The sequence below is a fragment of the Puccinia triticina genome, chromosome 3A (assembly GCF_026914185.1).
Source record: "Puccinia triticina chromosome 3A, complete sequence".
Lineage (NCBI taxonomy): Eukaryota > Fungi > Basidiomycota > Pucciniomycetes > Pucciniales > Pucciniaceae > Puccinia > Puccinia triticina.
In genome coordinates, this window is record NC_070560.1 from 6,251,580 (window position 1) to 6,313,334 (window position 61,755).

The 61,755-nt window shown below is 45.9% G+C and overlaps 5 protein-coding genes across 5 annotated transcripts; 3 read left to right on the forward strand and 2 right to left on the reverse strand.

Annotated features, from left to right (window-relative positions):
- Positions 1–5,118: 5,118 nt before the first annotated feature.
- On the forward strand, positions 5,119–9,325 carry PtA15_3A664 (uncharacterized protein; the record flags this gene model as incomplete). The annotated part of the gene is made up of 5 exons (XM_053167654.1): positions 5,119–5,675; positions 5,763–6,129; positions 6,241–7,148; positions 7,256–7,741; positions 7,810–9,325. 5 exons carry the CDS (start codon positions 5,119–5,121, stop codon positions 9,323–9,325), a joined length of 3,834 nt encoding a protein of 1,277 aa, XP_053018850.1.
- A 5,175-nt stretch (positions 9,326–14,500) lies between these two features.
- Positions 14,501–21,781, reverse strand: PtA15_3A665 (uncharacterized protein; the record flags this gene model as incomplete). Its single annotated transcript, XM_053167655.1, has 21 exons — positions 14,501–14,539; positions 14,763–15,013; positions 15,115–15,434; positions 15,560–15,730; positions 15,790–15,921; positions 16,014–16,171; positions 16,244–16,423; positions 16,507–16,659; positions 16,719–16,846; positions 16,971–17,083; positions 17,144–17,274; positions 17,373–17,505; positions 17,629–17,775; positions 17,861–18,068; positions 18,139–18,489; positions 18,558–18,666; positions 18,741–18,778; positions 18,978–19,915; positions 20,006–20,915; positions 20,989–21,405; positions 21,511–21,781. The coding sequence occupies 21 exons, from the start codon at positions 21,779–21,781 to the stop codon at positions 14,501–14,503; spliced, it is 5,298 nt and encodes a 1,765-aa protein (XP_053018851.1).
- A 654-nt stretch (positions 21,782–22,435) lies between these two features.
- PtA15_3A666 (uncharacterized protein) lies at positions 22,436–23,664 on the forward strand (the record flags this gene model as incomplete). Its single annotated transcript, XM_053167656.1, has 5 exons — positions 22,436–22,590; positions 22,669–22,843; positions 23,027–23,324; positions 23,409–23,504; positions 23,567–23,664. The coding sequence occupies 5 exons, from the start codon at positions 22,436–22,438 to the stop codon at positions 23,662–23,664; spliced, it is 822 nt and encodes a 273-aa protein (XP_053018852.1).
- Positions 23,665–36,923: 13,259 nt separating this feature from the next.
- PtA15_3A667 (uncharacterized protein) lies at positions 36,924–38,682 on the reverse strand (the record flags this gene model as incomplete). The annotated part of the gene is made up of 2 exons (XM_053167657.1): positions 36,924–38,506; positions 38,574–38,682. 2 exons carry the CDS (start codon positions 38,680–38,682, stop codon positions 36,924–36,926), a joined length of 1,692 nt encoding a protein of 563 aa, XP_053018853.1.
- A 17,273-nt stretch (positions 38,683–55,955) lies between these two features.
- PtA15_3A668 (uncharacterized protein) lies at positions 55,956–56,453 on the forward strand (the record flags this gene model as incomplete). Its single annotated transcript, XM_053167658.1, has 1 exon — positions 55,956–56,453. One exon carries the CDS (start codon positions 55,956–55,958, stop codon positions 56,451–56,453), a length of 498 nt encoding a protein of 165 aa, XP_053018854.1.
- Between the last annotated feature and the right edge of the window lie 5,302 nt (positions 56,454–61,755).

Sequence of the window (61,755 nt, forward strand, 5' to 3'; positions counted from 1 at the left end):
CAGTCTGTACTGGCCATTGAGAGTGTCGAGTCCCCTCAATGACCGGCACAGACCAGTCATTGAGAGGTTGTACATATCCCTTCAATGACCGGTCTGTACCGGGCATCTGTACTGGTCATCCAGGGTGTTGCATATATCCCTCTCAATGACCAGTCTTTACCGGTCATCCAGAGGGCTATGCGATCTCGATGGCGGGTCTGTGCCAGCGATTGAGGGCTCAGAGGCTTGACTGTAAGTCAAAAAAAATGTATGTACAGCTATGTTTGTAAAGGTTGCGGTTCCCCCCGTTTTTTTTTTTTTTTTTTCCACTTTCCCCCCTCCCCGAATTTTTTTTTCACCCACCGATGATCAGCGGGGAGCAGTCGGTCCCCCGCCAGTTGTTTGTACGATCGGCCGGCCAGGATATCCATTGCATATCAACCCTCTCCGGTCGCAACCCGCTCGTCGAACCGCTCGATCCATCGATTTTCTACCACGAAATCTTGGACAAAGCATGGCAGAAGGTTGGTCATGAACTCCCCTTTGTTGGGGCTGAATACTATTTTTTTTTTTCGGCTTTTTTGGCTAGACTACTTCCGCCAACATGATCGAGACTGTCACTGGATCAATAGTGCATTTGACGAAGACCGCGGCTTCCAAAATCCAAAGGAATCTGGCGAAAACTATTTTCGACACCAGTCCGAATTTGTAGAAGACCACCCAGTTCACCAGCGCTCGTTTTCCTCATCGACCGGTTCTATCGCTCCTTTTGCAACCCCAGCTGCATCTCGAAAAGATGTTCTGCCTTCTTATCCTGGCAGCCCCTCCGACATTGATTCATCCGAAAGCTCTATTCGTGATCTCACCCCTGCTCCGAAGCGTGGCCAGACGAAACAACCTAAGAATAACAGGCAGGAACCCACCAAGCCTAAAAAAAAATCAAAGAAATCCGAAAAGCGAGTGGTAAACGATGAAGGCGAATCAAAAATATCGTTGGAATACGCCTTGTACATAGCTACCGATGAAGAGATAACCACGACCCGGGGCTCGCACAAACGAAAGCCGCCGCCCAATGCTCGGAAGCTCAAGTACGACCATATCGTTTCCACTCCCGGCAAGATCTTCCTCTTCTGGAATCTCAGCGACGACAACCTAACTGCTTTCAAACAAGCAGCCTTTGGCGCAATTCGTGAGCTCAATTCTGATGTGTTTGCCGAACGTGCAGAAGAGCAAGATGCGGCGAAACTAGTCACTTGGTATGCAAGTATCCCTCACGGGTCTGCTTTTAAGGCCGGCAACCGGGCAACCATAGATACGGATGATCAATTCACCGAGTTTCTTGAGGAAGCTGCAGAGCCCGATGGGTACAAATTTATTGTATCGATCAACGAGGTCAACCCAAAAACCGTTGCTCAGGTTAGTTATTACCTCTTCATGATATTGAAGATATTCATCATTGACAGATTTTTTGCGTTTCATGACCAGCGGGAGGCTGCTATAGAGAAATTGGAGGTTTCTAAGGGAAAGAAAAAGAAGTCTGCGGTAGATGTCGACGAATGGCAACCCTTGGCCGGAGCAACCCATTCGGCAAACGTCATCGATCTTATTGCCCTGATCAAGTCCAAACACCCTCCGAATTCAAAACTCACTGGTTTCCATGAGTTGCCTGTGTATATCAACCCGAAAAACCCGCTGCAATACATGAGTCTGGATCCGAATCGACTGGCCAACTGGGCCAAAGCAATTGTATGTTTTTTCCGCTCGTTTTTCTCTTCCCTCTCAAAAGGAGAGGCACTGATACTGATCATGCAAAAACAGATGAAGCCTGGTCCAGTCAATGAGTACCATCCACCCAAGGATCCCAGCTTTGACTGGGATCCGCCTCGATCAACCGCGGTGGCTGTTCCAACCAGTGTTATCCAACAATCTCCTCTGGTTCCAACTGGCCCGCCAACGACTCCTCAAGTTCAATTTCTCTATGCTTGGGACCCATTGACATCCCAGATGAAGCCTTACATGGCAGGTCACGGACCGGCTCCAATGTCTCAAGCACCCCCGTTGTCCTACCAGTCTCCATCTAACCCTTGGCCCACTCAGTCCACCTCTCACGTCGCTCAACCTGTTTCGTTGCCAGCTCCTTCGGATGAGCCCGATGGTCTCGAGGATTACCTCCTATTCACTCACATGGATCCGCACTGTCCAAAGCTCCAGGAAGGACTTGACAAGCTCGGGATCAATCACTATAGCAAGTTGTACAACATGCAATCCGAGGAACTCGAAGAGGCAGGTTTGAAAAAAGCTGATGCCCGAGCTCTCATCTCCAATCTTAAGAAGTATGAACATCACCGTAAAAAAATCGTGCTCGTCGTGCTGTATGAATCTTCCACCTCTGTCTGATTGATCTGATTTCCCTTGAGCACATGTGACCATAGCAAATGCCATCTCTTTCTGTATCTCACTTCCTGTAGTGTTTTCTTTTAAATTTCAAAATTAAAAGCAATAAAAAATCTAGTTTCAATCTTTATTATGGATTGGATCAAACAGTTTAGATTTGGTTGAGAAAACAGGATAGATGATCAAGACAAGAATACAGCAAGGTTGAGAAAAAACAGCAAGGCTGAGAACAGAGGAACGATATCATTATTGTGTATTGTAAGGATTGCAGACGTTATTTTGTATTGTAAGGATTGCAGAAAAAAACAAACAACAAGCCTTGATTGATCAGTTTTGAATAGCGTAGCCAGATGCACGGAAGAGCTTTTGGGTCAGATCCGAAGTGAAAACCAGTGGAATAAAGCCATCAATAACCTCAAAGTCCTCCTCACCGCCGGTAAGTAAATCCTTGTGTCGCTTCAAAGTTGACTTGTAGACACTGAAGGCCTTCTCAATGGGGTTCAAGTCGGGTGAATACGCTGGTAAGTAAAGTAAAAGGCATCCGGCAGACTCGACAATATCGGCCACATCTCCATTATGATGGATTTGTGCATTGTCCATGACCAGGACACTGTTCGCCTGCGGAAAGGGATTCATGGAAGGAATCTGGCCGATGAAAGGAAAAATTCTTATCAGAATGTGAAGCTCTCACTGAAACTGAAACAAGAAAGAAGCTGACGAGGACATTTTCCAGGAAAAACTGGAAAGATTGTCGGTCCATGGATTCCTCCTGCACCATGTGAGCGACCAATCCGGAAGTCGAAATTGCAGGGACTATGTTGAATTGATGGGTGCTTCGCTCGCGTGGAACTCTTGGGGTTCGCTCACCAACCACAGCCCATCCTCGAGTCCTTTGGACGACCTCCAGGCACACTCCTGACTCGTCTGAGGAGGATGATAATCAAATCAGATTGTTGTTGCATCTGAAGGATAGTGAGATGGAACGGAAGCTCACCTGTAAATACAAGACAGTTCGTTGGCACTGCTCCAACCTGATAGATATAATGGGCCCGCTCCCATTCGTCTTGTTTTGGATGGACTGTGCGCATCGTCTTTTTCGACATGTTCAAGCGGGCATGGAGCGTCGTCAAGATTGTTGTAACGGACACCGTGACGCCATGATTTTTGGCCAAGCTGCTCTGGATCTCGTCCGCGTAGATTGATGGCTTGTCAGCAACTAATCCTTTGATGAACTCTAAGTGGTCGGCATCTAATTCGAATGGACGTCCTCTTTGCAGATAAGTTGCAGGGTCACACACAACAGCTCGGGTTCTCTCATACAAACTCTTCCATCGGTAAAGTGAATCCGGGCTGATTGTAGTCCCCAACGAGTCGTTGATATCGGCTAGACTCTTCCCTTTGATGGCTTGGCTGACCACATCGTATTTGACTTCTGGCGAATATTTCCGGTAACCCATTTTCTATCCTCACCAAATTGTCATGTCAGTGAGATTTCAACCCGGGAAGAATCAAGACAAAGAAAAACTTACACCCAATGACCAAAGGAACGAACGATTGAGCTATGGCGGTGAGGTGTATCGGCCGGCCGATCGTACAAACAACTGGCGGGGGACCAACTGCTCCCCGCTGATCATCGGTGGGTGAAAAAAAAATTTGGGGAGGGGGGAAAGTGGAAAAAAAACAAAAAAACGGGGGGAACCGCAACCCTTACGAACATAGCTGTATATCCGTGTGAGCACGGATCTTCTCTGTTACTCGACTTCAGTAAACTCCAAGGTTTGCTTGACTTTGATAATTTTTTTAACCTTGAAGAAGGGGTGTAACTTAGCTTAGATTGTGTGGGATGATGCGCAAGATGCAAGGCTTTGTGCCGAGCCAATTTTCAAGGTTTAATGTTGTGAGTGCAAGAAACTGTGTTGGTTTGAAGAAACCACCCAGCCAAACTCAGATTCTAGGCTCTGCAAAAGGGGGTGATATGTAGCGCGCAAGTCCCTCCTGCCGAGGGCTATCGGAGGCTTGCTTTGCAAGACCATATGCCCGCAGCAGCGAGGGACTTGGGTTAAGTTTGATCTTGGGCACATTATCCACTTGGTGGTTGTGTGTATTTTAAATATTTACATGTTTTTTACAAACAAAAATTAGGACCTCAGAAGCCCAACCATGGCACGCGAGCATGCGCGTTTTAGACACAAGCCTCTCCCGCACTTCGTGCGGTCGACGGAGAGGCTGTACACGCTCGACGAAGTGCGACCTCCCGTCGAGACAGAGACCCTGCGGGGCTCTCACAGTGAGGCTTTGTTAAGCTCGGAATTAGCTCAGTTAGACCTTGACGGTGTATTTGTCGGTTGACCTGAGGTCTGTTTTTTGGCCGTCAATGCTCGCAGAGCGAGGTCCTTCCAATTAACCACCGAACTTGCGGCACTCTTGACGGCGGACTGCAACTAAGAAGCAAAAGTTGCCAGGACCGGTCACACGGGGCCTGCCGGCCATCTGGTCAGATCTAGCTGTCCTTGAAATTTGTGGACGTGTTAGGGTGTTCAGCAGGATAACTGGGTGACCATGTGATGGGACGAACCGGCAGATGTGCAGTGAGATGCAGTGCCAGTTCTTCTTTCGCCCTCTCACACCTGATACGCGTCCCAGGTGAGAAAAACCCCATCTCTCATGACATTGAAATCTTCACTCAAGTCAGTTGTTGCATGTGCCCTCACAGTCACTGCCCTCCCTCAAAGGCTCTCAGTTGCCATGATGCACTCGCCTCAGCTCAACTCTTCGCGATTCATTTTTTGTGTCCTGTTGGCTTTTGTCTATCCAAAGTACGTGATTCCCGGGTTTCAAGAGGCAATTACGACTGACCTCAAAGCCCTTGGGCAAGTCACGGCCATCCCGGGAACTCCCTCATCCACCAGCGAACTAAGAAATGTGGCTCACCCAACCTACGTTCCCCACTTCAATGATCATCGAGCTTACCTACTACAGCCTTCTTTGTGGCTGACGACTGGCTACTACGGGTACATATATCCGGGAGATTCATCAAATCATCACTCGGCCAAAACTTCATCCCTCCCATCTAACCCCATGATGCCGGTTCCACCCAGGATCTCTGATGGAAGTCGCGGCAATAGCAGGAGGATTCTAACAAATGGAAAGTTTTTCGACACCCGCAGTGGCCCGTCGAAAGATTCTTCAAGTATGACAAGCGTTGGATCTCAAATGATCATTGGACACCAGGCATCAACGCAGAAATCGTTTGATCCTGAGCTGACACAAAGAATGCTTAACTGTGAGCCGTTTACACCAGGGTGAGCAGATTCAACGCTTATATACATTTTGCGAGAAGTTCCGGTAGCTCTCTGTTCTGAAGTGACATCAGCGTATCTTTGAAAAAGACCAAGGCAAATAAAGTCTCAAAAAGAGGGAAAGGACTTTCAAGTCCGCACTCGTATTCAGAACCAAGCCGATATCGAAACAAATCCCAATGGCATCGATCTGCATCTTCATCCGGTTAGAACATCGGGAAACCCTTTAGGATATCAAGCTGATCAATCCAGGGACCCAGTGGATGAGCTCGCAAAGCACAGCGCCTCGAAAGTCCCTTGTAGAACAAAGGAAAGCACCGGGATCCTATCATCATCAAATGATTACCTCGAGACGAATCCTGACGACTTGATGAACGTTAAGAATTTCATCAAAACATTTGGTTGTGTTATCCCCTCTGCAGTGGTTGACGACAAGCGGCCTGGATCCAATGGGCCCGTATGTTGTATTTCTCGTTTATCTTGCCTAATCATATGAATCCGCTCTGCTTTGCGCGGCAAACCTCGAGTTGACATCTTCTTGCTGATCAACTGTTAAAATCTCTCAAAGCATGGCTCCGATGAATTTCTCCAGGAAAATTCCAAGGTCGGCAAGTTCAACGACAACGCAGAGCTAGATGAAGCTCCTACCTCAAGTCACACGGACCCATTAAGTTCACCGGTATCCAATGTTATTTCAAAGCAAAGCCCTCGTGTCGAACCTCCGGATGATCCAAATTGGATAGTAAAAAACCCAGAACAGGCTCAGCCGCCAGAAAAACCTGAAAGTCTTCCCTCGCGCGGGCATGAGATTGAATATCCGAGACTGACATCCACGTCTGAAGAAAGTAATGCAGCTCAACGGGGGAAATCTAGTCATCTAAGCCAAGAAGGAAGCAATACTGAGGGAGCAGCTCCAGACTACAAAACAAAGAAAAAGCAAGAAAATCCACATGAAAAATCTGCTCAAACTTTTCCGCTTGCAAAGTCTCATGGTTCAAGTGAAAAAATCAATTCACCCCGAAGCTCTCAGTTTACAGTATCTTTTACGTCGAAACAGAAAGGAGATAAAGCAAAGGGATCACCAAGCCCGAGTCAAAGGCCGTCTCAATTTCCGGGCCAAACAAAAGTAAAAGGGACAGATTATTTGCAACCCTCTCAGAATATCTTGGACCAAAAGGACCCCCAAGTTAAAGCAAAAACACTAAGTCTCCTAGGAATAGAACAACCAAAAAATACAGATCCAGCTCCTCAATCGACAATCCAGTCAGGGACACCCCGCAACAACAAAAAATTACACGCTTCTACTGATCAGCTTTCTCAACAAGCCAAAACAGAGTTCTTCACGAAAACAAATGACGGGCATAAACGACACAAGATAGAAGCGGACGCTAAGGCGTCAAGTATTAGATTGACAAAACCTATTCTAAAGACAGGACGTTTCTCAGTTAGAAAGTCTCTTGAAAACTTAGAAAAGATGTAAGCATCATATCAATCGTTTGGCTTCTAGTACCTTCCTTTTTCCAAGCAAGGTGACAAAACATCTGATATCTGCACTGTTTGTTTTTCCTTGAATACATCTCAAGCCAAATTAAAGGTAAACTGAACATAGGTGACGTTGGGACAGAAGCAAGCACCACAGCTACTAAAAAATCATTACTGCCCCAAGACTATGCCCAAGAGTTCAAACATCACTCAAAAGCTTCTACAGATACTGATACGATTTTGGCCACAAATAATGAACATCTTTCTAATTTATTTGAATCCCCATTATCAACATTTGCCCAACCCACAAATTCAAACCCAAAAATTGGAATCTTACCCTCACAAGAAAACCAAGTTCATCATTCCCCAACTAACTCACAGGAATCTTTGCAATTGAAAATTTCAACTCTGAAAGAGTGTGTTCAAGATCCCATCAAAGATCCTGGATCAATTGAAATTTTGACCAGCCAGGCTATCAAAACAATTCAAAAACAGCTTGACCAGCCAACATCAGGGAGAAAAGAGGAAACACACCCCACCATCAAAGAAACTGTGAAAGGTTCATCAAAATCTGGAGACAACTCTCAGTGAGTTTGTTGATCTCTTCTGATAATATTCAATAATTTGATGGCCAATTTTTCCTTGAAAAAAACAGACACCCTGGTCGATTGGAATGTTACCATATCTCAATACCAAATCCCATTCCCACACAATCCAACCCTTCATCTAATACAAAATTCAAGTCTGTTCCAATATCTCAACATTCAAATGGATTTGATGACCAAAGCCCTACCCAAATATCTAGACAGATTCTCAGTCTCACCCCCAAAAATATCAAACCACTGAATAAGATCACTCCACAAATTGAGACACTCAAAGATACAGGTTTGGAAGCATCAAGCTGGTCAATGGCCTCAGGAAATCACAAGGCACATGCAAGTAGCAAGCTCTTGCAATCACCCCCAAGCTTCATGACTGATGATCAAAATCGGAAAATAAATTACAAAGCCATCATTTCACTTGAGGCCGCTTTTGGAGAAAGTATTCAATCAAAGAATCCAGAGACTTGCCAGACCACTACAAAGAGGAAAAGTGGGGTTCATTTGGTTCCAATGCTACCTCTGAGAGGATACTTGCATGTGGAGAATTGTTCAAATCATGTGCCGGTGGGCTTCATTACAAATGATGAGTACCAGAATCTTCTTTCACTCTGGAGAAAGGACAGCAATGCATACCAAAAAGTTGAAAGTGGTATTAGTAATGAACTAGGAGCCTTTGAAGCTGCCCGGAGGATAAATGCCCTTCGACGTCAGATTGTTAGTCATAGGATCTCCCGCAAATGGTCTCGGGTCCGTGGCGCATGGTTTGGCTACAACATCAATAATCCAACTGCTGCCATTGGGACGGAAAACTTGCTTGGTTTGTCTATTGAACCCAAGGATTTCCGAGATATTCCGATATCTAGTACATTGGCAAGATCAAGGAAACAGATGTGGGGGTCCAAACCGGAGCTTGGGATGCTCTGGGGCCAAGCCGAAATGGAACGACAATTTGAAATGCGATCATATCTTGCGCAAAGAACCAATCCATTCTTCTGGTGGGAAGATTATGATCTAAACATGGAAAGCAAATTGTTTGGTTTAGACATTACGACGATTCTCAAAGTAGGCGACTCATTACAATTCGGGACCAAGTTCTTGGTTAGTCGAGGCTATGGAAGGCTTTCGATTGACTCGGCATATGCTCTTTTACTCGATGTGATGACAGACACTAAACGGCCACTGCCATGGATTGAGTCTTCAGAGAGGGCATGGTTTTATCGGCTATCTGACGGATTATACGAGCGACGACTTCGCCGGCTGAGTCAACTCATTTCCAATCGGAACCCCCAAAAAAACCCTTTTTCTGCAGAAATACTGGCCCAGAAGATGGATGGAAATTACTTGAGCAGTGCTCGCGGATACCGAATGGGCGAAGAGTTGCTTTGGGTTGATCAAGGACGCCCGTTGGATGAATTGTTGGAAAACATGAAAAACAGAAACCCGGCGGTCTCTGATCCAATGCTGGATCTTCCTGAACCAGAGCAGTATCCAACATGGGAGGAATTCAAAGATATACTAGCTACAAGTGCTCATTATTTCTGGTTGTCGTTTAAGAACATCTTTGGATGAAAATTGTTTACGCAAATTACAGCAGCTGCAAGTAATAATATCCTGGTCCGAGTCGCGCTCTCTCCGAGCCCTTCATGGCCCCTTCGGGCCCCCCTCGGAGGCCGAAGATAAGTTCGATCCTGGTCACTTTTTTCAAAACCTTCCATAATTAGGATGTGAGATCCTTAAAATTCTTGAATTCCTATCGCAATCATTCAACTATATGCAGTGACCCATGATATCAGGTATGTATAGTTGGAAACTTACAGCCCAAAACGGTGGATGAGCTACGCTGATACTGACATCGTGGCTTTCCGCCCATGCCATAGAATTGGGCAGCGCAGCAAGGGTCACTGCACTGCGCTAACCGCTTTCTAGCGGGGTTTTCCGCCAAAAGCAACGTAACGCAGCGTAGTGTTAGCGTGGTCGCGCTGACAGTATGCTAACACCAGAATAGTGTTCCCATCTTGAGACGCTACGTCAAAGTTAATGGCAAAATAGTGTAACTTACACGGCAGTTGCACGCATTTAGGTTTCGGCCGTCAAAACTGCCGTCAGAGCCAAGTGAGCAGTCAGAATCAGTTATGGTTGTCGGCGCCACTCTTGAAAAAGTGCGCGCCAGACGGCGCCTCAAACATACCAGCAGCTGGCGCCTTTGGCTGGGGGCGCCGAGGGGCGCCGGGGCGCCAAGCAATTTTTTTGTAAAATCATAAAATTGATAAAATTTTGAAGTATATACATAAGCAAAGGAAACACATCTTCAAGTAGATCAGCCCATGAGGTCTTCGGGGTTCCAGTTTGAATCCTCGTCGGGGTTGGTATTATTCGCATCAACATCAATGACCTCGATATCCTTGTTTAGCGGAGGAAAGTGTTCCAACAAATCGAAGTCGAACAGTGTATCCATGAAGGCGTCTTCCCGTGAGAGGAGCACCTCATTCCGAGCTTGTTCTTCGTCAAAAACGCCTTCTTCAAATGCTTCCAGCTCGGCTGGAGTAAGAAATGAGTCGTATAGGTTCATGTTTTCATACTCGGAGTTTTCTTTTCCAGTTTTTTCACTTTCTTTTCTCTTTTTTCAATGAGCAAGTAACGGATCTCCTTGAAGAAGATGCAGTTTTATCTGAGACATCATCTTCAACGTGTTTGGGGACATTCGATTTCGAGTTTTAGTCTTCATTGCGGCCATCATCGAGAACAGTCTCTCAACTCCAGCAGCATGAGGAACAATCTGAAGAAGACCAATAGCGAGTTTCTTCAGCGATTCGGAATCTAGCGAGTGAGGTACCATGAGCCAGTACTGTAGCGGGTTATTAACAGTCTTTGAGTTGAAAGGATAAACCAAATTGTAGTAGCAATTAATAGCATCTTTCAGAAGAGAGGCTTCACCTTTTGTCAGCTTCCAAGCTTTCGCAATACAAAGGAGCATTTGAGTGATTTCCAATAAAGAGTGCTTCTTTGAAACTGCTACACGGCGATAAGCAGGGTGAAGAAAGAAGGAAACAATATAGATGTCTTCATGGAAGACTTTCGATTGCGAGTGAAGAACATCGATACAGTGTTCTTTAAACGGCTCAAACCTGGAGTAAATGTCTGTATCACGCATGTTCTTGAACACATCCAGCAGTTCTTTCCATATATCAGCAAGTGTTGTGTCCGCACGTTCTAGATGGCCGATCGCATCAACCACTGGTTGTAGAAGTTTAACCAATGTTTGATTTGCGGTAAAGTGATCTCAATCATCGACGGCTTTGATAACCGCATCTGACATAGATGGAGTGTCGACGTTTGGGTCGCGAAATAATTCGAGGCACTTTTGAAAACCAACCTTGTGTGTCTGAACTCCTAAGCAGACCTTCGCCATGGAGTACCATCATGTCTCACAGAGAGTCTGAGACTGGAGACCATGTTTAACGTTGTTGTTCTTTTGCCATGTAGTTAAGTGTTCACGCCAGAATCCACAAGTTGTGAAGTAGTTAACGAGCGTCTTGTTTGTCTTGATAACATTTGCCATACTGGGAAGATTAACCACTTGCTTGGCAATCAGATTGAAAACGTGCAACACACAATGGACTTTGAGGATGTGTGGATGTTCCGCATTCACAAGCCGCTAAGATAGCACATAATGCACATTTGTCAGCGCAAAAGTCAAAATCAAACATTAAGCAGAATTATTCAGTGACTCACGCGAAGCTTAGTCATGACTGATGGTGAATCTGTCGTGATCGCGCATATTTGATCCATTTCGACTTGCTTTGACTTGAGAGACTTCTTGGGAGCTAAGAAGATGTTGTCTGCCGTGTGCCGCTTTTGGTGAAGATCAAGGATATCAAGAAAGTACTTTCTCTTGGCGCCTTTCAGGGCCATCAAAGAATATATGCTGTTGCCGGAATTGTCCGTCCAGCCGTCCAACGACAAGGTCATCTGCGTCTGTTTCTTGATTTTATTGAGCAGTAGTACTTTGTGTCTAGCGTGTACTATGGGTAATACATTTTCAACAGTTTGGACTCAACAAGGTAGTTTATAAAGGCTTCGGGCTAGTTCAGACTGATATTCTTGAAAGTAAGGATTCTCTAAAATTGTAAATGATACATTAGAGCTAATAAGAGCTTTGACAATCAACTCGTGAAGGATCTGAGTCTTATCATTTGATAATGGACGAAAGTAAGATTCTACTGATTGGCTGGCCTTGCTACTTGAGGGGATGGAAACAGATATCTTTCGGCTATCATTGTCATTGGAGGATTCAACCGCAACACCTTTAATTTTCAACTCGTTATCTTCAACCTTGAAAACGTTTTTTAAATAGGCAGATTTCTTTTCGGCAGGAATAGTTGTACAATTATCCTTGATGTGCGAGAATAGAAGGTGTGGTTTTGCTTGGCTGAAGACTTTGTTGCAATATGTGCACTTAGCTTGTCGTCTTCTTGAGTGGTCTTTTCGGAGATTGGACATCAGGAAGCCAGCCCATTTTGGCCCATGGGAAGCAGACGGCTTGGACCAATTGGGTGCAGCAGGCAAGGTTCTTGTTGGCGGCATGTTAAAGCAAATTTGGTGTGTTGAAAGAATGAACAAGCACAAGGTTGAAGACCACCTACACAGAGACAGGTAAGAATGACGGCCTCCTCAAGCCTCAGTGAGTCTTGTTAGCCCTCACTCTTTACTTTCCACTTGAGTTCAACACTCTGAACTTCGATTCCCAAGGCCATCAGGGATTCAAATTCCATGATTGATGGTCCTGGGACTTGATTTACACTCTTTCCCAGCTCCTGACAAAATTAGTCTCTCGGGGTGCGCGCCGACCCTCATTTACAGAAAAAGGGCGCGCCTGGGTGCGCGGGTGCGGGGCGGGCGCACCTAGGCGCGCCATGAGGGGTGGCGCCGACAACCAGAAGTCAGATTGACCGCTCACCTAACAGCCTCCCGTCAGCCGTCAATCTGCCAGCCAAATTAACAGCCAAACCGCCGGCACTTGACTCCAGGCAACTTTAACATAACTGGAACACAAGATGCTGTCAGAACAGCCCTAACCCAAAAGGGGCCCAAGACAACTCCGCTCATCGGAGATACATCACCCTTGGCCCTCAGGCTCACCCATCTGCACTCCTCTTTTTTTCCAAGTCCCCTCATCGGAGGACACTTCACCCTCCATCTCCCCCACCCTCACCAAGCCACAACCTCAGCCAGACCTTCAACTTTATCCTCTCATTTTGTACCTCACAAGCAATGTGCTCCGATTGGGGCGCCCAAAGGTAGCGAAGGTAGAAAGGCCTCCGAAGCCCACAAACTTGGCAGAACTGGTAAGCTCTGAGAAAAACTCTTGTCTGACTATTCATTCAATCTGCAGAGCTCATACATACTCCCCGTAGCGCCTCTTCGCTGACGCTCAGCCTGACCACGCCACAGCAGTCCAAACCTGTTCCGAGGTCCAGCCAATCGATCCGAGAGAAGCGGAGGATCTTTGAGCAGCCTGTCAACCCGTCGACCGATGATCTTCCTTATTTTTATCGTTTGACTAACTCCTCATTGGCCGTCTCCATTGCCTTGCCCAGCCACTCTGCATCCGGAGGCGCCTTGTCAACAAGCTTGGGCGTCGACCGACGTCATTCCAGTGTAGCAAGTGAAAGGCAACAGTCCAAACGTAAGCCAACACCTGCCGAGATCAAGTTGCAAGACGAGACCCGGAGTGTCAAAGCTCTGGTAGATAGATTCCCTCTCTTCCTCTCTCCCCTCTTCTCTTCTCTAGCCAGCCATAAAAGCAGACCAAACAAACAAAAAAACAGATGAAAAACAAAACCAAAAAACATTGTAGCATGCAATAAAATTAAAAAAAAAAGTGCCCAGGTGGCTGTAAAATCTAATTGAGTGTGTCTTGTGAGTTGGCCCGAGAGGTGTGCCAAAAGCTATTGGAGAACAAGGGCTTTTGGTGGTCAAACAGTGGGCAAACGGCCCTGACTGATTTTGTATGGGGGCTCGGGTTCGACGGCAAATTGCCGCTGGGGTTGAGCCACCCTTACTTTTGCCAGCCGCTTGTCCAGTTGCGCATTGGCGGGGGTGCCGCCAAGTTCGGCGGTCCGCTTGACGGTTGACGGGAGGCCGGCATGCAAACGGTCAACACTGGCTGGGGGGGAACCGTCAAATTGACGGCCGAACTTTGGCCGGATTGGCGGCGATGTGGAACCGCTGTGTAGCCTAGCAACCCAGTTTTGCCACATGTATTTACAAGACTTGCAACATTACTTTCACCCCACTGTGAGACATTTTCAACAAACAAAATCTGCAATAACTCATCTTTTTTTGGATGTGTTGTGTTGCGGGATTCAAAGTTGGCCATGCATGACTTGCAATACATGTACATACTTTAGCAAGTTTTTGTTCAAGGCTTTTCTTGACAACCAACATTCAAAAAAACATTTGAGGAGGTTTGGTGTTGTAGTGCAAAAGTGCATGCAAGTTGCATCTGGCCAATGTAAAAAACCCACCCTTTTAAATTTTTGTGGTTGCAAAATTCTTATGCGCGGATTATTCAAGGTACACCTTCAATGTGAAAACACAATCTTTTGTACATACAGCAAAAATTATGGGAAATTTGACAACAATGGGGACAAGAAACCTATGTGGATAGCTTCTCCGCAACTTTTCACTCGGTGATATTCCCTCTAGCCACCCAGCCAAAAATTGTACAAATAATCCATCAAACTACCACTCCAGCGATGTCATTTGACTCAAGTTTTTTCCCTGTTTTTTTGGGGGGAGGAGGGGAAAGAAACGCATATGAGAGAATCCAAGTTTGGTAAGCGATCGGATTAACAGTCAGGAGATTCATGTTTGAAGACCACCGAAACAGCATCCCAGGTAGTGGTTTTTTGGAAGCGTGTTGGGAATTTTCGTGATGAAATAGATTGAGCGAAGAAACACGAACGGCTGACGAGCTGATGGGAGGAAAGAAGAACCAAATTACCTTTTCGATTTGATCGACGGCGCTGATCAACTTGACACTGTCTTCAATCATCCAATTGGTTTTGACACGCTCATATAGAATCGAACAATCCAATGAATCGCAGTCAATTTTGGCTTCCATTGTCGAAATAGACGAGCACCTCCTACAAATCACTTCGACCTGCGCTCTCTTTTTTTCGATAGATCTTGCTTTGGTCAAAAGTGAGCATGCCACTCCGGTTGGATTACTAGAGCAACTTTCACACAGAATCCCTATATTCACCGATTATAATTTTCAATGAAGCAAGCCGATCAGCATCCTGATAATTTTGCTCAATTGTTTTGGGAGCCATTTAATTTTTTGAAGTACATACCCTTCTGCCCCTCCTTCTCACAGTTCAAGCACCTGTCACTATGGAAATGCTCATCGACCAAAAGTTTGTTTGCTTTGGTTAATTGTTGTGCCAAATCTGCATGCTGTATATTGACAGGCTCCGCTGATGGCTTATCTGAAATCTTGGCAGTGACGTTCACTCTATCAGGTTCGAATAATCCACTCGATTTTGTTACGCGGATCATTCTGGGCATCGATTGATACCATGCCGCTACATCCACTCCGATGAGATTAAATATGCGAGAAAGAGATGGAATGAAGACTCGGTTGATGTAATACTCCGCATCAAGCGCTAAAAGACTGCGATTTCCCAAGGGGTTTGGTAGCGCACGAATATCAGCAAACCGGCCTTCAAACTCTTTGACGGAATTGAGGTCAAGCCATCCAACAAAATCTTTACGCAAGCAATTTTAAAAAAGACCGACCGGTTCTGTAAAAGTAATTCCGGCGAAACAGCTCGATCTCTTAGCCTAGATTGGGGTGCCCCTTTGACAATAACATAGGGTACACGCTCCGCATAGGCGGGTTCACTTCGCGGGTCTATCGCCATCTTCCGGGCTGCAATCAAAGCACCTGGTGGTGGTGGACCTTTCTCGCTGATGGATAGAAAAGTAAGTTTGCTTTATCTTGTCCAAACCACCGTCTGATGACACACCTGTAACTTCCTAGTTTGACCTCCTTGGCAAAGGTGAAATCTTGAATGGATACTTTGCCAAGTAACAGTCTTTGCCATTGACGGTAAAGGTACGCCTTGATATCGGAGAGATCCTGAGTTGCGAATAGCTTTCTTTTGAAGTTTAATCATGATTCTATAAGCTTCTGAACCGTTTCATCATCAAGTCCCAAAAGGGAATGTCAAAAACAGAACAGGCAACCGACTTGAGACAGGTCTCCTGGATTTTTTGCAGCGCTGGAATCCCATCGCGCCTGACTATTTCGATGCCTTTGGCATCAAACACCGGCTCGGTATCGCTCAAATTCTCGTACTTCGCCCCGACATAGCGTTTTTTTGCCATCAAGACACATGGCAAGTAAACCTGAGCGAGTTAAATTATAGAGTGCAAGTTTAGCTCCATCAGAATTCAAGGCAAAAAGTAATAATCACTGACTTTCTCAAATTTTAGTTTAACTGGTGCGGGATTTCTCTTGGTGACAGCGTCTGCCATCTCATTTCCGATCCTAAACGCCTCTTCCTTGGTTTTCCCTGGTAGGTACACAAACAAACTGTCCGTATCGCCGTATACTACTTTCGCCCCCCATTCCTCGACGCTGTGGATGAATTCCATCGACTGATATTTAGTCAGACCAGTTTGTGGTCACAAGGTAACTTTAGTCTATTCGGTTTTGTGCAAGGATTGAATCATTCGCGAACCTTTTCTAACGTTTCCCTTCCAGTCTGAACGATAGCATCTGCAATCTCAACACAGGGCATTCTGCCAGAGAAAGAAGCGCTGGTATAACCATATGTCACGTTTGCGATGAATTTGAGACCCAGTTGCCTCGCGTTAAGCATTTTTGACAGTGCCTGTAAGTATTGAACTCATCAGTAAGTGGCGGTTTATGGAATTAATATCGCATTCCAACCTTGTCATCTTTGGTGAATTTCATACTTTGCTTGATCATAACCCTCGTGTCTAGGAATTCGCTCAACATCTTGCTCAATAAGCTCTTGCGGACATGATGTTTTACAAACATGAGTCCGTTGGGAGAAACTGGAGTATGTGAAATAAAATGATTGCAACGGTGGTTAGTACTACGTTACGCTGTCCATGCTGGATTTGAAACCTGCGATGGGCAGATGGCGAACGGCAGAATATGAGAGCCTTTCAAACTCGCCAATAATATCGTCTTTCAGCAATCTGAGCAGACCATCAGGCAAGTCTAGGGTCGAAGTTCCCAGCTTATTAACGCCTTTGAAAGGGCTCACTCGGCCAAGGCAAGTTGAGTAGCTTGAGAGGGGTCATCAGCTAGAAAGTCAATATATACACGATCAACTTTGATGCACACACCAGTAATTGTAAGCAATCATGATCGAGGGGTAGAGAGACTGAAAGTCCAAAACCAAAAGGGGACTTTTGTAAAAAGCCGATTGTGGCTCCATAACAAGAGGGATACATTCGGCAGCATTCTGCTTTCCAACCTGGGAGAAATCATTATTCAATGAGTTAGAAGAAGCCAATTAACAGATTGAAGGGGATAAGCCAATTGAAATTCGAGGGAATTCATGGCCACACTCACTTCGTCTCGACTAGGTGAAGGCAACAAATAGTTTTCCGGCTTGGAAATCCGAAACAAGACAGATTCAACTTTGAATTGTGATCCTCGAGAGATGGCGGAGAAAAAATCGACACCCAACGTTCGAGAAATTTCCCTAAAGTTGTCAGTTGATTGTTCATTGATTTAGGAGAGTGATCAAGTTTGGTGAATTTGCGATGGAAGAGTAGAATCGATGGGTAGCCCAATCAACACCTTTTAAGCAAACGAAAACACTAACGCATTGCGCGAAATGATCTCGGTTTCTTCAACCAAAGTTATGTCGAGCTCTACCCGGGCAATGTAGTACATTAAGACCCTTCTTCGTTGCTCTACAGTTCCCTCCTTCCACCACTTGGCTAGAGTGGAAAATGAATAATGCGGAATTCTTGGAGAAGTAATAAACCGGAATGGAAAAGGCAATGAGCAAATATCGACATCTTCCTTTATTTTCTGCTTGGTCAATTGCTTACCGAGTGCGTAAAACATGATAAACTACATTCTCGAATGTATATTGGGTTAAAGCTAGTTCACTTCGAATAATACGCCATATTGAAAGGACATGGCGACCAGTTATCTTAATCGACGAGCCATGGGTATATCCCCATTTATCGTCTTTGCCAGCAAATCGGCCGTGAGATTCGGATCGGACTCGACCAAACTCATAAACCAAGTCAAAGTCTGGAAATTTACCCACCCAAAATCAGTTTGGGACCGGATGCAAGAACAGCCATCAACCGGAAAACCTTACCTAGCTCGCAACCCCGTCTCATCACATAGCCCCATGACCAACTTTCCAATTCATATCCAGTTAAGACTTCTGGATCCCAGTTCCTGACTTTATCTATGAGTGAATTCAGTAAGTCAACTTCAGTGTGGACTACCTCAACACAACATTGATCTAAAGCGTATTTGGGTAATCTAAGTTGTGGCAAAGATTCCTGGGCATTTTCTTGATGCTCATCCACCATGATGATACCGACGCGAGAAATAGAATCGGGTCGATTGAGTTCGATATCGGCTCGTTCCGTTTTCAAACAATAGAATAATACCCTAATCTGGTCTGTAGCTGGATCAGGCCGTCTTTCGTTCTTACTGTCGGCTGGGAAAGCAAGCCAATCACAGGATCAGTGATGTTCAGGAGATAGAAGCTTTTCTTCCCACTCTTACCATATACTTCAATTGCAAGAACGTCCATGTGTTGTGATTCGTGCGCTGTTGATTTCGATTTGACTTGAGTGAACTTGAAGCCGCCGTTATGCTGAGTTGGACCTTCGATCTAAGTAAGCAAATATTTCCAACGTATGAGCTTTTCAACGCGTCAAACATAGTTGAGATCTTGATCGAAATAACCTGGGAAACGAGCAGGAAATCTTTTGGACATTTGAGAGCTTTTTTTACAAGAGGTCAGAGTGGCAATGCCAAAGAAAAAAGGGGATAACGGGGAGTAGTAGAGTCGAATGATTGGAAAGTAAAGGGAGAAATGAGGACGATAAATTTTAAACAAACACAAAATTGTAGAAGAAGAAAGGAAAGGAGGATGTCAATACAAATTTAAATGTGGTCTGATAGGTAAGTCTTTCGACATACTTTTACTTATCGGTGCCATTTTCAAAGCAGATAGTTTTGGCGGAGGGGTAGCGAATTCCCATCTGGGGATATGAGGGATTGACTTTTGCGAGAGGAGTCCGGGCGCCCCAAAGCTTTTGATCGCGTGCTCGAATTCCTTGATGAATCTCAATGAGCTACCCAAGATGGTATACTGTCTCCCAGCATATTCTCTTTTCCGAGTGGGCACATCATTAGGATCTGAATAAAATGGATCTTTGTATATTTTCATCGGTAAGTCAAAGTCACTCAGTGAGTTTACAAGCTCAACTGTTGACGGGGGAGACGCATGGTATCGATACCATTGAGTTTCGGTACAGCTCTTTTTGGGATGCTGGGTTTGAGTTAGTATAGCCATGTCGAGTCTCATCTTTGCTCTTTCATTCGTAATGGTTGATTGGCTCGCGAAAAGGGAATCCAAGTCGGGGGCCAAGTCGCCTTCTGCTGGCTGATCTGCTTCAAATTTCGGTGTGTTTGACCGATTGAGGGACAGCTCGTGCGATTCTCGTGATGAGCTTGATCCGACTTGCTGATGGCCATTGTTGCTCACATCTCGTGAGTTAGGAATTGGTACAGAGGGAGCAACCGAATCCGTGCGCTCGACCTGCAGACTTGTACTGGCGATTGGGCGGGACGGTGGGCCTGAGTGGTGCTCATTCGAGATGCTCATTTTCGGTATACTATCGTCTTGCTGAAGACGCTCAACAAAACGCATCATTTTACCGGCTTTAGGCTGAAAAAAGCCGTCGTCCTGCTCCTGTCGTTCCCGCTTCATAGAATTATCTGCGTCTAGCTCGTAAGAATCCGCTGGTATTCTGCCCGGTTGAAGGAGCCGCTTATCGAGATTGAGTTTTCTCGGAGATTGGAGGCCCTTCGCAGGACTTTGCAACCTTTTGGACGGAGAAACTGCGGGAGAACGGCTGCTAATGGATTAATATATCAGAAATCATAGGAATGAAGAAGAAGAGTTACACTGTTGAATGCCTAACTCTCAAATCGATCACACTTACGAATTTTTTGATTTCGTAGGAGTTGCGCGCTTTGATCCGCCAGCGTTGGGTTCAGCCTGGCCCAATACATCGGGGTTATCGATTTCGTCCCAATTCAATTCATCAAAGTCTTCCTCTTCGATTGGATCAAGTGCCGGATTATGAACAAGATCGTTTTCGTCGTCCGGGCCTTCGTCCTTGTAGCTTTCCATTTGTGACTGGATAGCTGCGACATCGATCCCAAGATGCAGCTGTGCTTCTTCGTTGAAAAGCCCATCGGCCGAATCTTTCGATTTTTGCTTATTGTCAGGTTTGGTAGCCGAACCAGTTCCAATTCCATGGATGGCCCAGATACCATATGGATTCTCCTCTTGCTCGTCCTTGATCCACTTGCTGATATGAATAGCATCGACGGCTTGGAACGTGGTGGGTATCAACTGCGAAAGTTTTGACTCGGGCTTGACAAACTGTTTGAAAGCCGTCTCGAGGTCCAGTGTATCTTGCTCGGCTGGATTCTGATGCTTGTTGCGAATCAATTCTTCGATCTGTGACCGAAAACTGGGTTCCATAAACCATTGAGGCTGTTCACCTCTCGGATAGTCGCGTTGGGTAGCGGGACCTGTTTCGCGCACTTCCTCTGGCCCTGTCTGACCGCGTTTTTGGCGTCGTTTGCGCTCGTCTTCCCACAATTCTTTGACACTTTGAACCAACTTTTCATCGTCTGGAATGGGGTGTTTCAAAAACTCTACAAAGTCTTGATGCAACTGGCGTTCCTTGACCCAGTGGCGGTTCATGATGTCAGCTACTGTGCAGTCCAATTCGATGGGACAGTAGGAAGACTTTATCAAATCCATGGGCGCCATCTGAGATGCTGGCACGTTACTCGCCAAATAAATTGGTCCGTTAGATGTTTCGCCAGTGTTATACGTATCTATAGTTCACAACAAAAGTTCACTGGACTCGATTAGGGAGTTGAAATAGCCAAGTTGATATTGGAGACGCACCAGGCAATGGTCTTCGGAAAACACAATTGGATAGTTCTACCCAGCCACATCCGTATAGGTTGTGGTCAAGCATGAACTGTAAGTGAAATGGGATATGTTCCTCGAAAACTTTGAATCCCCCAGGTCGACTAGAAGCTTGAGCTCCAGCGCCTTGGGAATAAGCAAAGGGATTCATGACCTTGCCTGTTCGGAGTAATTCGGCCATCCGCTTCTTGAACTTGGGCTGCAAGCAATATATTTTTAAAAAATAACGATAGCCCACATGGAATCCATAGAATGGGATGCCCTTGCACAGAGCAATAAAAGCTACGTATTGGTGTTTTCCTCGATCGGCTGGATTACTCATTTTAATTTTTCCCAGTGAAGCAGCAGTTGCGTAATTGAGGGCAGCGCCCAATCTGCGAATGTAGCTATGCACTAGAATGAAGATATGCCAACGGTTTGAATAAATGTGCAGCATTCATCAAATGCGCGTCAGCCCAATGATTCTAGGTCTTGAGGAATGGATAAGTCGATCCTGACCGGTATCCGGGTTAATCCCAGCCTCAAATTGCACGTAGAAGTAGGGCATAGCCCCGTGGACGTGGGCTACGACGCGTTGGCCGGCCTGAGTCGCGCCGAACAATCTGACAACTGGAACTTTGTAAAACTGTTGGTCGCGAGGAAGGAAGGGCGACGTTTTCAAGCAAAGGGAAGAATCCGAAGGAGAAATACTGAGAGTGTCCAGTTGAATGAGACGGAATCGGATTGACGGGCTTTCGTCGGGGATATGATCCCTCAATGGCTCGGTCATACTGGATAGCGCGTGTGGAAGGGCTTGGATGACGGAACCGGCAAGCAATCACAGTTTTGAGCAGGAGCCATCAGTTGGGACGCGGACGATGGGGGTTATGATTATTATGGCATGGATCACTACCTGATATTGGCCGCTCTGGCATTGCGGAGCCTGTTTAGCATAGTCGTTATTGCGCGGCACTTGTACTGCCCGGTGGTCATGCCGAGGTCGCTGGTTCAAATCCGGCAATGGGCTCACTCTTTTTTGTGCCTGTTATTACACATGAAATTGTCCTTCTTTTTGCTGAACTGTGTCGTTGTCGTGATAGGCAGAACCAGCGCTGGTACGGGCGCACTTGCCGTTGGATCTGCGGCCCCTCTTCAGTTACGCAAACTTACGCATAAAACATGACCTACAGTGCTCACTGAAATTGATTGGTTTTGTGTGCGTTGGGTGTGTTTGAGGCGTGGCATGTAGTTCGAGGGTTTGGAGCTACATGGGACATCGGCCTGTAAAACAGGAATATGGCAACTGTTTACAAACAAAATGACAAGATGGATGGCCCATTTTTCGAGAAAACACACAGCCGCTTCTCCTGGGATGACATTGTGAAACTCAACTTGATCCAAGAATTGATGGAAGGGAAGTTGAGTTCTGTCTGGTTGGGAGTGTATGAAGTCGCGAGTCCCTCTGACCCCGGGCCCAGCCATCTTCCGTTTTCCAACCGCAACCACTCGACTTCCTCCAGGATCCCCCTCCAAGCTGTCTCCCTCAAGCCCAGCCTACTCTGCCTTCCTCCGACCCGGCTCAGTCTTCATTGGCTCCCAGTCATCGGTCGACCACCACCACCACTCCCCCCTCACCCAGCACCAGCACTACTCCAACCACCACCACCGCCAAGCCAGCCCAGGAACAGATGATCCCCTCGGAACCAGCCAGCCTGTCCGTCTAGCCAGCGCATCCCACTTCGAACGCGACCTCCGCCTCCACCACCGCATCCATCCCGACCATCATCTCCCCACCCCGCAATGTCTCGACCACCACGAAACCCTCACAAACCCTCCCGAATGGACTGTCCGGGTCACCATCACACACTCCGACCATCGCACCGGAAAACTTGCAGGGATGATGCAAGCCGACGGCCTCTTCAATAACACCCTCTCCAACCCCGACCACCATCCCAGACCGCCCCGAGCAGACCCACCACTACCCCATCACGATAGCACCACCACCAGCACAACCATGATCATCACTGCTTGGGAGGGCGAGATCATCGACCTGAAGAAGTCCCCCAAGCAGCTCTGGACTAACGAGCTCGAGGACGAAGGTCGCTACAAGATCGGGCCCCTTCTCAGCGCCTCAGTCGACCCCACTCGCTCCAGACACCATCTCGATCAAATCAATACCTTCGGATCCATCTCCCACTCTAACGATCTGCGCTACTGGAGCAAAACTAAGGCTTTCTTCGCCATCAACCCCGATTCTATCTTCGACATACTCCAAAACGACCCCGCTTTTATCGACGCTCTCGACTCTCGTTTCATCCTCATGAGATGGAAGGGTCAGCTCCACACATCTCTCATACATACCAATCCAGTCGCCTCGATACTTCCTTCTAAACTTTTTTTTTTGCGTTTTGTTTCAGAGACTAATTTCGTGAACTGTGAACCCACACAATCTGGGCTGTCGATCCAGGGTTTCTACTACGTCTGTTTAGAGAAACAGACCGGTTTAGTCGAAGGTAAGACCCCTCCAACAAAAAACCCCTCCGATCGAAGATTAAAGTGAAGCGATTTCTTCCAGCCTATTACTACGATCCAGCTTCTCTTCCCTACCAAAAGCTTCAACTGAAACCTATCGGGACCAACGGATTTGGCTTTGGATCGATGAAACTTGTTTAACCATTCACTCACTCTCTAACCCTCACATATTTATACATACGAATACTATATATATATATATATATACATGCTGCCACCCCATATCCATCTCTCTAATCTATTTATGATCCCTGGGAAATCATTGTGACTTGATTACCCTTATCCTCCACTGTTTATTCTCTGCTTCTCTGTATTTCTTATTCCTTTTTTTTCCTGACTGACTCCTCTATTGTTCCCACACCCACGGGAAATCAAGCAATATCCTCAAATGTTCATTGTCGCCATAATCTGACTTATTTATTGAACTGATCTTGATTATTTGATCATGATCATGTATTTGTTTCTGCTTATTATCAAACACTCCACTGATAAACCACCTCTTGTTTATTTATCTTCCGCAATTTCTGTCAATGGCTGCGGAATTTGTGAAAAGGAGTGTCCAAGGTGTTGGGGCCCATCTGGCAGGGCCCAGGAAGAAAATTTGTCCCCTATATTGTGTTTTTCAGAAAGCTTGGATGGACCCTTTCAATTAGTAATTTTTGGCTGTACAGCTGAGAGAAAAACATGATGCTCTTGCGCATGTTATTCCATAGATCCTGAAAGACATAGCAGAAATGCCCTTTATCTATGGCAATTCAAGTGTCCATCATGAAGATATGTGAAGGCTTGCTAGGGGGCTATTTGCCAGAAACAAGAGCTATGTGTAAAGATGTTGTTTTGTCTTACCTTAATCAAGGGCAGTGTGACTCAGCGTGTCACATTCATTATGACTGACGGGGCAAGGCCAAATGCATGAGAGCAAAGAGGGAAAGAGATGTACGCACAGAAAGGTTGAATATATCACAATTGTTTTTGTGCTTTCTTTGGGTCAGGGGGATTATTTGGTTTTGGCTGAGAAGTCTCTGAGGAGGCAGAGTTATGGGCACTTGGGCCGGGGAATTTCCATATGAATTGAGTCATACATATTGTTGTATTCACATGCATTTTTCTGTCAGACTAAGAGCATTCCCACTGCGGGCCCTAAATTGGGGCCCTAATAGATTCCACTAGCTCCAAACGGAGCACTGGGTCAATTTGATCCAAGCCAATGTGCATGCATGGGTGGACCAAGTGCCCTAATCCAGGCTAACTTAGCCATGGATGCTGATGCTCTGAGCACTCACCACCAGCCACATCCCAGCTTGTCTCCAATTCCCTGCCATTACCGCTCCCCAATCACCCACCACCACCAACCATAAATCCGTGCCCACTGCCTTGGGCAGTATTGCTTGCCACTGTAACAGTTGCTGCATGTTCCATTGGATTTACAAAACCGCCAATGTTATCCATATTGAACTCAGAAGCCCCTGTTGGTCTTGTTACATTTTTCCTTGCCATGGCAGCCCTTGCAACAGGAAAAAAAAGTAGTCACTTGATGGCAAGTGACATGATGCAGCTTTGTTTTCAGCTCCAACACTGCTCCAATGCTGCTCCTCTCCACTAGCACATCTAGGGCTCACATGACAGGTGTCAGGATCAAAGCACTCAATGTGAAAAAAACAGATGATGCTCAGCTTTGGCCCTGGCCCAGCTGATGCTCAGCTTTTACCCTGGCTCAGCTGATGCTCAGTTTTTGCCCTGGCCCAGCTGATGCTCAGCTTTGGCACCGGCTACCTGATAATCATCTTTGGCCCTGGCACAGCTGATGCTCAGTCTTGGCCTTGGCTCAGCTGATGCTCAGCTTTGGCCCTATCCTAGCTGATTTTCAGCTCTGGTCCTGTCCAAGCTGATACCCATCTTTTTCCCTGGCCTGGATAAGCTGATACCCAGCAAGCTACGCATCAGCTGGCCAGCTGGCCCAGGACTGGGTCAAAGCTGAGCATCAGCTGGGACAGGACTAGGAAAAGGCTGAGCAAGGACTGGTAAAAAGCTGAGCATCAGCTGCGCCAGGACTAGTACAAAGCTGAGCATCACCTGGGCAAGGACTGGTCAAAAGGCTTTATTCCAATTCTGAGAGTGAGCTGTGTGAAAAAGCTGAGCATGAGCTGGGCAAAAAATCTGAGTATGAGCTGGGTACCAAAGCTGAGTATCAGCTGGACAGAACTGAGGATCAGTTGGGCTCATCAAAAACTGAACAGTCCTTGGTCCATGAGAGCGGCACCTTTAGCTGTACATTGTTTGGAGCGTCAAGCCATGGGGGGTTCCCTATGCTTGACCTCCTAGGGCGACCCAAGCGTCACATTGCTGTGAGCGGCTCCAGGCCGCTCAATGTGTGGGTTGACTGCGTGAGGCGGCCCCTTGAGGCTGGGCAAGGTGTTGGATTACCATAGCCTTCTGCCCAGAACATCTGCGCGCAGTGGCCAGTCCTCCGCGAGACAGCTTGAGCGCTTAGCCAAAGGCTTCTTTGAGGAGGGCCTAATGTAAGCCCCCATAGGCCCTCCAAGGATGGATGTATGCCACCTCCCCCAGGACAGGGGGGGCATAGCATCCTCTTCCCCTGCTTGAAGGGAGGGTGGGAGGCCAAAAAAAGGAAACTTGGCAATGAGTGATATGCACTCTGAGTCGAGAATGAAGGACTGAGTGAGACTGGTGTGGTGGAAGCCGCTGAGTGTACCAGTGGCTTGGATACTCACCTGTCTACCCTGGAGGACCCTGGAGCGCCCTTGTGCATTGCTGTGGTTGGTCCTCTAGTCCGCTTGCTGGTTTCTCCGCCCGAGTTTGTCTTGCGTAACTCCGCTTTGTCGTACGTGCGCGTATTGTGGGTTGCGGTTCAGCTAGGTGTCCGGCTTCATAGGCTTGTATGAGCGTCCACCTAGCTGTGGAGTGGGAGGGGCGCCTAACAAGGACCTTAGCCCCTTCTGCTACGCGCCAGTAACTCCCAATAAATTCTGGAAGTTGAGGAGATGGTTGGGAGATTGGGGTAAATAGTGGATAGATATTGGATAGATGGCGGGTATCTGCAACGGTGGGCCAGCTACGCTAACTGTAGCGTTAGCGTAGCTGAATTCTGCTAACTTTTAGCATAGCATTAGCGGAATTGCTTCATCTCTGCACTAACGCTATGCGCACAGGGTGCGCAGCCATTTTAGCTGTTAGCGTAGTGTTAGCGCAGATGCGAGCAATGGCGCTAACGCTACACACAGAGGGCGCCAAAGAAAGCGCGCTTCGCTGCGCCACAGCGCTTTTAGCAGAAAAAAGGGCTGTTTTTCCGCTAAAAGCGCTGTAGCGCAGCGTAGCGTAGCTTAGCGACTGTAGCGGCGCGCTAACACTAACAAAAAATTGGCGCACTTTTAGCGCCGCTGAAAATCAGCGCAGCGTAGCGGCGCTAACTGCGCGCTAACGCTATTCAAAATTGGCGGGCGCTTTTTGCCGCTACACTAACATGTAGCACTGAAATAGCATAGTGTAGCGTAGCGGCCCACTGTTGGTAGCTGGCTGGAGCTGGTGTGATGTCACTTGTCATAAACTGGCTATTTTCTTTTCCTGATTTTGGCACCTCCTGCAACACAAACAGATATGTAACCCTGTTGTAATCTACAAGCTTACAGCAATATTGAGAAAGCTTGCATTTCCGGCGGTGTGGTGTGCCAAATCTGTTTCAAGTATCAAATTACATAAAGTGATGGTTGAATACATGAGAAGGAGGTATATTCTTAGATTTATTATTGCATAATTAGATTCTACAGGTCATTTAACCCCTAGTCACTCACTTGAACCACTAGGATAGCTCCACTCAGTCAAAAGTTATTTTGGTTAAATGGTTTTCATCCAACATAAGTACATAGTATAGTAGTATATTGGTAGTACATAATATGGTATTAGAGCCAACCACAACTGGATCATGTTTTTCTTTGTGCATATTCAATTAGAGTTAAGGCTAGAACCACAAGTTGGCCATATTTGTATGCATATTCAATTAGACTTAGGGCTAGAACCACATGTTGGCCGCCTTGTAGATAGACTATGTAAGGAGCCCTTCCTCCCCCCTTATATGAATTCAGCATGTGAATAGCAGCCACCAACCAACCAGTCACTCATTCATTTAACAGTGTGATCTCAAACATCCACTGACCCAACACCTGTGATCATAATCAGGTTCTTAAATAGCTTGTGTCATTGCACATCATCTAAATTGTTTGATCTAAGTCTGATAAAGACTACTGCACATAGTCATCTCTATCAAGGTTTTGCCACAACAATAAATAAATTTTGTTGTCAGAATCCTTGTGTAGTACAATAGAGGGGCAGGTCCTTCAAACCACCCGTAACATAAATATTGCTTAACTGCAATATCATATTTGTTATCTCCCCCTCACAGAAATTCCACCCGTCCCAAAGGAGTAGAGATAGTCATTTGGGACCCGGGTACCAAGCAGTACCCGGGTACCACACCGCTTTTTGGCCAATTTCAGGTACCCAGTACCGCACCCGGCACCGCCTGGGAGGTACCACGAGTACCGCTGGCAGGTACCGCGGGTACCACCCGTGATATTTTTTGGTGTGGCAGCCTCCTGCTGTCCTGCTTGCTCCATCCAGTTTGTTGCCGTCCTTTGCAACAAGCTGGAGGGCAAACAGGCCACTGTTTGCCAGGAGGGACTCCTCCCGGCAAGCACTGGCTCTCCTCTTTGACCGGAGGAATCCCTCCGGTTGAGGAGGAATACACACCTCTGACCGGAGGAATTGATCCATCCAATTGGAGGCATGTACACCTCTTTGACCGGAGGAATGGCTCCGGTCAAAGAGGCAAGTCCACCCAGCGAGCTAGATATGCGTCCAGCTCACCCGGTGGACATCCCTTGCCAAGCTGGATACATAATATGTATTCAGCTTGCCAAGATGGCTCATCCCTCACCAAGATGGATACACAATATCCAGCTCGGCTAGGGAGGTCTCACGGCGAGCTGGACACATCCAGCTCCCTTGGAAGATTCCTCTCGGCGAACTGGATACATATGTATCCCGCTTGGCGAGGGGACTCCTCCAGCTCATCAAGAGGTTCTTTGGCGTCTGCAAGCTGGATACAATATATGTATCCAGCTTCGCGGGAGGAGTCCCCTTGGCGAGCTGGATACGCCGAGAGGAATCCTCCTAGCTTGCTGGGAGGCCTTTGCCGAGCTGGATCTACCAAGTCCAGGCTCTCAATCCCCCTGGGGGTGGGAGGTACTTGTAGGCGGTACCCGGGTACCGCACTGCTTTCCGGCCAAAACCCGGTACCTAGTACTGCACCCGGCACCGCTGCGCGGGTGCAAGGCGGGTGCAAGGGGGTACCCGCCAAGCGGTACTAGGTACACACCGCGGGTACCAAATGACTATCTCTACAAAGGAGTTCTCACAGCGGTCCAACTTTGGACCTCCAACTTGACTACAGCCACAGCTGACTTTAGCCAACAGAAGAATACAGCTTCTGTATCTCTCTCTCCTCTCTCCATGCCCCCCCATGACCATTGATATGCATTCCCCATGCGTTGTGGAACTACTCAAAGGGGAGAATAGAGCTTGGAAGGTAAATGGATAGCAACACTAGTACTAATGTAAGCTATGCAAGGGTGCTGATGAGGCTGCCTTCCTGACTAATGCTGAGGGGATGAGAGTAACACTAAGAAAAAAGAAGAAAAGGTGTGGCTGATTTCTGCTTGATCTTAGGAGCTAGTACTATGAGCTTTAACTACTGACTACTGAGGGTAAGAGAGATGGAGGATTGATGAGAGTGGGGAACTTATAATTTCTGTATCCAAAATTATCTATAAATTCTGTATATATTTCTCTGCATGAGGTACAAGTGAGGGGGGGGGGAAGACGATTCTTATAGTAAGGAGGGATGAGCACAGACAATGAAGAGTTCTGGCTATGAGAATGAAGGTTGTACAAATGAGGAAGAGTGATGTGAACATAGTAACAGTATGTAATGATGAGCAATGCTGAAAAGGGAATGCTGGTTATGGGAATAAAAGAATGTACTAATGGGGAAAAGTGATGAGAACATAGTAACTACTTGTAATGATGAGCACTACTGAAAGAGGTAAGCACAGATCTAATGATGTAATGTGTACAATAGCCATAGTACATAATGAGGAATGTATGTAAAGGGTTTAGTATGTGAAAGTAATTATGTAAAAGGGATGTACTGTAATGATTCCAGTAAGTTACTAATGAATTGAGTATTGTAACTAATGAAGACTGTAGATTATCTGTAAGTCTTATATCCTCTATAACTATTGAACCATTGAAGATAAGGGTATACTATGTATGAGGGACTATATGTGAAATTTGATGTAGAATCTGAATATGCAATAATAATGAGGTATTTGTGAAGGGTTATGGGGAAATGTTCAATGTAATGATGAATATATGTAAAAGAAAGCAATAAAATACTACTTATGGTTTGGAATGGAGCACCACAGCGTGCTGGCTGGTCATTGGGGGAGTGTGTATATGTACTCCGCTCCAGGACCAATCTGTTCCGGCCATCAGCATGGTGAACGGTTATGGGGTATGTACTTCTTCCCCTTGAGCTCCGTTTTTGAGGGGCTGTGTACCCAATCCATGACTTTTTGGCAGGGTGAAAATCCCCCGGGGAGCAGGAGCCTGTGATTAGGTTATTTTTTTGCATTTTGTTTTTCATTATTCTCTTGTGTCCAGCTGAGGGGTCCAAATACTCCAAGAAATTGGAGGAGGGGCAAGAAAAATCCCCTTTGCCGGGGGGCAGAAAAAAATAATGGAGATTTCAATTTTTTTGATTTGCAGTGCGCAAAGCAGTTTGAGGCAGTGCGCACTGTGGCTGGGATAGGGAATTGTCAGCCTTAGAGTCATTGCGGCTGGCCTAAATTCTGCCTTTTCTACTCTTTTATACCTAAATTACTTTATATCTTTTTCATCTTAAGAGTTATCTTTTTTTTCGCTTCACATTCTGCTTCCTCATGCAATTTTAACCCTAGCTACAACTTACTATTTCTTTGTAACTCTACTCCTTCCCTGAGTTCTTGAGTTGTGGTGCACATGTGCAGCAGTGACGTGTAAGCGCTGCTAGGCGCGCCAACCACTTGTACATATGTAATTACATAAGCAAACAGTGAATTTATTTTTAAATTGAGGATCCCCCTTGCATCAGAGGGATCCACAGACTTCAGACAACCAGAACCACAGCTTCAGACACCCTAGGATCACCAACCAAAAGGGCACTATACTCCCAGTACACCTTCCATCACAAGCACCAAGGATATTGACAGTTTGTAACCTTTTTCACTGAACCTTGAGTATCTCAGAGGTACACCTCTGTCTCTTGATTGTCTTCTCTCCCTGTTTCTTTTTCCCCTCTTTTGATCACAGGTCTTCATATATCTTGAATTTATATCCAAAGAATATCTCAGACTATTCATCCTTCCTTTTCTGTGGTTTTTGTCAGTAACAAACCACATAGGTTTCCCTTTAAGGAACCTTGCACCAGGTGAGATATGTTCCCACTCCCCAGGGAGTGCCTTACTGTAAATTTTTTCCATAACTGTGCTGGAGGCCTTTGGTAAAGAAATATTGAATAGGTATGAACAAGACTGGAAGTCAGCTTGAAATCAGTTGGAAATCATCCTGAAATAAACCATAAATTGCCAAGGAATAATCCAGAACTCATCTGGAATTCATCCAGAACTCATCCAAAATAGAGGCCTTTCTTGGCTCTGTGACCAGTGTGTCCTTTTCATGGGGATTTGAAAGGCGCAGTATGTCATATTGTCCCCCTTATGTACTTGCGTACATCAGGGGGACAATTGGTGTCTCAACACAAAGTTTTTACTTTTCATGTGGCTGTGAAAGGCCCATCCTGTGATATTTCCACCTCAATGTACGTGCGTACATTAGGGTGACTATTAGCAAAGTGCAAAAAATTTCACTTGCATGTGCACATGTGGATTTTGAAAAGCAAAAAAAAAAAACCACACAATCATTTTTGTGAAGAGTCCAGGATATGTGGCCAAACTGGGGTGGCACTGCAATCCAACCTTGACTTACCTCAGACTTTCACCCCAATACAATAGTTTATCACCATTTTTTTAGCCAAATTCAAATTAATTACAGCATTTCCAAGAAAATGGGTTTCACTAATTTTACTGCAACATTACCACATTCCGAAATTCTAAACCCAATAATACCAAGTTGTTTTTTACTTTAATTTTGTACATGAGGGCATATAATGTGAATTACAAGAAACTCATTTTTTTTACAGGAATTACATTCAAGAATGGCAATTTTGCTTTCCTATCCTTCAACATCATCAAACAGGAGCAATTGATGAGTTGGACTTGGGTGAAATATCATTTCATCATATTTTTTCCTCTAGTTGTACCTAGAAAACAAAAGAGTTCTACACAACATTGTGTTGACTCCCAAATCAATTCTGACTGACTTTTGACTCACTTCTGCATCCAATTCAATTCATTTAGGGATGAGTTACTGATGCACATCAGGCTCAAATCCGACCAGAACTCATATCAAATTCAGCTCTGGCACTCCCTGGGGAGTGGGAACATATCTCCCCTGGTGTTGACTATCCTCAGAGGAGTCTAAAAAATTGTGGCTGATTAGACTTGTCTAATTCAGATACCTTTCATGTTTACATTGTGAGAAGAGGCTGTTGAAATCTCTGGCACAGCTTGGCAGCACTTGTCAGAATAAGAGCCTGTCCACTCACTTTCTGTTTCCTGTTCTACCTGGCCGTGTGGTCTTTCTATGTCCTGTCTGACCAAGTGGTCTGTTTCTTCCTGTCCTGTATGGCCATGTGGCCTTTTTCCTGTCCTGTCTGACCAAGTGGTCTTTTTCTTCCTGTCCTGTCTGGCCATGTGGCCTTGTTCCTGTCCTGTCTCACCAAGTGGTCCTCCTGTCCTATCCTGTTGTCATTTTTGAGTTGCACAGACCTGTCACGGTAGCAGCTCGGCAACTCGGCGGGGTGAGGAGGAACAACTGCGGCAGCACTATCATCTAATTAGGTTTTGCTATAAGCTTTGTATATTAGATGATAGTTTATACCTTGTTTTTCCTCTTTCCTTCCTCACTCATCTTTGTCCCATCTCCTGCACCATCTTCAGGTGCATATCTCTTCTGTTTGCTTCCTCCAGTCCCATAAATTGGTCTCATAGCTCACAGCCATATATCTGGCATTTCATAGTCATTTCATTAGGGGGATTCAAAGTTGGCCATGCACGACTTGCATGCACTTTTGCAAGTTGGTGTTCAAGGCTTTTATTGAACATCAATATTCAAAAAAACATTCAAGCAGGCTTAGGGTATGTAGTACAGTGTGGCTTGCATGCACTTTTGCAACTTGGTGTTCAAGAACAAACTTGAACACTGACTTGCAAAAGTGCATGGAAGTTGCATCTGGCCAACTTTGAAACCCCCTATTGTTCCTAGGCCCAACAAAGGGTAGGTACGCCAAGGCTGAAACGCTGCGCTGCGCTGAAAAAAAAGCGGTCTTTTAGCGCAGCGCAGCGGGGAACCGCTGCGCGGTCAGCCCAAAAAGCGGTAGCGCAGCGCCAGTCCCGCTGCGCTACCGCTGAAAATAGCGGGGTCCCGCTTTTTTCCCGACCCAAAAAAGCGGTAGCGCAGCGGGCGGGGCCACTCCTTTCAGCGCCGCGCAGCGGCCACCAAAACAGCTGCGCTTTGCGCTGCGCTGCGCTTTTTTGGCTGGCAGCGGGGGAGCGCTACGCAGCCAGCTCAAAAAGCGGTAGCGCAGCGATGGTTCCGCTGCGCTACCGCTGAAAGTAGCGGGTCCCTGCTTCTTGCCAGACCCAAAAAGCGGTAGCGCAGCGGGCGGGGCCGCTACTTTCAGCGCAGCACAGCGGCCACCAAAACCGCTGCGCTTCACACTGCGCTTTCACCCTTGGTTACGCTACGCGTAACGCGTAGATAACGGTAACGTAACACAATTTTTCTCGTTATCTACACGTTACGCGTAATGGCGGTGCGATTAAGTTATTTCACCACATTAAGCCATTTTTTTATACTCGCTGTGTTATCCGGGCGCGCGGAGCCCCTGAGAACGGGCAAAAAATGAGGCAAAAAAGCCTTAAATGGCCCGTTATTGCGTTATCCGGGGGATAACACAATAACGGGCCTCAAAAATGAGGCCTGTTACGTTACGCGCAGGGCCTGAAATGACCCCGTTACTAGTAAAGTAACGGGGGGGGGCCGGATAACGGGGGTAATTACGTTACCAAAATTGCGCGGATAACGCAACGTAACGTGACAACCCTTTGTTGCTAGGCCCCCCTTTGGACCTTGCTGGGGGGCTCTCTAGTTGTGTGTTCTAAGTCCGCACCTTGGACCAACAAAGGGTAGTTACGCTACGCGTAACACTTAGATAACGGTAACGTAACGGAATTTTTGCCGTTATCTACGTGTTACGCGTAACATTTGAGAGAAATAGGAAAACTGAAGAGATTGCATTTCTTATGAGTAACAGTTAAAAATAAATACAATAATTAATGGGTTTAGTTTTACCTGAAGGCAGATAGAATCCTACAGCCTATTTGAGTTGACCTGACAAAAGACTTGAGACGTTAAGATTTTAAATAACAAAAATTTGTTTATCTTTCTGGTTGTTAAACAAAGAAGAACAGATGATTAGCTCTTAATCATGTTTTTGTTTTGTCAGGTTTGAGTTGAAAAGAAAGAACAACTTTACTTTGACAGATGATGGTTGTTAAACTAAGATTGAGTAAAGTGCTCTTAAGCAGTGTTGCTTTTCCGCTTGTTGATGATTGGCAAGCTTATTTGGTTTGTTAAACTCAAAATACTACTGTTTGAGTTTTAAGATATAGATTTGCTTTTAAGTCATTATATCTTAAATGGTTTGTGAAATGTCATATTACTTACGAGTTAATCACACTTAGTTGACTGTTTTGGGTTTTGGTTTGAACTTCAATTTCAAGGTTTGAACTGATCAGGAAGATAAGTTATAAGCTTATTTGATCTTTCTACATAAGGAAATCTAAGGCTGACTCACTTGGAGCTTGATGATCGAAGATCAATAAGTTTTTGAGTGATGACTTCAGTTGTGTCACCATGTGATTCAAGAGCGCAAGGCTTCTTGTGGTTTGCCTTGTCCAGGATACCTGTCACAAGATTTGAAACAAAATGAATTTGCATATTCATATTTTTGTTTTAATGAGTGTACTCAAGGTACTACTCACCTTGGTTACTCCTCTTAAGAGGGTGAAGCTGATTCCAACAATGTTGGTGCAATTACATTATTGCACCACAGGAAGGCTCTTATTTTTATGTTATTTACGTTATTGGGGCACACATGGCCCCTGATAACAAGCAAACATCAAGGCAAAAACAGCCTCCAATGGTCTGTTTTTATGTTGGCCGCTGATATCAAGCAAATATTAAGGCAAAAACAGCCTTAATTGGTCTGTTTTTGTGTTATCCTGCGGATAATGCACCAACGGGCCGCTTTTTTGAGGCCTGTTACATTACGTGCGGGGCTTAATTGGGGTGGCTTAAAATTACCCCATTATTAGTAAAGTAACAGGGAGCCCCGGGTAATGAGGGTAGTTATGTTACCCAAAAATGTCAGATAACATAGATTAATGTAACTGCCCTTTGTTGCTTGGACATGTAATCAAGTCACCAAGTCTGAGCATCTTATCACCAGACCCATCCAGATCCATTCTCTTCTGGTCATACCTCCGTGGTCACATCTCCCTTCCCCACTCAAAGTCTTCAAGTGAAACTTTAACAGCACTCCCTTAAGGAGTAGCATTGCTAGTGGATTTTAGTTCCCACCTACAGGTCCACAGAGCCTTGATTATCATCTCTCACATCTTCTCTTTCTCTGTTACTGTTTGTTATTTATTTATCCCTGTTGGGTGTCAGCTTTTAGTGAAAAAACAACCCGGTACCCAGGTACCCGCTGGCCGCATCCGCAGAAACCGCCAAAGGCCCCCAAGTTTGCTTGGGGATTGGGGCCTCAGGCGGCCAGTGCGGGCAATCAAGAAAGATTATTCACTCTCCCAATGGCCAGCTGGCAATTTCATTGGCTGAGAGGCACAGACCCAACCCAAAGCAAACGGAAGGAGGGGTTCCTCCCTCCTTCCAATTATTTTTTTGGTCAGGTTTGCTGTCAGCTGAGCTCTAGCGTCTCATCAGCTGAGAGGCACAGGCCCAACCCAAAGCAAAGGAGGGGTTACTCCCTCCTCCAAATCACTCCTCAGCGACTCATCAGCTGTGAGGCACAGGCCCAACCCAACATAACCAGAAGGAGGGGTTCATCCTTCCTTCCAATCACTTTTTTTAAGGGGGGTACTTGCGGTGCCAGGTGTTGGGTTTGGGTGAAAAAATGGGTGTGGTACTCAGGTGCCAACGGGTACCTGTGTCCACTGGGGCATTCCCTTGGCTGGGACATTGAGTGGACACTACCTGCAGTGTGTGACAAGTTTTTTGCAGTGCCCAAAGTACATCAGAAAAAAATGGTAATTTTTACCTAAGAGCAGGCAAGAGACCGCTCTACACTGAAAGAGAATAAGATAAAAAAAAACAATTAAAAGTAAACAATTGTGGTTCAAGATGAATATGATCTATTTTGGATAGCAGCCAGAGCCTCTTTTTATCCTATTTTTGTTTTGCTTCAGCAAAACGGCTAAAAAGTTTCACTATGTTATCTGGAAATTATAACATAGCTCCCTATCAGCCTCTTTGTTTCTATTTTACTTGCTTCTTATTACTCAGACACTTATCAAATGTTTCTCCAGCTCTTGGAGTGGATTTTGTGGTGCTGGTCTTGACTCCTTGGACATTGCCCAGAGAAAAGGATAGGGCTTTGGTTAGCTCCTATCTGATCTTCATCCCTTGTGCCATTGTACTGCTTACCTTTGGCACCTGTTTTGATTCTCTTGAGTAGAGACTTGATGCCGGGATATTCCTCAAGCTTGCTTTGCTGCTTGCGGTTGTTTTGTCTGTATGCATAAACTTCCTGGGCTGCCCTTTGCCATTGGACAGTGGAAAAAGGTTCACTTTTGCTTACCATTTACTGCAGCATCCTTCTCAATTTATGAGAAGGGTGCTGTTAGTCAGAATTCAAGGGGAGAGATAACTTGGTTTGCTCTCTGGAGGCTCCTCTTTCATGTACAAATTGCTCTGGCCCTTGGCACAAGCTGCAGTTTCAATTCAAGACACTTGATCATGATTTTTTTCAACAGGTGCATGTGAGGTGGGGAAAAAAATCTATACCAAAATTGGATCTAACTTTCAAAGCTTGTGTAGACAGTGGATTCAATAAACTTGGATAGGTAGATAATTTGAAGTAGATATTATTCTTCTAATAGTTTCTTGGTGAGATTTTCAATTGAAAGACAAAATAGTTTATTGAAGAAAATCTGAATCATGGTCGAGTCATAGTCATCCCTGAAGAAGATTTTTTCAGCTTTGTCTCTGCCTGACTTGACAATCCAAATATGCAAGATCTTCCAGAGTGATGTGCTATACTCATCCTTTCCAGTTCTGTTTTTATCTTGGGCCATCCAGCATGTTTGGAAAAATTCATAGGCAGCTTCAAGAACATTCTGATTATGGTCATCTAATAAGACCCCTTGGCTCTTGGGAAGTACTTTTTCAATCATCTCCGCATAGAATAGGAAGATAAGGCATAATCTTTCCTTTTTCATCTGGTGAAAAGGGTCAACCAATTCTAGTTTGAGTGTAGTTTTTTGATTCCAATATCCAATCCATGGCTTATAATTTTGCCATAGCAGGTTGAAATTATCTCTGATATACGGTAATCTTGATGTTTGGTTTGTTCCGTATTTCTCCCTGAACTGTGGCGCGTGTTGTCTGATAATGCTGGCGCACCTTCTGAACATGTCCATGGCGCCTTGGTAGTTGTTTTCATGAATGACAACTTTCTTCTCATGTGGGTCCAGAGCTTTGATTTGATCAATTATTTCTTGATCTTCGGATAATGGGTCAAGTTTTCCAAGTACTTCATGAGTAAATTCGAGTCGCGTATACTGACGATTACGACTGCTTGAATGTTGACTTTCGAGAGCGTTGGTGCGTTGAGGATTTGTAGCAGTTTCTGCGACAATTTCGTTTTCACAGGAAGCCAATTCGTTGGCAATTATCCGGTTTTCAGGAAAAACATCGGTGTTTTGGGGGTCGGGACGCAATAAACACCCCTCAGACGTGTTGTGTGTTCGACTCTTTCGGAGCGCTGGAAGTTGCATCTTTTTGTTTATGTGAGTAGCAGGAGTACGGATTGGACGTTTTTGGCTTCCATTTGCTAATTGTTCCGCCCTATGTAAGGAGAGAGACGGCATTGAGAAAAGCAAGTTATCCAACTTCGGATTCGGAACGAGAGGGGTCCCACGAGCGAAAACCGGCTGTTGAAAGCTAGTTGGGTTACCTTGCATTGCATTTTCTACGTGAACAGCAGTTGTAGGAGGCTGTCTCGCTCGCTCCAGGATCATGTTGTCTAGCTCGCCTTGCGCTCGATTAGGAACACGTGGCGTACCGTCGACCGCGTCGTGCAGGATATCATCAAGGTTTTTCGGGGAGCATGGCGATCCATGCGTTCCCAAGCACTCCATGAGGTCGATTGTTTGCGGTGGATTTGGTATCTCGTCTTGTTTCCTCCTTTTGGTCAGTGACGTCGGAAAGTGAGTTTCAAAAGGCATAGCATTGACACGCTTCGTTCCACTGTGAAACTCGTTAGGAACATCACCAGAAAGAGTTTCCCCCCAGTTCTCGGAGGATAGCCTGGGAGTAGGATTGGGGTGGGTGCCAAATGTTCTCAAGAAATCAATCTTTCCGTTTGGCTCTTGGACCGCCGAACCGCCTGCGCCCAAGTTTACGTCATGCGTAGCTCGTGGAGTGGTGATGCCATCACCAGTGTTGTCTATTGATCCGGAAGTAATTCCTCAAAAATCAGGGACCAGCAGGGCATGGGAAGGGAGTTCACTCACCGTCCCAACCAGAAAGAAAATCCCTAGTAACCTGACATGTTGAGTCATCTAGGGTAGTGCAGGTAGTTACCAAGCCAAGGAAGACTAGATACGAGTTGGTGATCTTCATGCTGCTGTTTTTCGTTCTGTTAGTGTTAGAGAGGTTTGAAAGAAGTTAAATTTATCTTTTCTGGGATTGCTCTGGAGAGCATGTGCCTGGAATTCGAAATCATGTTGAAACGAATATTATTTCTTCAAGAGCGAAACGCGTGCGTACAGTGCCCCACACCTCTTCTCAAATACCCCCACAGGGGCGTTCCAAAGTTTGGAATAAAAAATCCTAGAAAACTTTTGGGGGACTCTTTTCTGATGATTTTTCATGTTTCTAGGTCAACAGGTATGGTACACACATTCTAGAGATGGGTTGTTAGTTTTTTCCGGCTTTGGGTCGAGACCTCTCAGAAATACATGGAGCGCGGCTAGCAGTTTGGGTCGAGACCTCTCAGAAATACATGGAGCGCGGCTAGCAGTGTCGATGGCTCTCGAGACGGATCCAGGTCCCCACAAGTGTTGAGACCCGTATCAAGTCTCATCACAGAAGAAATGTTCACCCATTTTTGGACCTTGGACCTCCTCCTCAGGCCTTGTAAAGGAATGCTTATGAAACAAAACAGTGATCCAAAAACATGACATCAAACTCGACTCCAAGGATTACTCACAACCAATCTCAAAAATCGCCTCATACCCGTTGTCAATGCTGCCTCAAAAGTGAAGACTGATGCGTACCGGTCTTCAACATTTTCCATCCCAACCTTTATCAAGCAACCAAATTAACAACACTAACAACATCCTTTCTGACTTATCTTTGTCTCCGAACATTGTTTTCTTTGTATCGTGGCCTTCATCTATCAATATATGTCTGACACTTTGACTCTACCACTCTGATAGTTCCAGCTGGGTAGCGTGTGCTGGTGCATATAAAATCTTGTCGAGTGGAACAAACTCAAGGCCATCAAATCACACCAATAGGGGGTTTCACAATAAGCATTTTTGCTTCCCGTGGCACTAAATTTCTTTACTCGTGGGTGACATACTCGCTTAAAAATTTGGCGGCAAGAAATCACCCCAAGCATCCTCATAACAATACTCGCGAGCGCTCGAACACCTTCCCGGGTTTCCTTATTGTGAAACCCCCTAATAGGTGGAATCCCTCCCCCCAAAACCAACAAACTCTGCTTACAACCTTGAACCAAACTATCTGAAATCCTCCTTGACATTATACAGGTGCTTGAGGATAAAAATCCCTCCAAGCATTATGAGGGCTGTGTGGTTATTACACTTCATAGTTAAGCTCTCTTTATTTCTTTGCAGCATGTGATTCAAATCTTTGTGCTAACAATTGATTCTTTAGCTCTTTGGGCAGAGCTGGGCCCAGGGCACTTCGGTATCAATCATAAACCATTCATCCCTTGGACAAGCTGATGCGCCGGCTAGCCACTCCATCACAATTGAACCCCACTCGGATCAAGTGATTGTGAATATTTGGCACGAAACACTACCAAATGTGAGTGCCGTTTCACTTGCAATATAAAGGCTTTGAATTTCAAGCTTTCTCCGAGCTGAAATCATTCTTTATCTACAAGGAAGGCAAGCAAACCAGGGAAAATCTTGCCATGAATGAAGAAGAAAGAGCGGCCAGTAGGACGACTCCGGCAACTTTGTCTCACACACCCACTGGTCCCGCAAACTCTAATGGGATAAATCTAAGCAGCGGCATCCCTCCCGGAACAATGTGTGTGATTTGTCCTGAAGATCACCAAGCTGGTGTTGTGTGGAGAGTGCTGGCCTGCCATCATGCATTTTGCATTGAATGCATTACACGATCTTTCACAACAAATCCCCGCTGTCCAATTTGTCAAGCGCTTGATCTTGTTGCATTCCAAGATTATACACCACAGGAGCGATTGAGAGAACTCGGTACGTTCCCAGAACGGTTGCAGGAATCACGCGTCCTAGCAACCGCTAGGACTGCCATGGAACGTTAAGGTCGTCTTGTTGGCCGTAGGACGTTTTTTAGACAGCATTTTTTCATTGACGTCCTTGCCAACCGCGGTGGTTGCAGCATCTGGGGTTGCTAGGACGTCAAAGTCCCCTTGACGGAAGGCTTGGTGTTGAGAGGACGATGACCTCAACCCAGCCGTTCTTGGGATACCTGGGTTATCCTGACGCTTTCACCGGCGTCCGCAGGTCATTTGCTGAAGCCATGCGATTGATAGGACGCTTGGGTTGCAAGGACAGCCTGCTCCAGCGTCCAAACAACGCTTTGAGGACATGATCGTCAATAGGATGTCTGGGTTCCTGGGACGTCTTGACAAAACGTCAAAAAGATATTTTCATTAATCTAAAATTCCCATTGACAGCGAGGTCCCCCAACTTGGGCGTTGCTAGAACAGGATGGTCCAACCAACCGTTTCTCAACGCTCAGGTTGCAGATTTTTTTTTTTTTTTGCTTTCCTGCGCCCACCTGCAAAGATGTTTTACCAAGTGAGTGTTCAAGGAGACAGCTTGATTTTGACTTTTTTATTTTTTTATTTTTATTTGCCTTTGATGTTTTTTTTTGTGGAACGGTGGAAGCAATCTGGTTTGCTTTGGTATAGAAAGTGAAATTCTACTTAAGATGTATAGCCAGTGTTGTGTAGTACAAGGGGGAAGAAGTCCTTGACAGGAAGCCCATTGGTAGACTCAACTATGGGTTTGAGCCCGCAGGAGTTCCTTTTGCCAATCAGCACCTACGGGATTGACCCCTTGCCAAGGTTCCGGGCTCAATCCCTCGACGCTCTTCTAGAGCGCAGAGGGAAAGGCGTCAACCTAGCGTTGCCAGAGTGATTGGCAAACGAAGGTGCGGAACCCTTGTAGGTCCAGCAACGTCGGCGCGCCCGCCCCTCTTCGCCGGGATGCTGTTGTGACAACTGAGACCACGCCAACCCACATTTTCTTGGTAATTTCTGACCGCATCAGAATGTTGCCCCCTGCGGAGGAAAGCAACGTTTGGGGGACGCAAAGATGGAGTGTCAACAGAACGTTGACCTGCTCCTGTGGTGTATTCAACAAAATAGAATCCGCATTCCAGCTGGGGTATCACTATCAAATAATCAAGTCCTAGTGGATTTGTTCCAATCGCACCAGGTCCAACAAAGGCGTCCGACCATGTGCGGTGTGGTGCGCCATTTGGTACACGCAGGGACAACTCTCATTTTGCGGCGCGGCGCGCGGAAGGACGTCAAGATCAAACCCTCAAGGCATCAAGATCTCCGGTGGCGCGGCGGGCATCTCCCTCAAGACGTCTCAGGAGCTTTTCAATCTTCTTTTATTCCTTTCTTTTTTTTCTCTCTCTCTTGGTGTTTTGTTTTCTTTACACTTTGATTTTTTTTTCCTTTCCTTTACTGCGCGCGTTGGATGGTTACAGTGGGAAGGGTTTGGCTTTATTTCTTTTGTTTCTTGTTTGTTTTGTCTGGTTGTGTTGTGTGTGTTGAAGCTTGTGCGTGGGCGGGGCGTGATGACGGGTCCGCAGTGCGCGGCGCTTCCTGGAGTCTGAGTTCGCCCACGAACTCAGAGGAAGGGGGGCATGGAACCTAGCTGATCCCATTAGGAATCCATCAGAAGTTTATCTGTCATTATCCGGCGCCCTCCAAAGCGCCATACTGAATCTTATTGATCCTCAAGAATCTCTTCCTTAATCTGGGCTTTCTTCTTCCCTCAAAACAACAAACCGCCGACGCGCGCTCAACACCGTCGTAAAATCTTCCCACCCCCAAACCTCAACGCTTAACCAATCCTCATCGCTCATCCCGACCATCACCCGGAGGGCACATAAAATTTCTTTTCCCCCATTCCCCTCCAACTAACTGCCGCCGGCCTGCACCGGACGGAGTTCCACAGCGGCTATCTTATCGTGCTTCTGTTCATTACGATCTTTATAGTGCTTGAGTATACACTCCAGTAAGTCCTTCAGTTGGATTTCCCTGTGACATCTCCGTTTATATTAACCGTTAATAACATGGAATACTTCTGATGAACCTCCTTTCACCCCAGTCCCAGGTCTTCCTACCCCAGAGGATGAGCTTCCAAGCAGCAGCTGGTACTACTAAAACGCTATGTCCTGGGAGGCCGTTCAATTCTTTGGAGCGGCGTCCAATAATCACATTGCTCCCCATTCAGCCCGATTATTGATTTATTGAGTCCAACTTGTGTTAGAGCTTCAAGAGAAATATATATGTGATTCAGAAGGTGTTGCTTTGATAACCAATTTAAACAGTAGACTATTGTTAAGGATTCTCTCAATTATTGTGTTTTTAAGAAAGCTTGGACGGATGGACAGGCTTGCTGTGCAGAAATTGTGGCATTCCATGATTTGTATTTTTTGGTTTTTGCCTTGTGTTGTGAAATACAGATCATCTTGATCATGTCCACTTCTGGCCCAGCAGCCAGGAAGGCTGTGCCCAGTCCTGGCAGTTGGAAGTCTGTGGCCAGTCCCACCATTTGGAAGGATCCTGCCCAATGAGCCAGCCATTTGAAGTCATCCTTCAATTTAATTGAGTGTTTTCCTTTTATTATTGCTAGAAACATGTCCCGCATTGGACTGGATCTTTTCAACAGGTAGAATCCTCCGCCGGAATACTTTTCAGCCTCTAAATTATGGTGTATTTGTGGGCTTGGTCCGCAACCAGCCCAATTGACCGTAAAGTTTTTTTTTTGGCATGGTTTCTAGGACTAAGAGATACTGAACTTGCTTTCCAATGTTCAGCCTCAGGTGATTAATTGTGGTATTAGTTTTAAGCTCTTCTTTGAAACATTTAGCTCCACCAACAAGTCAATATGGTCGTTGATCAAATCCAAAAAGCCCAAGGTTTTCCAAATCAGCTTCCTCTCTTCCTTGACCTCACAGAATTCCAAGAAGTTGTTGCCATCAAGTGCAACAATAAATTTGACAGTGCAGGGGATCTTATTTGTAATTCCATTGCAAATGGGTCCCAGTGATGGAGTGGAAGATATCAATGAATATTCCCAATGTCAACAAGTTCAAGAAATTGGACTATCAAATAACTGACAAGGTCTCCTTTACTCACTGGACTGCAGCCATCATTGACAATGGCCAAAACCACACAAAGGTGTTGGTAACAAGCCAGGGCCATCATCAATGTCAAGAAGCATGTCTTGACACAAAAGACGGCAACATCAGCCTTGTTGTCAAAGGCTCCCAATCCCTCCAATCTCTCAGAAAACCCCATGGCAGGTGATTTCAATGCGATCAACCTGTACAGAAATCAAATTTTCACTGCAAACCCATCCAACTTGAAGTACAAAACAAAGATGCCTGTGCATATTGATCCAACTTATCCCACTCAATACATACCTCTGACTGCTGTGATGGTCTAAAAATGGGCCTATGCCATTATGAGTAATTTCTTGATATATTGAACTTAAACTTCCAACAGACTGAAAGAATACTCTTATAGGTTCAAGGGAAGGAGGGAGTGCACGTTCTCACCCCCCCCCCCCTGCGGGATTTTGATTCAAGAATCTCTCAGTGGCCAGCAAGCGCAAACTTCACAAGATGTCTACCCGTTCCCAGCCCTCAAGGCTTCCTTAGGTTCAATGGCGCCACATGGCGCACATCCTCAAGGTGTTTCAGGCTTCTTTCTCTTCCTTCTCCCCCCTTGTTTCTGTGTTGGTTGATTTATTTTCTCATGCTAGTTTCTTTTCATTATGTTCTGTTATTTTCTTTTCACTCTGTGCGCTTTGGACGGGTTTGGATTAGGAGGGTTGGTCTTTGTCTTGTCTGGTTTTGTTTTTTTTCTGTCTCTTTGTCTTGTTTTGTTGCAGCGCGCGCGTGCGCGCTAGCTTGTGATGAGATCTCTGCTAGATGTCACCAACTCCAAGGTTTGAGTTCAGTTTGAACTCAGGCTTTGGAGCGGCATGGACTTACTCTGAACCAAAATTTTAGTGATCCATCAATCTAAAGGTTATTTTTCTTGGCATAGTCATGCCAGCACTCCGATGTCTTCAAGTTCATTACCCCGCACTCTCATCTCCTCCAGCTCTCTGGTTTAGATCACGACTTTGCCGGCAGTATCCCAGCTTCCCTATCAAGACAACAACACCAATGTGCTTTCCCCGCCGTTGTAAAATCATTCCCCCCCCCCAATGCTACACAAAATCTCAGCTTCTTTTCTTGACCAATCACCCCAAGGGCACTTCCTAGACTCTCACTCATATCACGTACTCCCCTCCCCCAACTGCCTACTGTCTGACACAGTAGGAGTTCCTCAGCGCCCCGCTAAACTGGAAGTTAGACCCTTTGGACAACCTGTAGCACCCAGTCAATCACCTGTCAGGTGCCTCAAGTCACCTTTCCCCGCACCATTCTATCCTCACTACATATATTGGTTTGGATTTGTTTGTTATGTACATGAAATCATGCAGCACTGCCCCTACAGGCTGTGCCCCCTCAACTGAATGGTTCCCCAAATTCTAGTTCCTTCTAAATCCACTTTTTTTGGTCTTATTACATCACCTGATCATTCCCCGCACAGCTTATGCACCCCTTGCATAAATTATGACATCATCTGGCACAGCCCCACCTCATGCATGCACCCCTTACATAAATTCTACACAGCCACTCCATCTTTACTCCCTCATGTTTTACAGCCCAGGCCAGCTAGAATACCTCACTCAGGGGCTGCCCTGGAGCCAAAATCCCTCACATTTGTCTATATGAGGAGCTCTCTCCCCCCTATTTTTAGTTCCTCAGTGTATTGCTCATCAAGTTTTATACTCACCAATCACAACTCAAACCACTTATGTACACACTCAACCCTCTTACTTACATATAAAACCCTTACATGTTGAATAACAACCTTTTTATACTGTTTCACAAGAAAATGTATCTTGAGCTAACCACTCCTATCACTTATTAAAACTTGGCAAGCTTACCTTGGTGGGTCTTGTAGCTGGTAGAATAGAATCAGAAGGGCAGAGCTTGCACCTCCTTCATCCCCTTCTCTAGGGATGATAATTGGTCTGCTCCGCCAACGGGCGGCCCAAGCCCTTCTGGGTTTGGCCCGGGCTTGGGCTAGCATTTTGGGGAATATTTCAATGTTGGCCCGACCCAAGAGACCTGCGCAATCAGTCAGGCCAGGGCGGGTAGCCCACCGGGCGCCCGTTGGGCCACCCCTGTATCACCTGGGTGGACCCCCAAGCAGATATGTGATCAGGAGTCAGCAAGTTACCAAGGTGGTTAACCTGTACAACCGCCAACTTTGACCTTTTTGGTGGCCACCCTCAACTCTTGACAACATGGCAGGGTATACCAGCGAGGGAATAAACATACTGGTGACTGCCAGACCGAATTTGCAAGCTAAGGAAACAAATGATATCCCCCAAATTCAGACTCCAGTACCTGCCGAAAGCCAGAGCCAATCAAAGAAGCAAAAACTCACCAGTGAGTTTTGGGTGCACTTCTCCAAGATAATAGGTCAGTTTCTTCGCGCTTTCCTGAATCTCCCCGCACTTCCAGCAAGTGAAATTCAACTAAAATCCTTTTCTTTGACATTGGAATTTGTAGATTCCAATGGCAAAGAAAATGCCAAGTGTCAGAATCTGAGCTCTTAGTCCGCTCACTTTCTTTGTTTTCCTGTTCCTGTCCCCAGTTCCCGTTCCGCTTCCAGTTCCTGTCTTGTTGTCACCTGTTCAGTAAACTGTCCAGTACCCTGTTCCTGTTCCCAGTTCCAGTTCCAGTTCCTGTTCCCAGTTCCAGTTCCAGTTCCTGTTCCCTGTTCCTGTACCCTGTCCCTGTTCCTGTCACCTGTCCTGATTTGTTTGGCCAAGTGGCCATGACCTGTCTCCTCTTCCCTGTCACCAGTTTCTGTCCCCTGTTACTGTTGTTAGGCCCCCCTTTGGATATTGCTGGGGGGCTCTCTAGTTGTTTTGTCAAAGTCCGCTCCTCGGACATGAAATAAAAATCATCGAGTCTGAGCCCGAACAACCTCTTTTCAAGCTCCTCGTTCCTATCAGTCACCCTAGATAGTCCCTCCCTCCTTGTTGCCTCTTTTTGTAGAGCTGAAATCTTAGCACCAAGTGCAACCACTGTGATTTGAAGCTCACAGGTACCTCATCTGCTGGAACCAACCATCTCCATTGACACTCAAAGAAATGTATATTGAACAAAGGAGGTCTGCTTGTAGCCAAACAAGGACGGTTGAACTTCAGCTTGTTGAATGTTGCCCCCAGCCACTCCGTCTGGATTTACAATCAAGAAAAATCTTGCTTGTGCATGGCTGAAATGATCATACAACATTAATATCCCTTTGCCATGGCCTGTTAAGGTTGTGTGGTGTTATGTTTTCCTTTCCTTTGTTTCTCTGCTTCAAACCTGTCATGTACATTTCACTGCTTGTGACATTTCCTCTTTGTAGTCACCTGGGGCAGCAGACGTGGAAGGCTCTTTCCTCATCCTTCCACGATCATCATCATCTCTCTGCTGTTCCAGGTGATTGTCTTTTTGTTTCTCTTCTCTCTTTCCTTTTTCCATTGTTTTCTGTTTCCTTTTCTGATGCAATGATCATCCTTCCACGATCATCATCATCTCTCTGCTGTTCCAGTTTATCATCGCAACAGGTTATGAGCGCCATTTGCCGCTAAAGCCGCAGCATCTAAACCAACGTGGAGGATCCGTACGCTTCTCGATAAAGCTTCCGTCTCATGACCTCACCGTCACTTTCGTCAAAATCAGAACCCAAACCACAAGCAACCTCGTCTTCCAAACCACCCGCCTCGACGATGTCTTCTAAAGCCGACCCAGAGACCTGGACGCATCCAGCTCTCAAAACCACCACCATAGAACGCCTAAAACCCCCCGGCCCAGGATCCAACTACGACGAATGGACCTGGTTCATGCGGGCTCACCTTAACACAACCTACGTCATGTACGTTATCGACGACGAAGCCGCAAAGGCCAGGGCGAATCCAAACTGGTCCCGTGACAACAAAGCAGCCTTCGGGGCTATCTCCAGTACAATCCATGCCGCGCATGTTCGGAAGGTTCGTCACATCACCTCGGACACCCGAGCCCTCTGGCAAGCTCTCAAAGAGGCCCATCAAGACTCGTCTGCTGGGGGTATTACCTACTTTCTTCGCAAACTCACGACCGCCCGGATGACGGGTGACGACCTGCTTGCTCACCTGGAGGATATGGCGAAAACTTTTGAAAGCCTCTCCTCTCTGATCACCGCCAATGCCCCGCTCACTTTGGACGATATTTACTCATTGTCAATCCTCACATCTCTTCCGTCAGACTGGCTAGCCTGTGTTTTGGCAATGATGAACGATCCACGAGTTCCCCCCGTCAAGATCCTGGATGCTCTCAAAGCGGAGCATCTCCGCCGGAAGACCAGGAACAAGGAGCAAACCATGGTTGAGTCGGTTGCACGCGCTTTGCTCTCCAACCAATCCCAACCCAGGGTCTCTCGACCTCCGCTCGATCACTCGCTCTACTGTTCCTTCTGCAAGAGGTCTGGGCACAACCTCGAGGTCTGCAAGAACGCCGCCAGGATCCTGGCGGACCACGACCGCAGGAACTCCAACTCTTCTTGGCGCCCTGACAACCCCAGCCGATCCAGCAGACCGTCTGGAAATCAATATCGGGCAAAACCGCAAGCCAAAGCCGGCCATACGACCGTGGTGGATCTCGGAGGTGGCGAAGACCAAGAAGACTCGGACTACTCCGGATCAAACGACGATACACCGGACACCCATTACGCCCGAGCTGGCAACGCAGTTGCAGTGACCAAACACTCGGCGAACGCAGTCTCAGCGGCACCCCGGGACGCCAATCTTGACTCAGGCTGTTCCAATTGCATGACTCCCTACTCGTCAGGAGTCTTCAACGTCAAACCAGACAGCACCCTTGTCAGGCTCGCAGATCACTCCACTGTAGAAGCTTCTCATTGAGGCAAAGCCTTGCTTCCTCTCAGCACTCCTGTCACGGTCCCCACGCTCGTGGTTCCCGACCTCCACGAACCGTTGCTTTCCATCGCAGCAATGTGCGACTCGGGTCTCACTTGTGTCTTCGAAAAAGAGCACTGCAACATCTTCAAAACGAACTCCCTCGTCGTGAACGGCAACCCAGTTGGACAGGGCTATTGCAAAGGTGGTCTATACTACCTGCCCTCCAACGAGGTAAAGTCGCTCTCCACATCTACCCAAAGTCTGTCTTCTGTTGACAGCTCCCTTCTGGGCTTCCACCGTCGTCTCTCTCACATAGGCCTGCGGCCACTCAAACGACTCCTGAAGATTCTCGACATCAAACCGACAATCATGAATGAGACGGATGTCCAGCGCTGCACAGTCTGTGTGCAGTCAAAAATGCACCGATCACCTTTCAATTCTCGATCCAACTATTGCTCCGACAGCCCCGGTAAGCTCATACACTCGGATGTGGGCTCTTTTGAGGTAGTATCCAGAGAGGGCTACAAATACTTTGTTACTTTTGTCGATGATTTCTCTAAACATGTCTCTCTCTTCCCGATGAAATCTAAATCAAATGTTTTCAATTGCTTTAAAATTTTTCGTGCCCACTTTGAGCGAGATGGCTTCTACAAAATCCTGAGTTTGCGATCTGATAAGGGGGGGGGGGACATGTCAACGGAATTCTCTTCCTACCTCAATCTAGCGGGCATCAATCACGATCTGGGGCCGCCGCATTCCCCAGAGCTCAACGGTGTGGCTAAAAGAACAAATCGCACTCTTGGTAACCTGATTCGCTGTTCTCTCCAAGACGCCGGCCTTCCAAAATTCTTCTGGGCAGACGCATTGCGGCATATCTCCTTCACACTTAATTCCTTTCCTTGCTATACCCCCGCAGGTTTCAAGGCACCGAACAAGATTCTCGGCAAACCATTAGTCAATCTCTCCACGCTCCATCCTTTTGGGTGCCTCGTGTGGTACAAAGTCCCCAAAGCAAACAGACAAAAGCTCGATGCAAAGGGCCGCCCCTCACTGCTCCTTTCATACCTAGGCGATGGCAACGGGTACCGGCTATGGGATCTGGAAAAGAAGTCCGTCATCAAATCTCGTGATGTCCTATTCGTTGATGGAACCTTCCCATACGGTTCTGAGCTAACGCGGCAGACTTCCCCAGTAGAAGTGGAGTTGCCATGGCCACCCCATCTCTTAGTCTCAACTCCCGACATTGAGAAACCTCCTCAGCCGGATCCGAAACCCGTGCCGTCCATTCTTGATCTCCCACCTCTCGACATTCCACTTCAGCCGCAATTTGATCGCTGCCTAACAGCGTCTATCCACGCCAACGGAAATCAACCAATCTCTCCGACTCCGTCGTCTCCACCGAGTGTACCTGCTCCACCGCCCTCTCCCTCTTCCCCCAAATCCCCTCCTCCCTCTCCCGCTTCCCCCAAGTCCCCTACTCCTGCCCCACCTCCCTCTCCCTCTTCTCCCAAGTCTCCTACTCCCGCTCTCCCTCCGTCTCCCAACTCTCCCGCATCTCATCCTCCCGCTGTAGTCGTTATTCCTGTGTTTGTAGGAGAAAAATTAAAACTTTTATTGGTACTCTCTAAACGCCTCAAGATAGGAACAAATGGACGGCAGAAATGGAATCTACGGCCAAAATAACCCCTAGTCACCAACTGGAACCACCTTCATATCTCTACTGGATCAGAAGATACACGGATCACACCTTTCACATGCTAGTCCGGGACAGTTCACAGAGTATTTCACATATGATTTCACACACAACTCAGCTCTAGGATACTTTGCATAGGATATTGAATACCTCATATTGAATTCCTTTGTTTCTTTTATTTCCTTCCTTTTATTCCACTCAACCACAAGTTGGCCACTGTTTTGATATTGCATACATATGAAACTCATGTAACCCCCTAGAAGTTAGACCCCTTTTCAGTTTACTATATAAGGAGGCCTCTTCCTGCCAGTTGTTTCCTCCCTCATGCCATCTGGCTCCCATCATCCATCTACTCACCTGTCACAGTTATTTATTACACATACATATCACAGTTACTTGCAATTCACACTCATAGTTGATTTCACAAACCTTTCACAAGCCTCTCAAGGTACTGGGTTCAAATCCTGGTGGAAGAATAGCTTTCAAACCTTGACCTTCTCTTTTTCACTTTATATACACTCTGCTCACGGACCTGGGTTCAAGCCCCATCCAAGTCATCAGTATTTTCTGCCCATTTCAGACATCTCATCTGTTTCTTAGACACTCAGAACTTTCCACCATACAATCCAACTATACTCTTCATCTCTGAACATATCCTTATCACTGAATAAAACTTCCAAGCTTAGCTTGGTGGTCTTGTTTTCTGATATCCAGAAAGGCAGAGTTTGCACCTCATCCATACCTTTCGCCATTCAGCAAAAGGGTCTCCCGACACCTTTTGAGTCTTACACCGCCCCACCTTCCCCCTCCCCGCTCCCCTCGAAATCTCTGCCACCCCGTCCTCAGTTGCCACCAACTCGACGCTCTGGTCGTCAACGTCGGGCCCCCGACCGCTACGGTTCCTGGGCCAAATCAGTTTCCGCAACCGACGATGTAGATACGCCGAAGACTTGGAAGCAACTCCTACGATCTCCGCACAAATCCCGCTGGTTGAAGTCTGCTAACGAGGAATTCCTATCTCTTCTGGGGATGGAGACATGGCGCCTTGTTCCTCGTCCCCTCAAAAGAAAAATTATCAAGCCGAAATGGGTATTCAAAGTCAAGTGCCGACCCAACAATTCCATTCAAAAGCTCAAGGCCAGACTCGTCACTATGGGATACACTCAAGTCCAAGGCGTCGATTACAAAGAGGTTTTCGCGCCTACTCTTCGTCTTATCCTCAGCCTCTTGGCCATAAAGAAGTGGAAAGGGCGTCAAGTTGACTTCAAGACCGCATTCCTCAACGGCCGCCTAGAAGAACCCGTTTATATGGAACAGCCCCCCGGTTTCAAGGACCCACTCCATCCGGATTGGGTATGTGAGGTCCATAGGTCAATCTATGGACTCAAACAGTCGCCGCGTGAGTGGAACATCGAGCTACACAACGGGCTCGTGCAGGCAGGTCTCACGCAATCACGGTACGACCCCACGCTGTACTTCAAGATCATCAACACTGCTCTTGTTGGCGCAGTAACGGTTCATGTAGATGACCTGGCAATCGTAGGAGAACCTTCCTTTGTCAACCCTCTAATCAAAAACCTGGGCAGTCGCTTCAAAATCGGAGCCGATGAAGACCTTCATCATTTCCTTTCCATGAAAATTGGCAGGGATGTAGACCGCAGTCTAATCTATCTCTCTCAGGCCCACTACATATCCGATCTGCAACAACGCTTCCTCACGGGTCCGAATATTTCCGTGAAAACACCAACCGACTCATCCTTCAAGGACCTTGTGCCTTGAAAACCAGGAGAACAGGCCTCATCAGGACCTTATCCGCAGCTTATCGGCGCGCTACTCTGGGCATCCCAGTGTACTCGTCCCGACATTGCTTTCGCGGTAAACCGCCTGTCCCAATTTCTCCGAGATCCATCTGAAGCGCACTGGCGAGCGGCTATTCGAATCCTCAATTACCTTATCTCCACCCAAAATCTCCGCCTTTGTCTGGGCGGATCTTTAACGTGCGCCGGTTATTCCGACTCAGACTGGGCAGAGGACCGTCACGACAGGAGGTCCACATCTGCGTACACCTACAGGCTCGGCGACGGGGCTATATCTTGGAAATCTCGGAAGCAAGCTACGGTCTCGCTCTCTAGCACGGAGGCTGAATACAAAGCCCTCTTGGATTTGTGCAAGGAGGGCTTGTGGCTTCGCTACATCCTGACGGAGCTCAAGCTTTGACCCCAAACCGCGATTCCTTTACACGTGGACAACGCTGGTGCCGAGGCCCTAGCGAAAAATCCGGAACATCATGCGCGGACGAAACACATTGACGCACGATATCATTTCTCCCGCAAATGCGTCAAACAAGGGAAAATCTCAGTCCTTCATGTCTCGACGAAGGACATGCTTGCCGACATGCTCACCAAACCGCTTGGCCGTACTCTCCTGGAGGAACACCGCACATGTTTTGGAGTAGTCTAGTTCTTTCTTTCTTTTCATTTATGTTCTTCCTCTCATTTTCTTCTCTCTCTTCTTTCTTTGTTCTTTCTTTTCTTTCTTCCAGGGTTCTCAGCAAGGGGGGGTGTTAAGGTTGTGTGGTGTTATGTTTTCCTTTCCTTTGTTTCTCTGCTTCAAACCTGTCATGTACATTTCACTGCTTGTGACATTTCCTCTTTGTAGTCACCTGGGGCAGCAGACGTGGAAGGCTCTTTCCTCATCCTTCCACGATCATCATCATCTCTCTGCTGTTCCAGGTGAGTGTCTTTTTGTTTCTCTTCTCTCTTTCCTTTTTCCATTGTTTTCTGTTTCCTTTTCTGATGCAATGATCATCCTTCCACGATCATCATCATCTCTCTGCTGTTCCAGTTTATCATTGCAACATGGCCAAGCACAAAGGTTTTATTGAGTTCCTGAAAGAAATTCAACCTCAACTCAAGATGCCAGGACGTCTTACCATGCAAAATGATTACGTGAAATTGTTCAACAACCAAAAGACAGACCTTATTGAGAAGATTCAAAAGGACACCAAACATGTTGCACTAACAACCAATCTATGGACAGCCTCTGACCTCTCTGGCTACATGGTTGTGACGGCACACTATATTGGCACAAATTGGGACCTGCAGGAGTTATTTTTCAGTTTCAGACCGCTTCCACATCCACACTCAGGCCCTGCTATTTCCAAATGACTCAGCCAAATTCTTTGTGACTGGAAACTAGTCAAAAAACTTGCATTTGTCACAGTTGACAATGCAACCTCCAACACTGCGGTAATGGTTAGACTTCAGCAATACGTGGACAAGCGCAGTACTACTCCTGGTGCTGCAACCTCTGATTATTTCCACTTCTGCTGCCTAGTTCACGTCATCAATTTAGTTGTCAAGGATGGGATCAAATTTGCCGGTACCGCTGTTGATTGACTACGTAGTAGTGTTCATTACATCCATGGACCTTCAAGCCGCATGGATGCATTTGAAGAGGTCCTCACTGCAGTTGGTATTGACATCAAGAAGAAACATCCCTGCAAAGATGTCCCAACTTGTTGGAACTTGACTTACCTGATGATTGAGGCATCCTTGCCCTGCAAGTTAGCCTTTGAGGGTCTAGTGATTCTGGACAAGAAGTATGAATACTGCCCGACCGAGGTTCAATGGGAGGAATTAGTGTCCATGGAAAAGTTCCTAGAACCATTTAACAATGGTTTGTTTTTTTCTTGCTTATTGGTTTTTGACTGACTTGTTTCTGTTTTAGCTACTGTTTTTTTGAGTGGTACACAGTACCTGACCATCAATTATGCCTACCATGCAATGACAGCAATCAATAGGCAACTCAAGGTAATAGCAGCCAATCCAAGCAATCTAGCTAATGTCAAAGAAAAGATTGCTCCAATGAAGGCTAAGTTTGAAAAATACTGGGAGCCAGCAAAGGAACTGCTTGCAGTTGCACTCATCCTTGACCCCCGTTATAAAATGTGATTTCTCCAGTTCAACCTTGAGCAACACAAAGCAGCAGATGAAGATGTTGGCAAGTTTGTTGGAAAAGTAAGGTCGGTGTGGTGCTCCATTCCAAACCATAAGTAGTATTTTATTGCTTTTCTTTACATATATTCATCATTAAATTGCCCATCTTCTTATAGCCCTTCACAAATACCTCATTATTATTGCATATTCAGATTCTACGCCAAATTTCACCTATAGTTACTCATACATAGTACCCCTTTATCTTTAATGGTTCAATAGTTATAAAGGATATAAGATTTACAGAAAACCTACATTCTTCATTGGTTACAACACTCATTTCATTAGTAACTGACTTAAATCATTACAGTACTTTCCTCTTACAGTTACTTTCTCACATATTAAACCCTTTACAGACATTACTCATTATGTACTATCCCTATTTGCACACATTGCATCATTGGATCTGTGCTCACCTCTTTTAGTAGTGCTCATCATTACAAGCTGTTACTATGTTCACATCACCTTCCCCATTTGTACAGTCTTTTTTCCCATAGCCAGAATTCCCATGTCTGTGCTCATCCTTGTACCCCCCTGTGGTTTCTTTCACTTATAAACTCCCCTCAGCTGCTGTACTTCCCCCTGATGCTGGTTTGTTTTGGATTATCCCCCCCCATAGTATAACTCTCATCACTTGCACACTTTGCTCTTACCCTTCTCCTCAGATTGTACTCTTTACTAGACTATCATCACTTGCATATCTTTGCTATCACCTCCCATCTTGAACTCAGAATTGAACCCCATTACATACTTTGCTCTCAACCTCTCATCCTTTGCACATTTTGCTCACAACCCTCATTTCCACTCACCTCATCCTCAAGCTTGTGGTATTCCAACTAGACATTGATTGATATACATAAACTCCTTATTCTAGACCTCACTAAGGATTAGTAGAACTCAAGCCACACCCTTTTCTTTCTTCTTTTTCTTAGTGTAACTCTCACCAACTCCAGCATTAGATAGGAGGGCAGCCTCAACAGCACCCTTAGCTTCAACCTACATTATTACTAGTGTAGTTGTCTATTTCCCCTCCAAGCTCTTTTCTGTTTGTTCAGTTGTTCCACAAGTGGTGTCCCAACAGTGGCCTGATTTCCTTCTTATTCTTCAGTCTTATACACCTCTAGCATAAGATTTTCATCATCACCTCTAGTTTTGGCTATAAATCCACATTATTAATCACAATCACACCCTTCTTACCCCAGTCCTTCATTCAAATCCTTCTATCCCTCATCAATTACCTTCAAAATATCTTCTACTCCATCCCTCTCATCAAAGATCTCCATTTAAATTCTTCCCTCTCACTCCATCATGGCCAGTTTCTCTCTTCACCCCATTCCTCAGAATCAACAAAATCATCCTGAAACCTCGAGGAAACCTTTTTCAGCCACTAAATCCTCAAATAGCCCGCAACCAAAGAATTATAAATGTTTATATTGCTTCCAGAAAGGTCACACCATCTCCAGGTGCCATATAGTCACTTATGATAAGCGGAAAGGATTAATTAGACAAACTAGCAATACTGGCATATGGCTCTCAGATAATTCCTACATCCCTTTAGATTTATCTCGGCCTGTTAAAAGTGTAGTTGAACGTTTAGTTGCTGCTCGGACCCTCGAATCTTTCACCTGTTCCTCCTCTTTGGCTTCCCTCAATCAATCTCTTGCTTCGGGTGGAGTTTGCGAAGGAACGGATACACTGGAAAACCTCAGCATGACCCCGGCCCCGTTATTGGATCAGAGTACAGCTACGGATCAGATAGACCTCACCAATGACCTCCCCTACGTTGGATCTCTCAAACTCACGGTGAACAAACGCAATTGCGAAGCAAAGGTGTATTCGAATTCGATCTTCAATTTTATCACGGAAGGCAAGGCTCGGACGGTTGGTTTGGATGTGCGCCGTCGAGGATTTCGCATACCAGGAACGCGGCCGGGTGATTACATCGAGGTCAATGGGATAGCCGCTGCCACCATATCACTTGGAAAGGTATCCAGCGTTACCTCCTTTTTGGTTACTGACAGGATTGGACCTTTGATCCTCGGCAAAACATTCCTGGACGACTTCCCTGCCAAGCTACAGCGTAAAGGATCATTGGGCCCAGCGCTGGCATTCTCAGACTCAAGTGGAACAAAGTACATCGCTCCAATCGTTGACACTAGGAAGAACAAATACGACGACCAGGACAAATCAATGACCAGTCCTCCTTGAGAGTGCTGCATTGTTTAACCAACCGGGACTGTTGCTAGCGGCTATCAGCACTCGTTTTGACACCGGTGAACAACCCGGCATTCTCCCTAACTTCCGCTTATAATCACTTGTTTTTGATGACGGTCTGCGACTTGGAAACCTTTCACTTTTCTATTTCTTTTTGATTCCAGGGTCTCAGTCAGGAAATAATTCTCTCTCATGCTTTCGACACCGGTGTGCGATCCGGACCGCTTTTAAAACTCTTTTGACTTCGCTGTACAACCCAACTCAGTGCTTCCCTCCTAGCAATGCCGACGCGCGATCCAGATTGGAATACCAGCTGTATCATCCTGTCGCATGGAGCTGGATCTTCAAGCACTGCTCTTCTTTCGGCACTGGAGTTCGAACCAAGTGCTGCATTTATACTGTCGGAAGAGTCTAGCATCCAATACCCTTCTTCAACCCCGCCGAGGGGATTACACATGGTTATTCTGCTTTCCAACTTGGTCGTACCCTCAACATTTCGAGAATATTATTGGATCATTAGATGCGCTAGGATCTCAGCTCTCGAATGAATCAGGCTTGACGTTATTCCATCGACGCCAGTGCACAATCCGGAAACCTTTTCATCTATTACTCATTACTCAATATTTACTTGATCAGTTTCCATCTGCGCGGGTTTTTTTTTTGACCTCATGCTTATTGTTTTCGACGCCGGTGGTCGACCCGGATATGTACAAAATTTGATTGGAGCATCATTTTTTTCTTCAGTTCTTCTCTATCTTTTGGCACCGGACTCGGCGCTACCTTCTCTGATAATGGAGATCATTGGATGCGCAAGGATCTCAGCCCTCAAATGAATCAGGCGTGAATTTATTCCAGCAACGCCGGTGCACGATCCGGAAGCTTTTCCTTTATTTTACTGCTCATAGCTTTCCCAAGATCTTGTCTGCGCGGGTTTTTCGACTTCATTTTTTACTGCTTTCGACGCTGGTGTAGGACCCGGATCCTACTGATGCTTCTTTCGACACCGGTACATGACCCAGTGCCTCTTTCCTGATATCAACTATACATCTCACATCTTTTGGACGCGGACTTGTGGTACATACCTCATACTTGTTGGATTCTAGCTCAATTCATGTCTTCATGGACCACCTTTCTTCATGGACCACCCAATACCTCAAATTTCATCATCTACCTGATTTCTTTTGGACACTTGAACCTTGGATTTGATCCTCTGAAATTCTCCTGGACCTCTAGGAATTGGCATCTTTGAATGAAATCCTCTCAGTTTATTCATCAGGCCCCAGGAATTACTCAGGGACCCCGTCATTGAACCCAGACACTATCAGAACTTGGAATACAGATTTACAACTCAGATATCAAATCAGAACTCCCTCTTGTGCACATCCTCTTCCCTTCAGAATATTTTCATCATCATATCTTCCAGGTTATTCCCTCACTTCACATCATTCAGACATCAACCTCACCTTCAACTTTTCCACAATCATGAATTAAATCAAATCAACCAATCAAATGGACCAATTATTCCCTCATCATCATCCATCCATCCATCAATCATTCCCATCATCATTCATTTTCTCCCCCATCATCCATCAACATTCCTTGGTATCTAATATCAATTACTGGACATCCAACCACCACAATACTGGAATTTCTTCATCATCTTCACCCTGTATTCTAGGAATTATTCAACCAACAATCCAATCATTCATTCCTTCACCATGATAATCAATTTCTTCCAACACATTGCAGCTCAGAAACCACCCAATTTGAGCAAGAATATTCTTTGGACAGCTTATCAACCTCCCTGGACTTCAAATTCTCTTCACAGAACTTTAAATTATATATTCAGACACTTCAGAAATTCAGTCATTCAACTCCAAATCATTCACAACCTTCAGAAATTACAATTATCAACCCCATCAATCATCATCATCATTGCATTGCTCTTCCTTAGCCTCAGTTAGGCGGGAAAATTATTGTATTCTTCAGAGTGGAATTTAGTCTAATATGTGTCTGTCTCAAGGATATTGCCTTCAGCAGAGTTAGATCTTCTTAAACATTCACCCCTCATTGATAATTGGACCTTCTTTTGGATACTGGACTCTTTGGATTGGATACTGGACTATGGATACTCTGGATACATAGGACTATTGGACTTGGGATTGGACTTGGATACCTTGGACTCAGATATACTGGACTTGGATTATACTTGGATTCTATTTGGCTTTGGACACTGGACTCTGGATTTGGACTGCTACTCAGGACTTTGGATTTCACCTTTTGGAGGAGGAACACTGGACTTTGGACCTTGGACTCTTGGACTCAACATTCTTCAACTCTTTCTGGATCACCCTTCTCTTTGGTGCATTGCCTGGGGACAGACAATAAGTTGGGGGAGGATGTGGTGCTCCATTCCAAACCATAAGTAGTATTTTATTGCTTTTCTTTACATATATTCATCATTAAATTGCCCATCTTCTTATAGCCCTTCACAAATACCTCATTATTATTGCATATTCAGATTCTACGCCAAATTTCACCTATAGTTACTCATACATAGTACCCCTTTATCTTTAATGGTTCAATAGTTATAAAGGATATAAGATTTACAGAAAACCTACATTCTTCATTGGTTACAACACTCATTTCATTAGTAACTGACTTAAATCATTACAGTACTTTCCTCTTACATTTACTTTCTCACATATTAAACCCTTTACAGACATTACTCATTATGTACTATCCCTATTTGCACACATTGCATCATTGGATCTGTGCTCACCTCTTTTAGTAGTGCTCATCATTACAAGCTGTTACTATGTTCACATCACCTTCCCCATTTGTACAGTCTTTCTTCCCATAGCCAGAATTCCCATGTCTGTGCTCATCCTTGTACCCCCCTGTGGTTTCTTTCACTTATAAACTCCCCTCAGCTGCTGTACTTCCCCCTGATGCTGGTTTGTTTTGGATTATCCCCCCCCCCATAGTATAACTCTCATCACTTGCACACTTTGCTCTTACCCTTCTCCTCAGATTGTACTCTTTACTAGACTATCATCACTTGCATATCTTTGCTATCACCTCCCATCTTGAACTCAGAATTGAACCCCATTACATACTTTGCTCTCAACCTCTCATCCTTTGCACATTTTGCTCACAACCCTCATTTCCACTCACCTCATCCTCAAGCTTGTGGTATTCCAACTAGACATTGATTGATATACATAAACTCCTTATTCTAGACCTCACTAAGGATTAGTAGAACTCAAGCCACACCCTTTTCTTTCTTCTTTTTCTTAGTGTAACTCTCACCAACTCCAGCATTAGATAGGAGGGCAGCCTCAACAGCACCCTTAGCTTCAACCTACATTATTACTAGTGTAGTTGTCTATTTCCCCTCCAAGCTCTTTTCTGTTTGTTCAGTTGTTCCACATCGGCCATCTTTGCACTTTGGAACCTATACGTTCCAGTGCCATCATCTGTAACGGACACAACCAACAGTCAAGTCCAACCTTCCTCAAAAAGGAAACCCATCAACCAGGATTTGTCTGCCTTCCATCAGTATACGGCTGGCACAATCAACACATCACCTAACGCACCAGCAGCCAAGTTGGATCTCTACCTTGAGGAACAAAACCTCATCCTCTCCAACAATGCCAATTCTGAGTTTGATCTCCTTGGCTGGCGGAAATTGAACGCTGCACAATTCCCATCACTCTTGGAGATTGCCAGAGCGGTACTCATGGTCCCAGCAACATCAGTAGTGTCCAAGTCGGCTTTCTCTACTGATGGATTTGTACTTGACAACTATCAAATGCACCTCAATGAAGACTCAGTTGAGGTCTTGATATGTACTCAAGACTGGATCAAGGCGGCCTTGTAGTTAGATATTTGTCAATTTCTATGAATTTTCTATTGTTTTGTCATTGCCCCTCCCTGGTTATAAAGTAGAAACATATCAAACAGGAATGAAAGGCAGTACAACTTGTCAAAAGCTTTTCTTTTTCTTGCTTTTTTTGGGGCTGGGGCCCGCCGGCGGCCTGTGGGCAGCCCATGGGCCGCCCAAGTCATAAAGAGGTTTGGGTTGGGTTGGGGTTTGAGAGGAACTGGCCCAGCCCAGCCTGTCTGTTAATCAACAAACTAAAGGTTGTATTTCTAATAAGCTCTTCTGAAGAAATACACGCGATAAAATAAAGAAAAGAAGAAAAGTAAATATACCTAAAGGCAAGAATAACAATGATGATGGACACATGAGAGAATAGAATACACCGGACACAAAGGGACACAGGACACGACAACAAACTAAGAAGAAAGTAATGTTAATATTGATGACCACGAGGAGAATGTGAATAACAGGGATCAGTCAGAACCTACAAGTCAAATGAGATAGGTTGATGATTGAGGTCAAAGTCGGCGAGTCAATGAAAGAAGGGATATGACACAACGGTCAGGTTAAAGTCGGCGGTTTGTTGGAGGAAGGGATGAGACGCAACAAGGGCAAAGATAAAATAGGAGTGATTAGAATCACAATGAGATGGAATTGACCAATGATGATGTCAAGGTGGAGGAACAACTTTGAAGATAGGTAAAGCTAGATGGCAGATGATGAAAGCTGCAGGTTCCCCAAGAGAAGGAAGTGTAGTCAAGGAAGGAAGGAGTTCATATATCAAAGTTAGGACGGTCTGAGCGGAGTTCTTGCAGGGAGAGTTTTGGAGGACCAAGAGCCGAATGACGTCAGTTGAGACTGGGGCCGCTAGAAGATCTAGAGGGATGTCACATGAATATCAACACCCCCCCTTCCCTCTAGTCGCAAAAGGCCTAGGGATTGAAGAGATTTAACAAGCGCTGGCCAAGCCACTGACTTTGTGAGGAAGTCGGCTAGCATTTTGTTGGTGGGAGTGTACTTCAGGAGAATCTTCAAATCTTTGATGACCTCGCGTATGAAGTGAAGTTGGATCTCCACATGCTTCATCCGCTTGGCATTGGTGTTCGCTTTGAAATTAGCGACCGCAATACATCCTTGGTTATCTTCATGAACAACGGTGGGAGCATCAGACAAAGCAATATGAACTTCATTCAAAAATTGACAGAGCCACAAAATTTCAAAGGAAAAGTCTGTGAGCGCACGATATTCAGCTTTGCAAGACGACAGCAAGACAACTGGTTGTTTCTTGGTTTGCCAAGAAATCAAATGATTGTTCATTTGAGAAAGGTAACCGGTGACCTAGCGTCGAGTTGCCGGACAGTTCCCCCAATCAGCATCCGTATAACCAGCTAAGACCGACAGCAGACCCCT